Source organism: Theropithecus gelada, chromosome 11, assembly GCF_003255815.1.
Source record: "Theropithecus gelada isolate Dixy chromosome 11, Tgel_1.0, whole genome shotgun sequence".
Classification (NCBI taxonomy): Eukaryota; Metazoa; Chordata; class Mammalia; order Primates; family Cercopithecidae; genus Theropithecus; species Theropithecus gelada.
Window position 1 is genome coordinate 72,438,431 of NC_037679.1, and position 69,967 is coordinate 72,508,397.

The 69,967-nt window shown below is 50.1% G+C and overlaps 3 protein-coding genes across 5 annotated transcripts in view; 2 read left to right on the plus strand and 1 right to left on the minus strand.

Moving 5' to 3' along the window:
• Positions 1 to 7,202: 7,202 nt before the first annotated feature.
• Positions 7,203 to 34,923, plus strand: PLBD2 (phospholipase B domain containing 2). Of its 2 annotated transcripts, XM_025402079.1 has the most exons (12): positions 7,203 to 7,533; positions 15,845 to 15,938; positions 19,705 to 19,863; positions 21,605 to 21,705; positions 21,915 to 22,129; positions 27,565 to 27,662; positions 29,977 to 30,137; positions 30,722 to 30,817; positions 31,083 to 31,154; positions 32,452 to 32,604; positions 33,257 to 33,419; positions 33,986 to 34,922. In XM_025402079.1, the coding sequence occupies exons 1-12, from the start codon at positions 7,244 to 7,246 to the stop codon at positions 34,151 to 34,153; spliced, it is 1,770 nt and encodes a 589-aa protein (XP_025257864.1). In that variant the 5' UTR covers positions 7,203 to 7,243; the 3' UTR covers positions 34,154 to 34,922. The 2 variants fall into 2 exon arrangements, with proteins under 2 accessions (XP_025257864.1, XP_025257865.1); XM_025402080.1 differs by lacking the exon at positions 30,722 to 30,817 and having other exon boundaries at positions 33,986 to 34,923.
• A 4,161-nt stretch (positions 34,924 to 39,084) lies between these two features.
• On the minus strand, positions 39,085 to 50,237 carry SDS (serine dehydratase). Its single transcript, XM_025402280.1, has 8 exons — positions 50,119 to 50,237; positions 46,132 to 46,286; positions 45,689 to 45,728; positions 45,284 to 45,423; positions 45,092 to 45,183; positions 43,743 to 43,970; positions 40,526 to 40,650; positions 39,085 to 39,788 (listed from the first exon to the last, which is right to left on the minus strand). Exons 2-8 carry the CDS (start codon positions 46,282 to 46,284, stop codon positions 39,580 to 39,582), a joined length of 987 nt encoding a protein of 328 aa, XP_025258065.1. The 5' UTR covers positions 46,285 to 46,286; positions 50,119 to 50,237; the 3' UTR covers positions 39,085 to 39,579.
• A 19,408-nt stretch (positions 50,238 to 69,645) lies between these two features.
• SDSL (serine dehydratase like) overlaps positions 69,646 to 69,967 on the plus strand; it is a 20,953-nt gene continuing 20,631 nt past the window's right edge. Inside the window, exon 1 of one of the 2 annotated variants that reach the window (XM_025402503.1) lies at positions 69,646 to 69,890. The gene's annotated coding sequence lies outside the window, so the exon portion shown is untranslated. The remainder of the gene's footprint in view (positions 69,891 to 69,967) is intronic. The other variant, XM_025402504.1, reaches the window with a different exon arrangement.

Below are 69,967 nucleotides of genomic sequence, written 5' to 3' on the forward strand. Positions count from 1 at the left end.
AAGTGATAGGGAGATGATGGCAGTTGAGTCGGAGAGAAGGAAGAGGAGATCCGATCTGTAGGCTCCTGGGTTATGGTAAGGACTTTAGTTTTTAGAGCTATGGGGAGCCATGGGAGGGTTTAGGGCAGGGGAGGTACATTATCCAACTTGAGTCTAACATGATCCCTCTGGCTGTCATGATGAAAATTGATTTAGCGTCCATAACAATTCTCAGCTGTATCAGTCATTACTACAACTGGAAAATGGTTTTCTTTTCTTTTCTTTCTTTCTTTTTTTTTTTTTTTTTTGTTTTTGAGACAGGGTCTTGCTCTGTCACCCAGGCTGGAATGCAATGGTGTGATCATAGCCTGCAGCCTCGAACTCCTGTGCTCAAGCGATCCTCCCACCTTAGCCTCCCCGGTAGCTGGGACTACAGGAACACATCACCACACCAAGCTAATTTTAAATTTTTTTGTAGAGACAGAGTCTCAAACTCTTGGCCCCAAGCAATCCTCCCGCCTCAGACTCCCAAAGTGCTGGGATTACAGGTATGAGCCACTGCGCCTGGCTGCAAAATGATTTTTCTAACTCTATCATTTTCTTTCTTTCTTTCTTTGTTTTTTGAAATGGGGTCTCACTATGTTCCCCAGGCTGGTACTATCATTATTTTGATATTGATAGTTGGCATTCTCCAGAAAGGAAGAACAGAGTCATCCTGGGGTCATTCTCTCCCTCCACCCCCTGGCCAATCACTTTCCTTTTACTTATTTATCCTCTGTTAGCACTCATAAGTTTTTATTTAATTCAGTGTTTCTAAATGCATTAGTGTTGTTACTTTTATGCTCAAACTGTCCCAATTTTAGCCAGTGGGAGCTTCTTCAAGTTGGTTGCTGGCCTTTCTGACACGTTCCCATCATTCTTTGAGCACCTCCTTGCTTTGGGGCAAAACAAGATGTTCCAGGCCCACTTTGCACTTTCTCCGACCCTGGAGTCAACCATTTCTCCTAGAGCCCTGGATCCCTTGAGTGGAAATGAGGATCTGGGCATTGGATGCATTCAGTTTCTTTTTATGTTCTCTTTTCTTTCTTCCTTCCCTCCCCTCCTCACCCCTTCCCTCCCTCCCTTTCTCTCTTTTCCTTCCTTCCCTTCCTTTCCTTCTTTCCTTCTTTCTTCCTTTTTCTTTCCCTTTCTTTCTCCCTTCCTTCCTTCCTGTCCTTCCTTCCTTTCCTTCCTTCCTGTCCTTACTTCTTTCCTTTCCTTCCTTCCTTCCTTCCCTCCTTCCTTCCTTCCTTGCTTTCTGCCTTTCTTTCTGTCTTTCCTCTTTTCTTTTCTCTTTCTTTCTTTCCCTCCCTCCCTCCCTCCCTCCTTCCTTCCTCCTTCCTTCCTTCCTTCTTTCCTTCCTTCCTTCCTTCCTTCCTCTTTCTTTCTCTTTCTTCCAAAACAGTGTCTTACTCTGCTGCCCAGGGTGGAGTGCGGTGGCACAACCATGGCTCACTGCACACATGACCTTCCAGACCCAAGGATTCTCTTACTTCAGCCTTCTGAGAGGCTGAGACTACAGGTGCATGCCACGACACTGGCTGATTTTTTTTTTTTTTGGTAGAGACAAAGTCTCACTATGGTGCCCAGAGTGGTCTCAAGTTACTGACCTCAAGTCATCCTGCTGCCTCAGCCTCCCAAAGTTCTGGGATTACAGGTGCGAGCCACTGCACCCGGCCTACACTCATTGTTTCTGGGGTGTCATTGCCCTGGTGTCTCTCAGTGGACAGAGCCAGGAATGACAGATATGTTTCCAGATTTTCACATGTAAATATGAAAAGTCATGAGTTCCTACTGATACCTCCAATTCCAGCCTAATATCACGGTATTCTTCCTGGGCTTGTAGCTTTCCATGTTTGTATTTTTCTTTTCCTATGGTGATACACCTGGATCCCAAATCAGCACTATATTTATTAATTTGCTTAATCCTAAAATACAAGAGAGTGGTTTCAAACTTGTTATACTACTGTGGAAAAAACAAACCTATGACATAAAATTTAAGATTCAAGCTGGGCATGGTGGCTCACACCTGTAATCCCAGAACATTGGGAGGCTGAGGCAGGCAGATCACTTGAGGTCAGGAGTTCAAGACCAGCCTGGCTAACGTGGTGAAACCTCGTCTCTACTAAAAATACAAAATTAGTGGCGGGCACCTGTAATCCCAGCTACTTGGGAGGCTGAGGCAGGAAAATTGCTTCAACTCAGGAGGCAGAGGTTGCAGTGAGCCAAGATTGCACCATTGCACTTTAGCCCGGGTGACAGAGCAATACTCCATCTCAAAAAAAAAAAAAAAAAAAAAAAAAAAAATTTAAGATTAAGTTGTCCTTCCTTCCTCCCTCTCTCCCTCCTTCCCTTCTTCCCTCCCTCCCTCCACTCCTCCTTCCCTCCATCCATTCCTACCTTAGATTGAAAGTATGCAGATGAAGAACTGTGTTAAAAAGTCACTTGGGGCCAGGCGCGGTGGCTCACACCTGTAATCCCAGCACTTTGGGAGGCCAAGGCGGGTGGATCACCTGAGGTGGATCACTGATCTCGGTGAGCCGAGATCAGTCTTAAAAAAAAAAAAAGATAGTTGGGTTATTTCTCCCCAGACCTCCCATCCCCTTTAGTGTGTTTGTTTATGTTTATTTAAATACAGTCAGGTTTATTTGTTTCTCTTTGTGTTCATCTTTAGGGGTTTTCTCCATTCTGTTGATTTGAATGGATTTGTTTGTTTGTTTTCAGAGACAGGGTCTCACTATGTTGCCCAGGCTGGTCTTGAACTCCTGGGCTCAAGTGATCGTCTCGCCTCGGACTCCCAAAGTGCTGAGATTACAGGCATGAGTCACTGCACCCAGCCTCTTCATTCTTTTTTTTTTTTCCCAGATAGAGTCTCGCTCTGTCACCCAGGCTGGAGTGCAGTGGCGTGATCTTGGCTCACTGCAACTTCCGCCTACCGGGTTCAAGTGATCCTCCTGCCTCAGCCTCCAGAGTAGCTGGGACTACAGGCGCCCACCACCATGCCTGGCTAATTTTTGTATTTTCAGTAGAAACGGGGTTTCCTCATATTGGCCAGGCTGGTCTTGAACTCCTGACTTTGTGATCCGCCTGCCTTGGCCTCCCAAAGTGCCCTGATTACAGGCATGTAATTACAGGCGTGTAAAACTGTGTCTGGCCTCATTCTTTTTTACAGCTGCATAGTATTCCATTTCCCAGCTGTTGTGTGGTTTATTTAATGAAGCTTCTATGTATGGGCTTGAGAGTGTTTCCAATAGTTTAACATTACAAACAATACTGCAATAAATAACCTTATGGATAAGGGATTGCTGGGTCAGAGGTAGACGCCCATGGTGTTTTGTTAGACATTACTATTCCTCCCTTCTGCATTCCCACTAGCAACGTGCACGTGCCTGTTTCTCCAGGCTCACCAACAGAGTATGTTGTCAAGCTTCTAAACTTTTTTTTCTAATCTCATAGGAAGAAATGATATCTCAGTGTAGCTTATTTAAAGGTTTTGTTTCTGAAAACATGTACTCTTTATCTAGTTTCTCCCAGTGATAACAACTTATGTAACCAGAGTATAAACATCAAAAGCAGGAAATTGACTTTGATATGGAATTTTTTTTTTTTTTTAACTTTTTTAAATTTTTTGAGACAGGGTCTCACTCTGTTACCTAGGCTAGAGTGCAGTGGTGCAATCTCAGCTCACTGCAACCTCTGCCTCCCAGGTTCAAGCAATTCTCGTGCCTCAGCCTCCCGAGTAGCTGGGATTACAGGCGTTTGCCACCATGCCCAGCTAAATTTTTTTTGGATTTTTAGTAGAGACACGGTTTCACCGCCTTGCTCAGGCTGGTCTTGAACTCCTGAGCTCAAGTGATCCTCCCACCATGGCCTCCCAAAGTGTTGGGATTACAGGCATGAGCCACCGAACCCGGCCTGATATGGTACTTTAAATTGCAAATCCCAGCACTTTGGGAGGCCATGGCGGGAGGATCGCTTGAGCCCAGGAGTTTGAGACCAGCCAAGCAACAAAGTAAGACTCTATCTCTTCAAAAACTCAAAAAACATTAGCCAGGTGTGGTGGTACATGCCTGTAGCCCAGCTACCTGGGAGACTTAGGTGAGAGAATCACTTAAGCCTGAAAGATTGAGGCTGCAGTGAGCTATGATTGCACCACTGCATCCCAGCCTGGACGACAAAGTGAGAGACCCTGTCTCAAACTCAAGAAAACAAAAATAAAAAAACTAAATTGCAGACCTTATACAGATTTCAGCAGTCTTTACATGCACTCTGTTTTCTTTTTTTTTTTTTTTTTTTTTTTTTTGGAGACTGAGTCTGGCTCTGTCGCCCAGGCTGGAGTGCAGTGGCCGGATCTCAGCTCACTGCAAGCTCCGCCTCCCGGGTTTACGCCATTCTCCTGCCTCAGCCTCCGGAGTAGCTGGGACCACAGGCGCCCGCCACCTCGCCCGGCTAGTTTTTTGTATTTTTTAGTAGAGACGGGGTTTCACCGTGTTAGCCAGGATGGTCTCGATCTCCTGACCTTGTGATCCGCCCGTCTCAGCCTCCCAAAGTGCTGGGATTACAGGCTTGAGCCACCGCGCCCGGCCATGCACTCTGTTTTCACTGTATATTTCTTACTTCTCCTTCTTCGTCTTCTGGGCAGAGTCTTGCTCTGTCACCTAGGCTGGAGTGCAGTGGCATGATCTCGGCTCACTGCAACCTCCACCTCCCAGGTTCAAGTGAATTTCCTGCTTCAGCCTCCCCAGTAACTGAGACCACAGGCACATGCCACCATCCGGCAAATTATTTTTTATTTTTAGTAGAGATATGGTTTCACCATGTTGGTCAGGCTGGTCTTGAACCCCTGACCTCACATGATCTGCCTACCTCGGCTTCCCAAAATGCTGGAATTGCAGACATGAGCCACCGCACCTGGCCTCTTCTTTTTTTAATGGTTAAGTATAGAGTTTGTTTTCACCCGAAGCTTGAGGTTGGGCACTCAGGAGCATCGCTTCATGTTACCCTGAATGGTACATGCTCTCTCATCATATATTTCTCTGAATGTTTATTTTCAGTGTAGCTTTAATTTGCATTTCTCCTATAGTGAATGAAGCAAACATTTTTCATAAATATAATGGTCACTTCTACATCTTTGTTCATGAAATATTTGCTGATACTTTTTGCCCATGTTTTCTATCTGGTTTTCACATTTTCCCTCTCAAACCTTCTTCCTTCCTTCCTTCCCTTCCTTCCCTTCCTTCCCTCCTTCCCTCCCTCCCTTCCTTCCTTCGACAACATCTTGCTCTGTCGCCCAGGCTGGAGTGCAACTCACTGCAGCCTCGACTTCCTAGACTCAAGCAGTCCTCCCCACTCAGCCTCCCAGTACCTGGGACTGAGGCAGGAATTATAATAATAATAATAATAATAATAAGTACTACATGTATTCACTCCAAGAGAAGTAACAGCTAAGGCCCAGAATGTGGCAAGACAAGGGTTAAAAAAGAAGAAGAACAAGCTGTCCGAAAAGCCAAGACCACAGGAATGGGTTCCAGACACCGCCCCCGCACCCTGCCGCCTGCTTCTGGAGCAAGGTTGAAGGAAAAAAAAGAGAGAAAGACAAATTCTTTTATTGTTATTCCTTTCCTTGGTCTCTTAAGCATGACTATGTTTTACAAACGTCTCTATTTAGCCAGTTCTTGTTTTTCTTTTGACGCAGCTACAAGGCCACCAGCTATGCAAGACCACATGTTACCCACTATATGATTAACTACTTTTGTTTTACTTTTGTAAGTCTGCTTATAAAAACCCCACAATATCTTAGCTCTAGGCTCAGCTTTTTCGATGTGAATCCACTGAGCCAGTGTGTACCTTAAAATAAACATCCTCCTGTTCTCTCATATTGGTCTCTGCATGCCTCAGTTTCCCGCAACAGGACTACAGGTGTGCACCACCAAGCTCAGCTAATTTTTATATTTTATACGGGTAGAGTCTTGGCAGGTTTCCTAGGCTGGTCTCACACTGCTGGGCTCAAGCATTCCTCTCACCTTGGCCACCCAAAATGCTGTGATTACAGGCATGAGCCACTCACCTGGCCTTCCCTCTCAAATTTTAAGAGTTCCTGATATAATAGGGATATGATATATGTTGCAAATACTTTCTCCCAGTCTGTCAGATATCTTTTGACTTTGCTTATTGAGTTTTTTTTGACACGAAAAAGTTAAAAAATTATACAGTCAAATGCATTAATCTTTCATTGCATCTAGGTTATTTATTTATTTATTTATTTTGAGACAGGCAGGGTCTCATTCTGGTTGCTCAGGTTGGAGTACAGTGGTGCAATCTCGACTCTGCAGCCTCGACCTCCAGGGCTCAGGTGATTTTCCTATGTCAGTCTGTGGAGTAGCTGGGACTATAGGCACACCTCACCGCGCCCGGCTAATTTTTTGTATTTTTAGTAGAGATGGGGTTTCACCATATTGCCCAGGCTGGTCTTGAATTCCTGAACTCAAGTAATCTGCCCACCTTGGCCTCCCAGAGTGTTGGGATTACAGGCATGAGCCACTGCGCCCCACGGCATCTAGGTTTTGAGTAGTAGTTAGACAGCTTTTTCCCACACACATGTAAAAAAGGGCACTTGAAGGACAATAGGCAAAGTCGGAATAAAGACTCTGCATTAGATAACTGTATTAAATAAATGGCAAATACCATTAAATAAATCTGGCCAAATGCGGTGGCTCAAGTCTGTAATCCCAGCACTTTGGGAGGCTGAGGCGGGCGGATCACCTGAGGACAGGAGTTCAAGACCAGCCTGGCCAACATGGCGAAAGCCCGTCTCTACTGAAAACACAAAAATTAGCTGGGCATGGTGGTGCGCGCCTGTCATCCCATCTACTTAGAAGGATGAGGCAGGAGAATCGCTTGAACCAGGGAGGCGGAGGTTGCAGTGAGCCGAGATCGTGTCACTGCACTCCAGCCTGGGCGGCAGATGGAGATTTTGTCTTGTCTCAAAAAAAAAAAAAAAAAAAAGTTGGGGGAAGTGTGCTAAACTGGGTTTGCTTAGGTGGAAGGGGCGGCCGGGCCCTTTAAGGTGGCTCCCGCCCAGTAGGCCTCCCCTCACCCCAGCCCCTCCCACCCCGGAAAAACTCGGCCCAAGCCCGGCCCGCCCTCGGCCCCGCCCGCCCTCGGCCCCGCCCACGGCGGGGCGCAGTCACGTGACCCGGGCTGCGGCGCGCGGCATTGAGCAGTCATGGTGGGTCAGATGTACTGCTCCTCTGGCAGCCCCCTGGCCCGGGCCCTGACGCGGGCGCTGGCGCTGGCCCTGGTGCTGGCGCTGCTGGTAGGGCTGTTCCTGAGCGGCCTGGCGGGGGCGATCCCAGCGCCGGGGAGCCGCTGGGCGCACGATGGGCCGGTCACTCCAGCCTCCCGCAGCCGCTCGGTGCTCCTGGACGCCGCAACGGGCCAGCTGCTTCTGGTGGACGGCCGCCACCCTGACGCCGTGGCCTGGGCCAACCTCACCAACGCCATCCGCGAGACCGGGTAAGGGTTGGCCTGTCCTCACGCGGGGCCATCAGGGGAGGGGGGTGCGTGGCGCCGGACCTCTCCTATTCCCAGGACCGGCCTCTTGCCAGGTGGGAGGGCCCGTTTCTCTGGGGGTCAGCTACTCCCGAGGCTGCAGCACCGCCCTGTGGACCAGGTCCCCTATTTGGGAGGGGGCCACTGCGGCATCCCTCACCTCATGGGGCCTGTCCCTTGCCTTCAGCCAGTGGTGACAGTACTTCTGTCCTCAAGAGGCCAGTTCCCCACCACCAAGGTCGCAGTGCCTGCATCTGGACCAGGTCTATGGCTGGTGGGTAACTTCTATCCCCACGGGGGCCAGCTTCCTTCCCCAGACTTTGCCACCTCACCCCATGGAGGCTAGTCCCTGTCCCCAGGCCTCCGGGATGATGAGAACTCAGCAGGAGGCTAACTCTCACCTGCTTGGCTGTGGCTTGCTTGTGGGTGCCAGCCCCCTGCCTCCCTTCCAGTGCCAGGGCAGCAAGACTGAACCTGGGTTCCAGGCCAGTCCAAAAGCAAGGGTCCCTAAAGTCACATAGACCCATTTAGTACCTTGCTAGGGCTCTGCTCCTCCCTTGTCTTCTGTGTCCTAGTCCAAGGGGAAGTCCTTGGCTGGATGCTGTGTTTGGCAGCCATGCTCACCATCTTTATTGCTGGGATGCAGGCAATTCTGATGTGTGAGTCTCACCTAACTCCTCCGCCTGTCTGGGCTCCCGTTTCCCCATCTGTGGCCCAGATTTTGAGGATGCGCTCTAGTTGGGTGATCACGTGCTGCAAGTTCTGTACAAGGGCTTGTGCCCATTCATTATTCATTATCCTGATGGTTGGCCTTAGGGACACAACTGAGCAAGGTGGGGGTCCCTACTCAGTGGGAAAGACAGTGACAGAAGGGAAATCAGAGTCAGTGGGAGTGGGAAGGATCAGCTTCAAAGTCTTGTCAGCAGGGCCCAGATGCTGGATCCAGGCTGTGCTGGCGGATCTTAGGGAACCCAGGGTGCATCCGTCATATCCTAGTGCCCAGATGATGCTAGGGAACCCTAGCACTAGGATATGCGCAGGATGTGGTCTGTGCTCAGACCACTGTGCCCCCTGCAGCAGAAAGGGCCTCCTCCCACTGCAGCCCCTATCCATTTTGCTGGCATGCATTGACTTCTGCAGGGGTTGGGGAGACACAGGATGCCGAGGACACCCCCATTCTGGTGGCACTTGGGGGGCGCATCAAACAGATGTGAGATTTGGGGGAGATATTAGCTGCAGACACAGGGGCGCTGGGTGGGGGTCAATCTGGGAAGGCTCCCAGAGAGAGGAGGCCACAGAGTGAGCTGGCATCTGTGGAGGGAACTGAAGCTTTATGGCTGGCCTCGGGGGCCACCGGGACTCTGGGATCTGGTGACCCATTATTTGCTGATTCACTCATGTTTTTGGCCCTGCATAGCAGAATCAAGAGGGCATGACAGAACTGTGCAGGAGAGGAGGGGCAGGAGCGACGCCCAGCATGGGCAGGGGGCTTTGGCCTCTGGAGGCCCCTGCTGGGCTGTGTTGCTCTTGACTATGGTAAACATGGAAGTGGAGAGAAGGCTTCCTTGATTGTGCTGGATGGAAAGTTCTTCCAGGCTCAGCCCCTCTGCTGTGTGACCTTGGGCAAATCCCTTCACCTCTCTGAGCCTGTTCCTTCATCTCAAGGTAGGGCCAAAAGGGTCATGGAAATTCACTGGGGTCACAGAAAGCACTGTTTGTTTATTTTTATTTGTATTTTATTTTTTGAGACATAGTTTCACTGTGTTGCCCAGCTGGAGTGCAGGGACACAGTCTTGGCTCACTGCAACCTCCGCCCCCTGGGTTCAAGCGATTCTTGTGTCTCAGCCTCCCGAGTAGCTGAAATTACAGATGTGTGCCACCACGCCTGGCTAATTTTTGTATTATTAGTAGAGATGGGGTTTCACCATGTTGGCCAGGCTGATCTCGAACTCCTGACCTCAGGTGATCTGCCCACCTCGGCCTTTCTGGCTTGTTTTCGGCACCCTCTCTCGTCCCCTCCTCTTACGCTCACATGCCCCTTTCCCTTTGAGTTTGCCAGCACTTGAGGCTCTGATGTGGGGAAAACCATACAGCGAGCCCCATTTTATAGGCAGGAAACTGAAGTCCTCAGAGACAGCTGCTTGAGGACTCAGGGTCAGATGAAAGAAAGTCATAGGGGGTGTCCTGGCTCCTGATCAGCAGAATCTCTGATCTGTGGGGGACTCTGTGCCTTATTTCAGAGGGTGGGGGCAGGGATTTGATGCCTCTGTTCACTCAGAATTGGGATCCCTCCTCCTTCCTGGTGAAATCCCCAGATTTTGCCACTGGGGATCCTGGGATTATCAGGATAAATTCTCCCTACTCCATAATCCTTTGTCTTTTTATTTTTTTAAAAAGGTTTTTGTTGTTGTTGTTGTTTTTCTTTTTTTTTTTTGAGACAGGGTCTCACTCTGTTGTTCAGGCTGGAGTGCGGTGGTGTGATCACGGCTCACTGCAGCCTTGAACTCCCGGGCTTAAGAAATCCTCCCTGCCGGGCGCGGTGGCTCAAGCCTGTAATCCCAGCACTTTGGGAGGCCGAGACGGGCGGATCACTAGGTCAGGAAATCGAGACCATCCTGGCTAACACGGTGAAACCCCATCTCTACTAAAAAATACAAAAAACTAGCCGGGCGTGGTGGCGGGCGCCTGTGGTCCCAGCTACTCCGGAGGCTGAGGCAGGAGAATGGCATAAACCTGGGAGGCGGAGCTTGCAGTGAGCTGAGATCCGGCCACTGCACTCCAGCCTGGGCAACAGAGCCAGACTCAGTCTCAAAAAAAAAAAAAAAAAAGAAATCCTCCCACCTCGGCTTCCCAAGTAGCTCAGACTATAGATACGCACCCCCATGCCTGGCTAATTAAAAAAATTTTTTTTTTGTAGAAACAAGGGTCTTGTCATGTTGCCCAGACTGGTCTTGAACTCCTGGGCTCAAGTGATCCTCTCACCTTAGCATCCCCAAATGCTGGAATTACAGATGTGAGCCACTGTGCTCGGTACCTTCTTTCAGTTGTGCCATATCTGACTTTGGGCCAACACCCCTACACAGCCTGGAAACATTTAGGATTTGGTGCTTGGAGAGCAGAGGTGTCCCTAGGAGCAGAACCTGCCTCAATCTAGCTCTGGCTTTGGTCCTGGGGAAGCTGTATCCTCCAACCTTACTTTGTCTTCCTTCCCTGATCTGATCCCACTGACCAGCACCTTATCGATGAGGTTGCTTAAAGTAAATCACCATTCCATTAAGAGAGGCAGTGAATCAAAATAAGAGGGAATTAACAAATTAGTAAATGGGGAAGCATCCCAAATCCACCAACCAGCAGGCAAAACCAGCCCAGTAAAATGGATAAATAAGGCCCAGCTGTTTCTTTGAACAACCACAAGAGATGAATCTATACCATCGAGAATGAGAAAGGAGGCCGGGCGCTGTGTCTCACGCCTGTAATCCCAATGTTTTGGGAGACCAAGGCAGAAAGATGGAGAGAGACCAGGATTTTGAGACCAGCTTGGGCCACATGGTGGAATCCTGTCTCTGCAAAAAATTGAAAAAGTAGCTGGGTATAGTGGCGCATGCCTGTGGTCCCAGCTAGTCGTTTGAGCCTGGGAAGTTGAGACTGCAGCCAGCTGTGATTGTGCTACTGCACTCCAGCCTGGGCAACAGAGTGAGACCCTGTCTCAAAAAAAAAAAAAAAAAAAATAGGCTGAGATAGGAGTGATAGACACAGATACGGGGGGCATCCCACATCATGGAGAGCGTCCAAGGCCATACTACACTGCGGAAGTGGGGTGCTGATATTTGTGAGCTATTTGTGGCACCCTGCTCATATCAGTGGTCCGACTTTTTCAAATGTGGCTTCTTTCAAGAGGCACCTTGATTAGACTCTTGAGTCATTTTCGAGACATTAGCTGCCCCTGGCATGAAATTGCAGTGTGGCCCATAGATTTTCCAGGAAAAAAAAAAAAGATTGAGGAAACAGATCTACTGCTGCCAACTTTTTGTCAAGCAAGTGCGTTAAAAACAAAGAGCAATATTTATCAACCCCTGTCAGTGTTTATCTCATAAAAGACTGGCATTTTTAGAGCAAACAAGCAGAAAGGACATACTCTCTGAATAAGGAGTAGTCTTCGTTTGATTTATTTTTTTTGAGACAGTCTGCTCTGTTACCCAGGCTGGAGTGCAGTGGCATGATCTTGGCTCACTGCAACCTCCGCCTCCCGGGTTCAAGTGATCTTCCTGCCTCAGCCTCCTTGGTAGCTGGGATTACAGGTGTGTGCCACTATACCCGGCTATTTTTTTTTCTTTTGGTAATTTTAATAGAGACGGGGTTTCACCATGTTGGCCAGGCTGGTCTTGAACTCCTAACCTCAAGTGATCTGTCCACCTCAGCCTCCCAAAGTGCTAGGATTACAGGTGTGAGCTACTGTGCCTGGCCGAAGAGTAGTCTTTAATAAGTACATCTAGTTATAGATGCGCTCTAAAGTGTTCTCGCCAGGCTCAGTGGCTTGTACCTGTAATGCCAGCACTTTGGGAAGCCAAGGCAGGAGGATTGCTTGAGCCGAGTTTGAGACCAGCCTGGGCAACCTGGTGAGACCCTGTCTCTGCAAAAAATATAAAAAATTAGCTGGGCATGGTGGTGCGTGCCTGTAGTTCCAGCCTCTCAGAAGCTGAGGCGGGAGGATTGCTTGAGTCCAGGTGAGGCTATAGTGAGCTGTGATCACGCCACTGCACTCCAGCCTGGGTGGCAGAGTGAGACCCTATCTCAAACAAAACAAAACAAAAGAAAACAGAACAAATTTCTAGCAGTTTAGAAAGAGGGGATGGGATATGGGAAGTAAAAACCTCTACCTACCATTCTTCCTAGATATAAACATTTTTAGCTTTTTTTTTCTTTTTTTTTTTTTGAGGGGGAGTCTTGCTCTGTTGCCCAGGCTGGAGTGCAGTGGCGGGATCTCAGCTCACTGTAAGCTCTGCCTCCTGGGTTCACGCCATTCTCCTGCCTCAGCCTCCCAAGTAGCTGGGACTACAGATGCCAGCCACCGCACCTGACTAATTTTTTGTATTTTTAGTAGAGACAGGGTTTCACTATGTTAGCCAGGATGGTCTCGATCTCCTAACCTTGTGATCAACCCACCTCGGACTCCCAAAGTGTTGGGATTACAGGTGTGAGCCACCGCGCCTGGCCTTTTAGCTCGTTCTTCCAGAAATTTCTATGCATAAAGAGGCCTAAACCTTCTTCCATATATATAAATGTAGAGGCATATGTGGTGTGTGATGCATTACATATGTGCCTACCATTTGGACTTCTCTACTTTTTTTTGAACTTCATCTCTGACCTCTTTGCTCATCAGCACATCAGCCCGCCACGGCGTGTGTGATTATTGTATCAGGCCCCTAACAGTGGGCGTTTCGGGAAGGCCCATCTTTTTTGGCTTTGGAGAAAAGTCCTGCTATGAAGAAGGGCCCTTATGCCCATCTCTGCAGGGCTGTATGAGCATCCGGCCAGGGAATGGTTTCCTAACCGCTGCCCGTCTCCGGGGCCTCAGTGCCGAGGCCTTGGCGGAGCCCACCCTTGCTAGAAGGGGCAGCTCTCACCAGGTGTGCCCTGGAGGAGGCCACTGGCCACTCAGTTACTACTGGGGCTCGCGACTGCACAGTTTTTTTGGTTTTATGCAGTTCGTCCAAGGTCTCCTTTAATCCACTGCCAGCTTTTATCATGAGGGATCTGCATATTGGGCCCTGTTATAATCTTCCTCCCATCATCACATTCATCGGGTCTCCTCAAACTCCTACCTTCTCAGATTTTTTTTTTTTTTTTAAATGAGATAGCATCTTGCTCTACTGCTTAGACTGGAGTACAGTGGTATGATCATAGCTCACTGCAGCCTCGACCTCCTGGGCTTACACAATCCTCCCACCTTAGCCCCAGCCTCCTGTGACTATAGGCGAGCACCACCACACCTGGTTAATTTATTTTGTATTTTTTGTAGAGAGGGGGGTCTCACTTTGTTGCCCAGGCTGGTCTCATACTCCTGGCCTCAAGTGATCCTCCCACGTCGGCCTCCCAAAGCACTGGGATTACAGGCATGAGCCACTGCGCCATCCCCTCTCAGATTCTTGATGAGACAAATACTTGGTGAGTGCATAATGTGTGTTCTCTCCTGGCACATGCCACGGCAGTCTTCTGAAGGGGGAGTCACTCTGCCCGTTTTACAGATGAGAAAACCGAGGCCCCAAGAGGTAAAGCAGTTTGCCCAAAGGTACACAACCAAGAAGGGATCTACCCAGGGATTCAGACCAAGTCAGAGGGACCCCAAACCCAAACTCTTTGTCTTCCATTGTCCTTGAAATTTAAAATCTTAGTTTTTTTCTGTCCTTATCTGTGATATGTGAATCATTAGCCCGAAGTTCATGGCTGTCATCTGCATTTGATAAGAACTATACCTCCTTGCCCCCAACACTCCCCCGCAAACCTGAGTTGAGTTAAAGGCACAGAGCATGCACTCAAGAATGTTAGTCTCAGCTCTGCTGCTCACCTGCTGTGTGACCTTGGGCAAATCATTTCATCTCACTGTGTTATGTGGGAGCCTCAGTTCCCTACATCTGTAAAATGGGAAGAATAAAACCCATGTCATAGGGTTGTTGGAATAATTTTTTTTTTTTAGACAGAGTCTTACTCTGTCACCCCGGCTGGAGTATAGTGGCACAATCTTAGCTTACTGTAACCTCCCAGGTTCAAGCGATTCATGCTTCAGCCACCAGAGTAGCTGGGACTACAGGCATGCGCCACCACACCCAGCCTGGGAGGCTGGAGGCTGCAGTGAGCCAAGATCATGCCGCTGCCCTCCAGCCTGGGTGACAGAGCAAGATGCTGTCTCAAAAAACAAAAAACCGTGGCGCAGTGGCCTTAAGCTACTGTAAAGTAGCTTAACAAAGTGCCTATAATCCCAGCACTTTGGGAGGCTGAGGTGGCCAGACCTCTTGAGGCCAGGAGTTTAAGATCAGCCTGGTCAACATGGTGAAACCCTGTCTCTACTAAAAATACACAAATTAGCTGGGTGTGGTGACTCACACCTGTAATCCCAGCTACTCCAGAGACTGAGGCAGGAGAATCACTTGAATCCAGGAAGCAGAAGTTGCAGTGAACTGAGATCATGCCAGTGTCCTCCAGCCTGGGGAACAGCCAGACTCTGTCTCAGGAAAAAAAAAAAAAAATGTAGTCTCAGACCCTATCGCAGAACTGATCAGAATCTGCCTTCTAACCAGGCCTTCAGGTGACCTGCATATGCCGCAGAGGTTGAGAAGCGCTCCTTCAGAGGAGTGGGAGCCAGCCTGCTGGAAGTGAATCCTGCCCCTGCCAACTCTGTGACCTTTCAGGTGTATCCGCTAGTATTGGGCAGCAGTGCTGTGTGATAAACCAGCCCCAACCCAAGGGCTTAAACCAACAACATTAATCCTCATGGATTTGTGAGGCTGCTGGGGCAGCTGTACTTCATGTTGCAGCTCTACAGACCTGGTGTGCTTGTGTGGCTCTCATATCCCTGGTACCAGTGGGCTGGCTGGGGCTTGTTCTTCCCATGGTGATGGCAGAGGCACAAAGGGGCAAGCGAGGCTTCCTGAAGGCTAATCTTATAACCAGCACGCTGTCACTTTCATCCACATCCCATTGGCCAAAGCAGGTCACGTGACACAACCAAGCCCAAATGAAGGAGCAGGGAAGGATACTTGGCCATTGGTGGAGGACTATCGTCTCCTGGCAAAGGGCATGGACATAGGGTTGGGGGTGGTATGTGACATAAGTCTGTGTGTTAATTTCCTCCTCTTCTACAAGAGGGACAAGATGGGGACGATAACTCTGCCCACCTTATAGGATTATAGGATTATCACAGGGACTCAATGAGTTAATAGACATGAAAGTGACTAGAACATGGCTTGGCACAGAGCTAACATCTCATCCTTAATGGATGTTAGCTGGTGTTATTGTGGGTGAGGGAATGTAGATGGGTCCTACATTTTTGGGGGAGGCTGTTTGTCAATATCTACAAAAATCAAAAATATATGTGCCCTTTGAGCCAGTAGTTCCTCTTGGAGGGATTTAATCCTGCAAGCTCACAAAGATGGACAGACGGACATTCACGTGAGTGTCTACTGACCACTGTGTCATTTTCATGGTGTAAGCCTGGAGATGCCGTGTGTCTAGCTAGGGGCCTCTGCCACTCACTGATTGTCCCTTCCTTCCCCTCCAGGTGGGCCTTTCTGGAGCTGGGCACGAGTAGTGGATACAATGACAGCTTGCAGGCCTATGCAGCCGGCGTGGTGGAGGCTGCTGTGTCGGAGGAGGTAAGGGCCAAGGTGGGGACATGGGGCTCCCACCCTCCCCCACCCCCACCAGCGTGTTCCCCGACGTGCTTTTGAGATGTGTGCAGAGTAGGCCCCCCAACTCCTGCCATAGCCCTCCATCTATTTGGGGGAAAAAAGTGGACACGTATTCTTTAGAAAATTACATTAGGGGCCGGCCACTGTGCCTGGCTCTCACCCACTTCTGATATTGTCTGACTTCTTATAAAGCTCAATAACAAGTAAAGCAAAATAATACGTTGTTCAGGGACTCATCGCATGCAGTAAAAGTAGCTTAACAAAAGTAAGGGAGTGGAAACAACTGGAATGCCCCGCTGCCGATGAATGGATACATGAAATGTGATCTATCATACAATGCAACATTATTCGGCTGTAAAAGGGAATGAAGGGCTGACACATACCAGAACATGAAAGAACCTTGAAAACATGCTAAACGAAAAAAGCCAGTCACAAAAGGGCACATACTGTATGATTCTATTTATATAAAATGTTCAGAATAAGCAAATCTACAGAGACAGAAAGCCGACTAGTGGGTGCCAGGGACTTGTGGGGAGTGGGGAATGACTGCTGATGGATATGGGGTTTCTTTCTGGGATGATGAAGAGGTTCTGGAGTTAGAGAGTGGTGATGGTTGCACAACTTTATGAATACATTACAAACCATGAATTGTACTTTTTTTTTTTTTTTTTTGAGACAGTCTTCCTCTGTCACCCAGGCTGGAGTGCAGTGGTGTGATCTCAGCTCACTGCAACCTTTGCTTCCCAGGTTCAAATGGTTTTCCTGCCTCAGCCTCCCGAGTAGCTGGGATTACAGATGTGCACCACCATGCCCACCTAATTTTTGCATTTTTAGTAGAGGTAGGCTTTCGCCCTATTGGCCAGGCTGGTCTCAAACTGCTGACTTCAGGTGATCTGCCCATCTCGGCCTCCCAAAGTGCTGGGATTACAGGCATGAGACACTGTGCCCAGCGAAATTGTGCATTTTTAAATGGTGAATTTTATGGTATGCTGACTATATCTCAATATAAATGAATGAATGAAAGGGCTCAAAAGCTACCACATTTAGGGTGGTGGGTACCTCTAGGGGTAGAGGAGGCAGGGGCTTAGGGGATGCTCAATGGTATCAGTAACATTCTAGGTTTTAGTTTGGATGTTCATTTTATTATCATGCTTCATAACTTAGAATATGTTATATATTTTTTCTGTGTATCAGATAGTACCTAGTGTAATTTTCTTTTTCTTTTCTTTTTTTTTTTTTTTTTTTTGAGACATAGTCTCGCTCTGTCACCTAGGCTGGAGTACAGTGGCGCAATCTCAGCTCACTGCAATCTCTGCCTCCCTGGGTTCAAATGATTCTCGTGCCTCAGCCTCTGGAGTAGCTGGAATTACACGCATGCACCACCATGCCTGGCTAGTTTTTACATTTCCAGTAGAGATGGGGTTTTACCATGTTGGCCAGGCTGGTCTCAAACTCCTGACCTCAAGTGATTTGCCTGCCTCGGCTTCCCAGAGTGTTGGGATTACACGTACGAGCCACCTGTCCTAGGCTAGCCAGACATGCTAACAGGCACTGATGATGACTTTACAGAGACAGCCTGTCATGTGTACCTCACAGTAAACACCTGACATTTTCTAGGGAATGCATAAATTACTGACTTTTCCACTGATGGCCTAACCAGCAGCCCAAAGGCAGAGCACCTGCCTGTAATCCCAGGACGTTGGGAGACTGAGGAGGGAGGATTGCTTGAGCCCAGGAGTTGGAGGCTGCAGTGAGCTAGGATTGTACCACTGTACTCCAGCCTTGTGACAGAATGAGACCTTGTCTCAAAAAAACAAAACAAAACCACACAAAAAACCAAACAAGAAGTAGGCGAAGCTGTGGAGTGACAGCTGTCTCCCATGCTGCAGATGGAGGCATGCATTGGGTCACCTAAGTTGGAAAATAATTTGGCATCAACTTGTGGAGTTGAACCTGCATGTGCCCTAGGACCCAGCAGCCCTGCTACTTGGGTGTATACCCTAGAGGTGACCCACGGATGTGCATAAGGTGCTCAAAGCAGCCCCAAAGTGGGAGTCCTTAAAACACCACAGGCAGGTGAATGGCTAACCGGGTGGAGGTGCACAGTGCAGCATGACAAAGCAGTGGAAATGAATGAATCTGAGATGCCTGGAGGCGAAGGGGAAAGAGCACATCACAGAGGACAGCGTCCAGTGGGACACCATGTTATAAAACTCACGCTGCTCCTTCTGCCACCCAGTCACAGCTGTGGGTGGCCCTCTGGGTCCTTAGTGTCTGAGGAAGTGGTCAGATGCTGGGCCAGGGCTGTTTTGGGTGCTCAGTGGTGAATGAGACATGGTTCAGTCTCTCAAGGGGCTCACAGCCTCCTGGGGACACTGAGGCAAGGGCACAAGTGGCTCTCATGTCAGGAATCCCAGGCCCATGTGCCAGGCACTGTGCCCACAATGTCTCACTGAGCCTCCACCCTAACCCTCTGAGGGAAGCATGTGTACCTGCCTGGATGGATGGGCAGGCTTGGGCCCAGAGAGGTGAAGCTGCTTTCCCAAGGTCAGCCAGCCTGTCTGCAGAGGAGGCACCATTCAACCTCAGCTCTGTCTAACCCACGTCTCACTCCTAACTGGTGTGCCCTGCTGCCTCCCCCTCCAGCCTGTGGGCTTGTTGTGGGTGGTAATATGTCTTGTCCCCAGCTATGTCCCCTGATCCCAGCCCAGAACGTGGTATGGGACAGGCAGTGGGGAAATGCTGTGGAAGTCATGCAGGCCTGCATGGAGGAGGTGGTGTCTTAGTGGGCCTTGAAGGATGAACAGGATTTGGATGTGTTTCAGTGAGATGGTGATGGAGCAGCGGTCATGAAGCCATCAATCCTGAGATAGTGAGTGCTGCCACTCACTCATGGGGATGACCAGGCTATGTGGTCTTTTGTCCCCCAGCAGGCGAGCCTGGACTCATGCAGGTGGCATCTCAGTGGGAAGTGCAGAGGGCTGCATGAGGTCTGGGTGAAACTGGCACGGCATTCTCTTGCCCAGTGGAGTCAGCAGGGGTATTGCTGTTTTGTTCCCTGCTGTGTCCTCAGTGCTTAAAATGGAACATAATAGGTACTCAGAAAAAACATTCATGGATTGACTGGATGGGCGCGGTGGCTCAAGCCTGTAATCCCAGCACTTTGGGAGGCCAAGATGGGCGGATCACAAGGTCAGGAGATCGAGACCATCCTGGCTAACACGGTGAAACCCCGTCTCTACTAAAAAATACAAAAAACTAGCCGGGCGAGGTGGCAGGCGCCTGTAGTTTCAGCTACTCGGGAGGCTGAGGCAGGAGAATGGCGTAAACCCGCGAGGCGGAGCTTGCAGTGAGCCGAGATCGTACCACTGCACTCCAGCCTGGGTGACAGAGCGAGACTCCGTCTCAAAACAAAACAAAACAAAAAAAACACATTCATGGATTGACTAACTGAACATGCATATAGATTGGGGTCCCCAGTAACAGAGGTGGTGCCATCAGTTATAGGCTTTGCAGGCTAAAGGCTCTCAGGGCAACTTCCAGGGGCCTGGGGTCCCTAGCGGGGGCAGAGCTGGGCAGAGAGAGGCGCCTCCAGGGACAGGACAGCGTGAGCAAGGGCTCAGGTGGCCACACCAGCAGCCTCCGCTCTGGGGCAGCCTGGGTGGGGGGCTCTCAGGGAAGAGAGCACCTCAGCTGCCCACCCCCGCCTCGCCCACCCCCTACCCCGCAGCTCATCTACATGCACTGGATGAACACAGTGGTGAATTACTGCGGCCCCTTTGAGTACGAAGTCGGCTACTGTGAGAGGCTGAAGAGCTTCCTGGAGGCCAACCTGGAGTGGATGCAGGAAGAGATGGAGTCAAATCCAGACTCAGCTTACTGGCACCAGGTGAGCCCAGCTGCCACGCTCGGTCGGAGGGGGCTTCCAGCTGGCCAGCCATCCTGTCCCCTGCTGTCCTGGCCAGCCTTGTGGCATGTCCAGCTGCCCAGCCGCCCCGTGTCCATCATCATCTCCATCCCTCCTAGCCGACCTGCCACTCATCCATCTGCCCAGTCTCCATCTGTCCACTTGCTAGAACTCCATCCATCCATCCTAGCCTACCTACTGTCAAAGAATGACCAAAAACAAATAGTCAATTGTTAGCACGGTGTTTTACTTGCATACTATGGCGTTTTACTTGTATACTTGCTTGGTAGATTGATTACGTTGGATGCAAGTAAAGACGGTATGAGAAAGAGGGGAAGGGGAAAACCAGAAAATCCCCGAAAGTCTGGACACGGTGAATTTTGTTTTTCTTTCCTTGAGTGAGCTGCTGATCAGCTGGCTGCTAACAGAGAGGCCCAGGCAGGCGCTCTGCCTTTGGGCCACTGGCTAGGCCTTCATTGGAACAGTCAGTTACTTATGGATTCCCTGGAAAATGTCAGGTGTTTACTGTGAGGTACACACGACAGGCTGTCTCTGTAAAGTGGCCATCAATGCCTGTTAGCATGTCTGCCTAGCCTAGGCCAGGTGTGCACCATTTTCCTCTGTAGAACTTCTCACGGTGCGCCCACCCACCTACTCATACCCTAAGACAGGCTTTTCTACCACCAACCCATCTACTTGTCTGTTCCGCACATCCACCACCCATGCATCCATCCATCCATCCATCCATCCATGCATCCATTCATCCACCCATCCACCCACTCACCCATCTACTTATCCATCTGTTCACTCACTCATCCGTCCATTCATTTACCCACCCATTCATCCATCCATCCATCCATCCATCCATCCATCCATCCATCCATGCATCCATTCATCCACCCATCCACCCACTCACCCATCTACCTATCCATCTGTTCACTCACTCATCCGTCCATTCATTTACCCACCTATTCATCCATCCATCCATCCATCCACCCACCCACACCCACTCATCTACATATTATCCATTCACTCATTCATCCATCCATTTACCCACCCATTCATCTATCCATTCACCCATCTGTCCATCCATCATCCATCCATCCACCCATACATACATCCACCCACCCACCCACCACTCATCCACCTCCCGCCTGTCAACCCACCCATCTACCCATCCATCCATCCATCCATCCATCCACCCACCCATCCATCCAACAACCCACCCATCCATCTTGCAGATGCTTACTAAGTGCCCAGTGTGCCTGGCCAAGGCCCCATGAGGGCCACACTGATAGTACTTCATGGTTATAGGGTGTTGAGGCAAAAGAATGACAATGGGGAGAAGTCAGATGTATGAGACAGGTACCCGAGGCAGCAATACAGTCAGTACTGAACTCAGAACACGAGCAGTTGGCCGGAGGCCAGGCTAGGCTTGGAGGCGTCCTAGAATAGGTGGCTTTTAAACTAGGCTCTTAAGTGGGCCTGATTTGGGGTTAACACAGGGCAGAGACATAGAGTTAATTCCTTGAAAGCAGGAGAGTGCTCATCATGGAGGTGTGGGTGGTAGTTTGGGGGAGTCAAGGCTGGCTGGAGTCTGGAGGGTACCCCTGGGCCTCCTGCTCTGTCTGAACCCCCAGGCCAGAGCCCCTCCCATTGAAGGAGAAGGTGTGAGCCTGGAGGAGAGGCCTCACCCTCCCTCTGCCCCTGCCCCCTCCCCTAGGTGCGGCTGACCCTCCTGCAGCTGAAAGGCCTGGAGGACAGCTACGAAGGCCGTGTGAGCTTCCCAGCTGGGAAGTTCACCATCAAACCCTTGGGGTTCCTGTAAGTGCCACCCCCAGAGTGGACAGGGTGGGAAGAAGGGCTACACACTCATAGTCGGACAGACCTGGGTTCCAGCGTCAACCCTGCCACTGCCTGGCTCTGTGGCCTTGGAGCAGTCAGCTGACCTCCTAGAGCCTCAGCTTTCTCCTCTGCAAAATGGGTACAAAACAGCAGGCATGGTAACCCTCTGGTGCCCTGGCCCTCCTCAGCCTGCTACAGCTCTCTGGGGACCTGGAAGATCTGGAGCTAGCCCTGAACAAGACCAAGATCAAACCGTCTCTGGGCTCCGGCTCCTGCTCCGCGCTCATCAAGCTGCTCCCTGGCCAGAGTGACCTCCTGGTTGCCCACAATACCTGGAACAACTACCAGCACATGCTGCGTGTCATCAAGAAGTACTGGCTCCAGTTCCGGGAAGGCCCCCAGGGTAGGTGGGTGTGGGTGTGTCTGGGGGATGAACGAGTGGGTGGGCACACACGTGGGAAGTGGTCCTAGGAGTTATGGGCCTTGGAAACCCTCCCAACACACAGAGTCACTGTAGGGATATTTCAAGAGTTCATCTTGTTTTTGTTGTTTTTCTTTTTGAGTCAGGGTCTTGCTCTGTTGCCCAGGCTGGAGTGCAGTGGCAGTCGTGGCTCACTGCAGCCTTGACTTCCCAGGCTCAGGTTATCCTCCTGCCTCAGCCTCCCAAGTATCTGGAACTACAAGTGTGTAGCACCACACTCAGCTAATTTTTTTATTTTTTTATTTTTAAGAGATGGAGTCTCACTATGTTGCCCAGGCTTGTCTCAAACTCCTGGGCTCAAGTGATCCTCCTCACTTGGCCTCCCAAAGTACTGGGATTACTTATGTGAGCCACTGCACCCAACCAGTTCATCTTGTTTTACATGTTTATTGCCTTTTTTATTTTACCTATTGCTGCTTACCAAGTTACCCCAACATTTTAAACAACAGCAGCTTAAATCACCACTATGTATTTTTTTGCTCCTGCCTCTATGGGTCAGCTGGGTGGTTTTGGTTTTCTGGGCTGGGCTGGGCTGATCTTGGCTAGGCTCACTGATGCATCTGCAGTCTGCTGGCAGGTCAGCTGGGGTGGGCTGGCTGGCTTGGGATGGCCTCTTCTCCTGCCTGGGGTTGATTGTCAGCCAGGGTGATGGGGACAGCCGGGCTATGTGGTCTTTCATCATCAGCAGGTGAGCACAGGCCTGTTCGTGTGGCATGGGGGCAGGATGTGGTGAAGGCCTCTTGAGGCCTTGGTGAAACTGACACAGCATTCTTTTCATTTTGAGACAGAATCTTGCTCTGGTGCCCAGGCTGGGATGCAGTGGCGTGATCTCAGCTAACTACAACCTCTGCCTCCAGGGTTCAGGCAATTCTTCTGCCTCAGCCTCTTGAGTAGCTGGGACTACAGGCATGCATCACCATGCCCAGCTAATTTTTGTATTTTTAGTAGAAACAGAGTTTTCCCATATTGGCCAGGCTAGTCTTGAACTCCTGACCTCAAGTGATCTGCCCACTTTGGCCTCCCAAAGTGCTTGGATTACAGGTGTGAGCCACCACACGTGGCTTGACACAGCTTTTTTTTTTTTTTTTTTGGGACAGAGTCTTGCTCTGTCGCCTAGGCTGGAGTGCAGTGGCACAATCTCAGCTCACTGTGACCTCTGCCTCCCAGGTTCAAGTGATTCTCTGCCTCAGCCTCCCAAGTAGCTGGGATTATAGAAATGTGCCACTGTGTCTGGCTAATTTTTGTATTTTTAGTAGAGATGGGGTTTTGCCATGTTGGCCAGGCTGGTCTTGAACTCCTGACCTCAGGTGATACAGCCGCCTCGGCCTCCTAAAGTACTGGGATTAAAGATGTGAGCCACCGTGCCTGGCTGACACAGCATTCTTTACCCAAATCAAGTCAGGTGGCCAGCCCAGACTCCAGAGATGGGAGAAAAGACTCCACCATTTGCTGTGAGGAACTGCAGAGTCACATTGCACATGGCTTGGATGCAGGCATGGGAAGAATTAGAGCTGTTTTTGCAAACAACCAATTGCAAGGAGTGCATGAATACATTCTTCTGTTAAATGTGAAAACTGGCTGGGCACAGTGGCCCATCCCTGTAATCCCAGCGCCTTGGGAGTTTGAAGGAGGAGGATTGCTTAAGCCCAGGAGGTCGAGGCTGCAGTGAACAGTGATCACGCCACGACACCCCAGCCTGGGTGACAGTGCAAGACCTGGTCTCTAATAAAGAAAAAAATAGTTTACAGTCAAGGTCAAAGTCCTCTATAGTGCCATATCCTTCATCCCAGGCCCCAGCATCAACCCCAGGGATACCACTGCCAAATGTTTGCAGTTCCTCCTTCTCGGCCAAATGTAAAAACTTGATGGGACCAGGAGGTGGGGAAGTGTCCAGCCTTATTCGTTGCTAATGGGAGTATGCATTGGCACAGCTACTTTTAAGAGGAATCCAGCTGGCATCTGATAAAATTCAAAATCTGTCACTCCAGTGATCCAGCAATTCTCCGACTCCAGTCTGTCCCTAGAGAGACCCTTCAGCTTCTGCATGGGGAGTGTGTATAAGCCAGTCTGCTGTCACACTGGTTTGGTAACAAATATGTCCATTCGTTGAAATTTCAGTAAACTCTAAATTGACATTTATACAGGAAATCGTGTACACCGTAAGTGTACAACTTGAATTTCTTGCATATGGAACACCTGTATATAGCATCCATCTGGAGAAACAGAACATTCCCTGCCCCTAGAAGCTTCTCTCATATCCGTTTCCAGACACACCCCACCCCAGCATCATCTCTATCCTGATTTCTGGTTTTTTTTTTTGAAGCAGAGTCTTGCTCTGTCACCCAGACTAGAGGGCAGTAGTGCAATCTCGGCTCCCTGCAACCTCCACCTCCTGGGTTCAAGCAATTCTTCTGCCTCAGCTTCCTGAGTAGCTGGGATTACAGGCACACACCACCACACCCAGCTAAGTTTTGTATTTTTAGTAGAAATGGGGTTTCACCATGTTGGCCAGGCTGATCTTGAACAGCCGACGTCAAGGGATGCAACTGCCTATCCTGATTTCTCACAGTGTAAGTTAGGTTTGCCTGGTTTTGAATGTCATGTGAATGGAATTGTGTAGTGTGTGCTCATTTGTTCTGCATGTCTGTGAGATTCATCTGTATTACTGTGTAGCTGTAGATCTATCATTCTCATTGCTGTTTATCCATTAAAATTTTAATAGCTTTTAAAAACTGCGTAAGTCATACAGGTATGTTATAGAACATTGGAGAATCCACCAAAACACTCTCACAATGAAAATCACTCGAACACTCCACAACCCGAAAGAGAAAATTTCTGTGAACATTTGGTTATGTTTTCTCCTAGACTTTAAAAAATGTACCTTGCCTGACACAATGGCTCATGCCTGTAAACCCAGCACTTTGGGAGGCTGAGGCAGGTAGATCACTTGAGGCCAGGAGTTCAAGACCAGCCTGGCCAACGTGGCAAAACCCCGTCTCTACTAAAAATACAAAAATTAGCTCGGTGTGGTGGTGCACACCTGTAATCCCAGCTACTCGGGAGGCTGAGGCACCAGAATTGCTTGAACTGTGAAGGCAGAGGTTGCAGTGAGCCAAGATGGTGCCACTGTACTCCAACCTAGGCAACAGAGTGGGCCTCCGTCTCAAAAAAACAAAAAATTTTGCAAGGGTGGGCTTCATGCATGGAATGAATGAAGCTATACCCATCATTGTAGTATTATACAGAGTAGTTTCACTGCTCTAAAATGTTTGCTGAGTTTTTTAAAAAGCATAGTTAAGACTATACCATGTGAATTATTTGCAACTTCCTTCTTTTGACCACTAGGCTGCCTTGGAGAGTTGCTGGTACTGCCTTTTGGTCCACCACGTGTTTTGTTTTTCAAATTATTTATTGATTTTGAGATAGGGTCTTGCTGTGCTACCCAGGATAGTCACAAACTTCTAGCCTCAGGTGATACTCCTGCCTCAGTCTCCCAAAACGCTGGGATTTCAGATGTGAGCCACTGCGCTGGGTCCCACTGTGCTTTTTTCCTTTTCTTTTCTTTTCTTTTCTTTTTTTTTTTTAATTGAGACAGAGTCTCACTCTGTTGCCCAGGCTGGAGTGCAGTGATACAATCTTGGCTCACTTCAACCTCCACCTCCCAGGTTCAAGCTATTCTCCCACCTCAGCCTCCTGAGTAGCTGGGACTACAGGCACACACCCCTCTGCCTGGCTATGATATGGGATTTCACCATATTGGTGAGGCTGGTCTCAGACTCCTGGCCTCCTGACCTTGGCCTTCCAGAGTGCTGGGATTACAGGCATGAGCCACCATGCCTGGCCTAGTGGTCCCTTTCTTTTAAAGTGCAAAGACTTAATATAGAATAGATAATTCAGGCTGGACGCGGTGGCTCATACCTATAATTGCAGCACTTTGGGAGGCCGAGGCTGGTGGGTCACTTGAGGTCAGAGTTCGAGACCAGCCTGGCCAGCATTGTAAAACCCTGTCTTTACTAAAAATACAAAAATTAGCTGGACGTGACGGTGGATGCCTGTAATTGCAGCTACTCAGGAGGCTGAGGCAAGAGAATCACTTGAACCCAGGAGGCAGAGGTTGCAGTGAGCCAAGATCCCCCCACTACACTCTAGCCTGGGCAACAGAGCAAGACTCTGTCTCAAAAAACAAAAACAAAAACAAAACAAAAAAAAACACGAAAAACAAAAAACAAACCAAAAAAATTACACAAAGGATAATTCAGAGAGCTACACACAGAAGTCTGGAGCACTGGAGGGAAGAGGCCTGGGTAAATCCCTGTTCAGCCATTTAACTGTTTGGCCTCTGCTAAGTTACTTAGCCTTTCTGAGTCTCAGATTTCCTTATCTGCAAAGTGGAGATGATAATTCCCTACCCCCATATGCAGGGCGGTTGTAAGGAGTCAATTTACAAGATCACAGGGGTAATAAGCTTCCAGCATAAGCGTGAGGTCACAGTAGGCCTGCCGGAGACAGTGCGTAAAACCAGACTAGTACTTGTCAAGGGATAGGCTTCAGGTAGAAGGAATTCTAGGGCAGGAGTGAGGGTACCTGCAGGGGGTGGGCCTGTAATCCCAGCTACTCGGGAGGTTGAGGCAGGAAAAGCACTTACAACTGGAAGGTGGAGGTTGCAGTGAGCTGAGATCGCCCCACTGCACTCCAGCCTGGGCAATGAGAGCGAAACTCTGTCTCAAAAAAAAAAAAAAAGGGTCCAGTGAACAAAATACCTGTTTGTGTATCTGACTGTATATATTTAACACACAGGCACATATGCACACGCACACACACACACGCACACACACACACAGAGTTGTCCCTCAGTTTTGGGGAGGGAGTTGGCTCCAGGAGCCCTTGTGGAAGCTCAGGTCTCTTCTGTAACACGGCCAACTGTTTACATATAACCTATGCACATCCTCCATATCCTATAATCTCTACTTATAATACCTAATACAATGTAAATGCTATGTTAATAGTTGTTATACTGTATTTTAAAAATTTATATTCTCTTTTAGTGTTTTTCTTTTTAATCATGTTTTTTTCCTAGTATTTTTGGTCCTCAGTCAATTGAATCCAAGGCTGTGGAACCCAAGGACGTGGAGGGCCAGCTATAGAAGTTTGCTGCTGGCTTTTATTTTTACTTGCACACATATGCACTTTTCTATGCCCAATGACCTCAGTTGCTAAATGTCAAAAAGGACACAGTGGGGGCTTCCTCAGAGGCCTGCCTGTGCCCCACCTTGAGACCTGAGTCTTGTTAGGTAGGGTGCAGGGGCCTCCACCTGGGCCTGTCTGACCAGCATCCCTGGCTCGCTCTCCCCGCACAGGGGACTCCCCGCTGGTTCCCGGCAACAAGCTGGTCTTCTCCTCCTACCCTGGCACCATCTTCTCCTGCGACGACTTCTACATCCTGGGCAGCGGGCTGGTGAGTCCCCTTCTCTCGTCTCCTCCCTTCCTGGGGTGTTTGTGACACAGCAGCTCTGAGCTGGCAGGATTGATTCCTGCAGCAAGTGGGGACCAGGCTGCAGCCCAGTGCTGGGTGCCATGTAGGAGCCAGGGGTGCAGCGGAGGACCAGGTGGACGCTGCCCCACCTGCCATTCAGAGCCCAGACTCGCCCTTCCCCTGCTCTGGGGACTTGGACTACCACAAGGGCGTGTTTAAGTGTAGACCCCCAGGCCCTGCACAGGGCCCCCAAAACCTGCAGATGGCCTGGGACTCTGCATGTAACCCTGGTTATCAGGAAAGGCTGGACTTGGGGATGTTTGGGACTATCCCTGACCTCAGTGACCTCCCTTGTTTTTGTGTATTCAGGATGACTGTGCCCCCGCATCCCCAACGCTTCTTTCTCCTGCCTCCCTCTTGCTTTCCTCAGAGCCCCTCTGACCTGACCAGGTTTGCTGAATAGAGGCTGTTTACAGTATGTTGTTTTCATCTTTTTTCCTGGCTGGGGTCCAGACTTGTTTAGAAATCTGTCCCTGGCACTCCTCGCTGAGAAAGTGAACCCTTTGATCTCCAGGGCAACGCTACAGAGGAGAAAAAACATCACTCTAAAAAACACCCTTAGCACAGAGAACGCCAGCTCCCTGCGGGGACGGGAGGGGCAGGCACTCTTCTTCTTGTCTGATCCCTTGCTTTTCTCTGAGTGTGGAACGAGGCAAGAGAGGGCCAGGCAGTGGGTGAGGTAACCCCCATGCTGTGGCCCAGGTGGGGAGGGGACTGAGGCAGCTGGGGAGGGACACATGAAATGGTTCCACCTGATTACCAGGAAAAGGTCCAGGCAGGAAACTTCCCTTCCATCAGGGTCCCTAACTGTTTTTGTGCCATAAACCCCTTGGGCAGTCCAGGAAGCTGGTGACCCTCTTCTCAGAATAGTGTTTTAATTTTTATTATTTATTAATTTTTTTTAATAGAGATAGGGTCTCGCTCTGTCACTCAGGCTGGAATGCAGTGGTGTGATCACAGCTCACTGCAACCTCCTACCTCCTGGGTTCAGGTGATCCTCCCACCTCAGCCTCCTGAGTAGCTGAGACTACCGGCACATGCCACCATGTTCAGCTAATTGTTAAATTTCTTGTAGAGATGAGGTCTCACTATATTTCCCAGACCAGTCTTGAACTCCTGGGTTCAAGGGATCCTCCTGCCTCAGCTTCCCAAAGTGCTGGGATGATAGGTGTGAGCCACTGTGCCTGGCAGAGTAGTGTTTTTAGATACATAAACCAAAATGTATAGGATTATGGAGGAAACCAAGTATAGTGAAATATAGTTATCAAAACATAAGTAAACTTTTAGTATATATGTGCTGCTTTATTAACACACTGAATAATAAGATCCATAGCAGGTGTGATAAATACCATTAAGTTAGAAGAAGCAAGGTGCATGAATGATACTTTAAGGTATGTACAGCCTTGTAATCTGATGGAAAAACATCTGTGATTTCTGATAGCGACAGTCCCAGTGACTGCTAATACCATTGTGTGTCACGTTAACAGTGGAAGGAAATACCAAATTTCAGGATTTTTTTTTTTTTCAGAGATAGGATCTCACACTGTCATGCAGGCCTGAGTGCAGTGGCATGATCACAGCTCACTGCAGCCTCTATCTCCCCAGCCTCAAGCGATCCTCCCATCTCAGCCTCCCAAGTAGCTGGGACTATAGGTGCCTGCCACCATACCTGGCTAATTTTTTTATTTTTTGTAGAGACGGGTTTTGCCGTGTTGCCCAGGCTGGTCTCGACCTCCTGGGCTCAAGCATTCTGCCCCTCTTGGCCTCCCAAAGTGCTGGGATTACAGGCCTGAGCCACTGTGCCCAGCCCTTTTTTTCCTCTTTAAAGAGAAAAAAAAAATCACATTTATGGATATGGCTATCTTTTAGCTGTTTTCAGCTTTTTGTTGCTGGTGGTGGTGATGGTGGGTTTTTTTGTTGTTGTTTTTTGTGGGTTTTTTTTTGTTGCTTTTTGTTTTTTGTTTTAGATAGGCTCTCTGTTGCCCAGGCTGGAGTGCAGTGGCGCAATCTCAGCCCACTACAACCTCCGTCTCCCAGGTTCAAGCAATTTTCATGCCTCAGCTTCCCTAGTAACTAGGATGGCACTCCATGCCATCGCCATGGCACTCCAGCCTAGGCAAGAGTGAGACTCCATCTCAAAAAAAAAAAAAAAAAAAAAGAGCCATGACTGATGAAGTACTGCCACTTGGTGGCAGCATGCCTAGGCTGTGTAACGGTCCCCTTGACCTTCCCACAGGTAACACTGGAGACCACCATTGGCAACAAGAACCCAGCCCTGTGGAAGTATGTGCGGCCCAGGGGCTGTGTGCTGGAGTGGGTACGCAACATTGTGGCCAACCGCCTGGCCTTGGATGGGGCCACCTGGGCAGACATCTTCAAGAGGTTCAACAGCGGCACGTGAGTGGGCTTCTGGCCCTGTGGCTTCCCCTGCACCAAGAAATAGACCAACCTCCCCTTTAACACTCAGACCCCCAGGGACCAGATGTGGCACCCAGGCCACACACCCCACGCCCTCCTTGTTTCATACATGGGGAGACTGAGGCTAGGGAAGGAAAGGATTTGCCCCTCCCCTGCAGGCTCCTCAGCCTAGGAAGGAGTGCCTTGGTGGCAGTACAGGAAGAGCACTTGGAACCTGAAGACTCTCAAGGGGACAGCGGGGAGGGCTGTTTGAGGAGGTGGACGTGGGTGGATGGCAGGGCCTGTGAGCCAGAGACACTGGAACTGGGCAGTGCAGATCTTACAGCATCCGGCAGAGCAGCTGACCTAGGGAGCCATAGAATATTCTGGAACAGTCAAGCAGCATGACGAGAGAGGAGTTTGTGGATACTTGGTCATGCTGCAGTGTCAGGGTGTCAGTTGAATGGCCAGACACGCGCAGGCCCACTTCCTGTGATTCCTAGCTGAGTGGGACACTGTGGGGCGGGGAGAGCTGGGGAGGTGGCCCCAGGCTCTGTTCAGTCCTCCTTCCCCCTGCCCGGCAGGTATAACAACCAGTGGATGATTGTGGACTACAAGGCGTTCATCCCGGGTGGGCCCAGCCCCGGGAGCCGGGTGCTCACCATCCTGGAGCAGATCCCGTGCGTATCCTGGGAGGGAGGGGGTGGGGGCTTGGGGCAGAGGGGACTGCCAGGGTGAAGGCCCAGAGCCATGCTGGCACTGTGCAGTGAGGGAACGATCTCAGGAGGTTGTGGCTGGAAGAGAAGGTGTCCCTGGTGGGGGCTGAAGTTCAGGACTTATCCTTCCCCCAGCCAATGGGGAGCCATCGGGGCTCCCCGAGCAGGGCAGTGCCCACAGGAGCCCCTTTTCTGATCACCTCCACCCCATCTCTCTTCTCGGTCTCAGCGGCATGGTGGTGGTGGCCGACAAGACCTCGGAACTCTACCAGAAGACCTACTGGGCCAGCTACAACATACCGTGCGTGCCTTCTCACCCCGCTCCCCGTCACCCTCGAGGGCATCCACCTTACTACTTGCCCAGCTCCTTCCTAGGCAATATTTTTAAACCCACAGAACGAAGAATCCCAGCCTACCCCCTCTTCTGGCCAGGAGAGCCCAGACAGTTTGGCAGTGTAGTTGCGTGGCTTAGGTCAGCATCCATGTGACCTCTGGTTCTAATGCCCAGAGCGGGGTGGTGTGGGATGGCCAGGCTCAGGGACTGACCCCTGCCAGGGTCTGTGACTGGATCTGCCTTACTGGGCTGTACAGCCGTCACCTCCTGAGGCTTACTTTACCTGCATTTTCTCATTTGACTCTTAAAACTGCCACATGTGGTCACTAGAGTTCCTGTTCCCATCTCACAGATGATAAAACTGAGGCCCTGAGAAAGTACCTCACTTTCCCAAGTTTCCCCTGTTGGCGAATGGTGAAGGCAGGATTTGTTTTTTGTTTTGAGACAGAGTCTCACCCTGTCACCCAGGCTGGAGTGCAATGGCACAATCTCAGCTCACTGCAACCTCCGCCTCCTGGGCTCAAGCGATTCTCCTGCCTCAGCCTCCTGAGTAGCTGGGCTTATAGTCGCCAGCCACCATGCTTGGCTAATTTTTCTATTTTCAGTAGAGACAGGGTTTCACCATGTTGGCCAGGCTGGTCTCAAACTCCTGACTCAAGTTATCCACCTGCCTTGGCCTCCCCAAGTGCTGGGATTACAGGTGTAAGCCACTGCACCCAGACTGAAGGCACAATTTGAAGCCATGTCTTTTGGGCCCCAGAACCCAAGCTCAGCCACTCCACCAAGCCACCCCCCAGCACAAATGGAAAGACATTATTGTTATCCCAAATGGCGTAGTTTTTTTTGTTTTGTTTTTTGTTTTTTGAGACAGAGTCTCGCTCTGTTGCCCAGGCTGGAGTGCAATGGCGCAATCTCGGCTCACTGCAACCTCTGCCTCCCGGGTTCAAGTGAGTCACCTACTTCAGCCTCCCGAGTAGCTGGGATTACAGGCACATACCACCGTGCCTGGTTGATTTTTGTATTTTTAGTGGAGATGGGGTTTCACCATGTTGACCAGGCTAGTCTCGAACTCCTGACCTCAGGTTATCTGCCCCCCTTGGACTCCCAAAGTGTTGGGATTACAGGCGTGAGCCACTACGTCCTGTCTGAATGTCATAGTTGTAAGTGATAATGTCCTGGTGTGACTGCCCCTCCCCTCCCTGGCCACAACCTTGGCTGAGTGAGGCCAGTGGGGGTCATGGGTGACCATCCTTGTCCCCGGCAGGTCCTTCGAGACTGTGTTCAATGCCAGTGGGCTGCAGGCCCTCGTGGCCCAGTATGGGGACTGGTTTTCTTATGACGGGAGCCCCCGGGCCCAGATCTTCCGGCGGAACCAGTCCCTGGTACAAGACATGGATTCCATGGTCAGGCTGATGAGGTAGGTGCTGGTTGGGTGGTGGGTTGGGGAGAGGGAGGCCGCAGGAACACAGAACTTCCTATGTGCTCTTTGTACCAACTCATTCAAACTTTGCCGCCAGCCCCAGAGGGCCAGCAGGGGGTGGTCAGACGTTGGACACCAGTGCAGCAGCTCGGTGGCCGCGCTCCACTTGGGTCCTGTCACAGTCCCCATAGCTAAGGGAGGATGCTAGACATCTCCTGAGTGACCTGTACTGCTGGGCACTATGCTTGCTACCAGAAACAACAGGTAGAAAACCTGTGCCCCACTGTCCTGTCTCTTGGATGGTGCAGAAATCCATCAAGTTCTTGCACGGGTGTCAATGTGTAAAGATGGCTGTGTTCCAAGAGAGGCTATCCGGGGACAAGCGGCTGCCTCACCTGGCTGGGGCGGTGGCATGGAGCTCTTCCCTGAGGATGGGTGCCTGAGCAGAGAGCTGAATAATGGAGGCAGAGTGACTTAGGTGAAGGGTCCGGGCCCCTGGCAGAGGAATTGTCAGGGGCAACGTGTGGTGGGAGGGGCTCATCAGGCTGAAGGCTGGCGGCTGTTAACCGGGCTGCCCGTGAGGATTTGGGCCCCTGTCTTAACCTCTCCTTCCTGGGATGACTGATGTTCCCTCCTTTTCCCCATCCAGGTACAATGACTTCCTCCATGACCCCCTGTCACTGTGCAAAGCCTGTGACCCACAGCCCAATGGGGAGAATGCGATCTCTGCCCGCTCTGACCTCAACCCGGCCAATGGCTCCTACCCTTTCCAGGCCCTGCGTCAGCGCTCCCACGGGGGCATCGATGTGAAGGTGCTGCCTCCTCCCTAGGGCCTGGAGGCTGGGGGCCTGAGGGCTGTGGGTGGGGGGAGTCACCATCACCAGTTTGGGGGAGGAGACAGGTTGGGGCAAAGCTGATGGCGGGACAGGAATGACAGTCAGAATTGGGCTGTGGTTGGGGTCACAGTAAAGGTGACAGTATGGGCTGGGCATGGTGGCTCACGCCTGTAATCCCAGCACTTTGGGAGGCCCAGGTGGGCAGATCACTTGAGGTCAGGAGTTTGAGACCAGCCTGGCCCATATGGTGAAAACCTGTCTCTACTAATAATACAAAAATTAGCCGGGCATGGTGGCGGGCATCTGTAATGCCAGCTACTCAGGAGACTGAGGCATGAGAATTGCTTGAACCCGGGAGGCAGAGGTTGCAGTGAGCCGAGATCATGTCACTGCACTCCAGGCTGGGTGACAGAGTAGAGACTCAAAAAAAAAAGTGACAGTGCAGAATTGGGCTGTGGGGTCAAGGTCAGGGTAGGAGGCCGGGCGCCTGGATTGGGGCAGGCCAGGGCCCCTGCTCAGCTGCGGCTCTGCCCTGTCCCCAGGTGACCAGCATGTCGCTGGCCAGGATCCTGGGCCTGCTGGCGGCCAGCGGTCCCACGTGGGACCAGGTGCCCCCGTTCCAGTGGAGTACTTCGCCCTTCAGCGGCCTGCTGCACATGGGCCAGCCAGACCTGTGGAAGTTCGCGCCTGTCAAGGTTTCGTGGGACTGAGGCTCTGTCCCTGCTCTGCTGCTTTCGCCCCTGCTGACCCTCGGCAGGGCCACCCCGTCCCAAGGCCACCGGACCTCCAACCCCAGCCCCTTCTGGGGGCTTTGTTCTCTGATCTGGGGTCTGAATTATCTCCTCCTAGGGTGGGGCACGAACCTGATGGGGCTCAGAACTGACTCCCTCTCTCCCCCCGAGGTGGGTGGGCACCGCGGCGTCTCCTCTGCCCCCGCCCTGCATCTCCCACTCTCTGTTTCTCTCTGTTTCCTGCTGCTGCTCTCTCGATCTCATTCCCACCCCTGGGGCCCCTTCCTCGTGCTTCTCCTTCCTGAGGGCTTGGGAAGGTCCTGGGGTCAGACTCTGGGGCTCCCATGGGGTGGGAGGAGCCTGTTACAGCACCCTCCTCCCAGCTGCATTCCCACGGGTGGCCCTGGAGCTGGTGAGTTTTGTCTGGGCATTGTCTCCGGCTGGCGTTGCTCCTCCCAGCTCTGGCCCCTCTGCTCCCTCAGGAAGCAGTCCCTTCGTCTCCCTTTCTGGACAGCTTCCTTGAGGACAGAAACTTGAAAACAAACAAAAACCAAAGTTTCTGGCCATCTGTGGCTGGAGGGTTCTGAATGTCCTCTCTCCATGTCAGGCAGAGGGTCAGCCCCCATGCTTCTGCCTCAGGCCCCCACCCCACCCCAGGCCTGTCCCTCACCTCAGGGCCATGCCCACAGTGCCCTGATGGAGGAACCAGACTGCAGGCTGTGCCACCATTAAACAAGAGTGGCTCTGGCCCCGTGCTGTGCTTCTTGGGGTGGCAGGGAAGCTGGGGTCAGCGCCTTTTTTCCTCTCAGGTTTGCGTTCTGTGCCATCATCCCCCATGCAGCCTCCTGTACAGCCCTCTGTCTGTCCTTCTGTCCATTCACTCATCTGCCAACATACTCACCCGTCATCCATCTGCACAGCCTCCCACCCACCCATCCATCTTCCATCCATCCACCCACCTACCTATCCATTTATCATCCATCCACCCCGCCATCCACCCACCCATCCAACCATCCAATCATCCAGCCAACCATTCAGCCATCTCCATCTGTCCATTTTCTTTCTTTTCTTCCTTTCCTTTCCTTTTTCCTTTTTCCTCTTTTCTTTCCTTTCATTTCCTTTCCCTTCCTTTTCTTTTCTTTTTTCTTTTCTTTCTTAGGGAGTTTCACTCTGTTGCCCAGGCTGGAGTGCAATGGTGCAATCTCTGCTCACTGCAACTTCTGCTTCCCGGGTTCAAGTGATTCTCCTGCCTTAGCTTCCCGAGTAGCTGGGGTTACAGGCATAAGCCACCATGCCTGGCTAATTTTGTATTTTTAGTAGAGACGGGGTTTCACCATGTTGGTCAGGCTGGTCTTGAATTCCTGACCTCAGGTGATCCGCCCATCTTGGCCTCCCAAAGTGCTGGGATTACAGGTGTGAGCCCCCGTGCCCTGCCTCATCTGTCCATTTTCCATCCACTTACCCACCCACCCATTTATTCATCCAGCCATTCACTCATCCATCCACCAATAAGATCAGACAGGGAGGGAGGTTTTTATGTATTGATCTGTACACCACAGCATGGCTTACGAAGTTCTTACCTATCCATTATCCATCCACCCACCCATTCATCCACCCACCCATTCATCCACCCACCCATCTAACTACCTATCCATCCATCCATCTATCCATCCACCCACCCACCAACCCATCCATCCATCCACCCACCCAGTCATCTACCCACTCACCTATCCACCCATCCACCTACCTATTTGTCACCCATCCACCCATCCATCCATCCAATCCCCCATCCAACCATCCATCCAACCATTTTCATCTGTTCATTTTCCATCCATCTATCCGTTCACCCATTCACTCCTCCTTCCACCTACCTATCCATTTATCACCCATCTACCTATCCATCCACCCACTCACCCATCTATCCATCCTTCTAACCATTTATCCACCTATCCAACCATTTCCATCTGTTCATTTTCCATCCATCTACCCACACATTCACTCATCCATCTACCTACCTATCCATTTATCATCCGTCTACACACTCACCCATCCATCCATCCTTCCGACCATTTATCCACCCATCCAGCCATTTCCATCTGTTCATTTTCCATCCATCTACCCATCCACCCATTCACTCATCTATCCACCTATCCATTTATCACCTATATACCCATCCATCCACTCACTCATCCATCCATCCATCCATCCATCCATTCATCTACCCACCCACTCATCCATCCACCTACCTATTCATTTATCACCCATTCATCCACACACACATCTGTGCAGATTCATTCATAACCATCCATTCATTCATAACCATCCATTCATTCATATCCATCCATCCATTCATTCATCCAGATGTTTATGGAGCACCTATGTTCTGGGTCCTATTTGGGAGCCTTGTTAACCACCAAGACCTTCCTAAGCCATATTGTGGTGTACAGACTGATACAAAAAAAGGCTCTCTCCCTGTCTGATCTCATGCAGCCTGCCTTGGAGACAAGACTCTCCCAGTGTTGTGTGCTTGGAGAGAGGAAAGCACACAGCCCTGGAGTCAGAGACCTGGGTTTGAATTCTGTCTCCACCTCTTACTAGCTAGCTATGGACTCAACCTCTCTGAGCCTCGATTACCTCATCTGTGAAATGGGGTAATGGTGTGAGCAGCGTTTCCCTGGGGGATGTGATGCAGCCCATACGGGGCCTCATGCAGTCAGCATCTCTTCATTAGCAAACACTTATTGAACCCCTAGTACATGCCAGGCACTGTTATGAGGTCCAGGGAATACTTTATAACAAAAGGGACCAAAGCGTCCCTGCTCTTGTGAAGTTTACATTGGGGAGATAGTAAAAAAAAAAAAAAAATGAAATATGCAGTGTGTCAGTGCTGGTAAACGCATGGAGAAAATAAAGCAAGGTTGGGGTATGGGGTTGGGAATTGACTTGTGGTTTTATCTTATTTTATTTTCCTTTTTATTATTTTTTTTGAGACGGAGTCTCGCTCTGTCGCCAGACTGGAGTGTAGTGGCGTAATCCTGGCTCACTGCAACCTCTGCCTCCCGGGTTCAAGTTATTTTTCCTTTTTGTAGAGACAGAGTCTCACTGTGCCAACTAGGCTGGTCTTGAACTCCTGGGCTCAAGCGATCCTCCCACCTCGGCCTCCCAAAGTGCTGGGATTACAGGCATGAGCCACCATGCCTGGCCAACTTGTGGTTTTAAAAACTAACTTTCTGCTGGTACATTTCCCAATTCTTCAGAGTGTTTTCATACCTGAGTTTCTCTTCCTTCTCAGGATAGCCCTGTTGGGAGATGCTGGGGTTATCATTTATGTTTTACAGATGAGGAAGCAGGTTTGGGGCAGGGAGGTAATGTGCCCAAAGTCTGAAGACCTGGGCCCATCAGAGCCAGGATTGGAGCCCAGTCCACCTTCCTCATCTCCTTGTGGCCCTGGTGAAACAGGCCACACCTACTGTGCTCCAGCCACTGAATCTTCACAGCCACTCCTGAGGCTGGGGCTTCATCATTTTACAGATGAGCGAGCGGAGACCCAGGTGGTGGTTCTCACCCAGCATCACTTTCTTATTCCCTAGAATGATCCTGGCTGCTTTCTGTTTTCCAGGAGGTGGGGGTAGCCATGAAGCCAGGCTGACTGCACAGAGCATACGGGGGTGGTCATACAGATGGTCCCCGACTGGGACATCAGCTAGCTCAGCAAAGGCGGGACCCACCTTTCCAGAGGCAGCTGCGAAGGTAGTGCCACTTGACTCTGAGCACTGTGAGTTTCCCACAATCCTCAGCTTCAAGATGGCCGCTGCAGGCACCTCTATTGCTGCTGCCTCCCTGAAGGGTAAGGCTCTGGCCAGCTGGTCAGCCCCTGCCCACAGTGTCCCGGTGCCACCTCTAGCAGGCTGGGGCTTTGTGCCAGGCTCAGGCTGGACAGTGGAAGCTGGAGGCGGTCCTATTCCAGGCAGGCTTTGGATCACTCAGATCTGTGTGATTTTTTTTTTTTTTTTTTAAGACAGAGTCTCACTTTTTTGCCCAGGCTGGAGTGCAGTGGCACAATCTCACTCACTGCAACCTCTGCCTTGTGGGTTCAAGCGATTCTCCTGTCTCAGCCTCTGGAGTAGCTGGGATTACAGGTGGACACCACCACGCCTGGCTAATTTTTGTATTTTTAATAGAGACGGGGTTTCACCATGTTGGCCAGGTTGATCTCGAGCCTCTGGCTTCAAGTGATCCGCCTGCTTTGGCCTCCCAAAGTGCTGCGATTACAGGCATGAGCCACTGTGCCCGGCTCTGAGTGACTCTTAAACTTCAGTTTGAACTTGGGGTCATCCAAAAAGTGCCTTGAGGGTGGGGTTCCCTCCATGCTCTGGAGCCAGCTCCAGTAATTTCTCTTTGAACTATGATACGGGCTTCAGCACATTCTTTCGTTGGAAGAGATGGTTCCATATTTGAGGAGGGTTTGCATGACGTTGACTTCAAGTCCAACCACCCCTTCCCTCTTGCAGAGATGGTTGTCCAGTGTCAGCTCACACACCCCCAGGGGAGGGGGCCTCACTTCTTTACTTCCATTGGGTCTGTGATGAAATAATTCTGACTTACCAGGAAGGACTTCCTATCAGAATGAAGTTGGCCTCCTCAGCTGCTTCTGCCTTCAGCGGAGGCAGCCTTTGTCCTACCCCAAGTCCCTCTTGTTTAGACACCTGCTTCCTGTGGTACAGGGATGCCCCTCTCCTGGCACACAAGACCAACTGGAGTCAGGCTCCTGGCCTCACTCTGGGGCCCCAGTTGAGAACTGGGGCTGAGAGCAGACTTAGGGTCTGCTTATTAGAAGACCCCAAGGTCTTCCTTCTAAGGAAGGAAAGCAGGAAGGAAGACAGCTGATGACGGGAAAACACACAGGATCCTTGTTTCATAAATATATTTTATTTTTTCAATGAAAAAGTTTGCATATTAGAAAAATTTGTAAGGGTCAGGGGTGGGCTTCCTGGGAGGATGGCTGAGATGGTTCCTCAACCCTGGATGGTGGCCCTGTTTACCTTCCCTGGGAACAAGTTCTCGGGCAGAGTCACAGCTTTGAGGAATTCCTCACTGCTGTGATTCAGGTCTCTCCCATCCACCCTCCTCTGGGGACCTGGTGTGTTACTTGTGGGCACTTGTCACGCCAGCAAGTTGGCTAAGGATGGGCACAGAGCAGTCACACAGATACCAAAAAGGTCCAGTTCATAGCCTCATTGACTGCCGACCTTTGGCATCTGTATAGTGGGCTCCTGATAACAAGAAGTTAACCTGCACCTGGGCCACAGGCGCTCAACCAAACATACATCGAGGCGCTGGATAAAACTCCAGCCCCTCCAGGGGTCTCCTGGGCTAGGAGAGGACAGATCGGAAAGGGTCCGTCATCACTTGGGCAACCCATTTGTCATGCCCAGCTGTTCCTTGAGCGCCCGCAGCTGGGCCAGGCTGATGTTGCTGCCCCCACAGACGATGACCACGAGGGATGGGAGCGGGGCTTGGAGATTCCCCTCCCGTTGGAGTTTCTGGATCACGTGGCTGTAGACGGCAGCCAGGGCTGCCCCGCAGGCAGGCTCCACCAGGATCTTCTCATCATCTGCCGGAGAAGGGGAGTGACAGGGGTGTGGCTTGAGTTTCCCAGGGTGCACAGGAGCTGACAGGCCATTGGCAGGACTTGGGAATACTGAGCCAATCAGCTCTCAGCCCTGGCTGCAGATGCAGGTCCTGGACCGCACATCCCGTTATCACCCTGAATTGGCCCTTCCAAGCCTGAGCCAGGGCCTGGGTTTCGTTATGAGTGCTAACACTGATAGAATGAGTGTGGTTGCTTGAGCACTGTGTTGAGAAGAATTCTGAGACATCATCTGAGCAAGAGTTCCATGGTTGATTAGCCAAGTGTGCAGCAGGTACAGAAGCATAAATGGTACTATTTTTTTCTCTCTTTTTTGCCATCCCTGCCCTAGACTGAACCCAGAAAGAGTCCAACCTAGTTACAGACCCACCTCTGAATGAATCCAACTCTGAGCCCCATGTTTTCCTTTTTTACTCTGGCTACCAGGAAACTCAGAAGCATTATTTTAAATACTTATTGTTTTCTGCTGCTATGGTTATCAGGCTTACTTTTCTATTTACTTTTCTATTATGTGTGGCTTTTGCTCTTCCATGCCTACACTGCATTGTATTACCTTCCGTTAATGGAAGGTTCTAGGCAGAGATGGAAGACAGAACTGTGGAGAAAATTTGGGGTGAGTGGGATCCCCAGTGGCACACCAAGTGGACAGCCACTTAGCTCCTGAGTCAGCAGGTCAGGTCACGAGAGATCCTGGCACATACCCACGAACTTCTCAATGGCGGCCACAGCCTCCTGGTCCGAGATAACTTCAGAGAAAATGGGGTGTTCCTGAAACAGCTTCAGGGCCTGAGCCCCCACAGTCTTCACACCCAGGGCCTTGGCAACACTGAGAAGTGGGAACCCAGAAGAGGATGGGAGTGGGGGGAACAGGAGAGAGATGGGGGCAGGGAGGGAGAGAAGGAGATGGATGTGAGACGGAGAAGGCAGTGAATCCATGGGCAAGGGGGACAGGTGTCACCTCTGCAGCCGTAAAGCACTGAAAAGCCTCAGGGATCCCCGAACCAAGTGGGGTATTCTAATAAGGTGAGAGTGTTTGAATTGGCATCACATAGTATATTCTTTATTATCACTATTTTTAATTTTTTTGAGACGGGGGGTGTCACTATGTTGCCCACGCTGGGTTTTTTGTTTTTGTTTTTGTTTTTGTTTTTGATGGAGTGTTGCTCTGTTGCCCAGGCTGGAGTGTGCAGTGGCACGATCTCGGCTCACTGCAATCTCTGCCTCCTGGGTTCAAGCAATTCTCCTGCCTCAGCCTCCCAAGTAGCTGGGACTACAGGTGCCCAACCATGCCTGGCTAATTTTTGTATTTTTAGTAGAGATGGGGTTTCACCATGTTGACCAGGCTGGCTTCAAACTCCTGACCTCAGGTGATCCACCCACCTTGGCCTCCCAAAGTGCTGGGATTACAGGCATGAGCCGCCATGCCCAACCCCAGGCTAGTGTTGAACTCCTGGGCTCAAGTGATCCTCCTGCCTTGGCAGAGCATCATATTCTGATCAACACTAAGTCAGGAGCAAATGCCTAAGAGGACACTTGTTGTTCCCTGATAGGACTCCCTGCCTTTGCTCTGGGTTGCAACCTCTACCTGGTTAACCCTCATAAGGCTTGGTACCACTCTGCCTGCCCACATCCTGCTCTGTCCTTCAAGGCTCAGGATTAAGGCCACCTCCTCCAAGGAGTCCTCCTGGGAGAGTACTGAGTCCCACGGCCCTATGTGGAATTCTCAAATGGTACTCCCCTATAGTAACAAGCGCCCCGATTACTTTTTGAGAAAGCATTAGGTGCCAAGCACTTCACAAGCATTATTGAATTCACACAAGAACTCTGCTGTTGTTAATTGGTTTGATTTTGGGAAGGGGAAACTGAGGCAGAGTATACAGTCATTTGCCCAAGGTCACACACCTAGGGAGTGCTGGAGCTGGGGCTGCAAGCAGGATCTGTATAACTTCAAGACCTGCGCTGGTAACCAATGTGTTGGCGCTGTCCCCAGCCCCCCGGGGTGACCACTGGCTCTGTTCCCAGCTCAACTGCCCCCTCTCCCTTCCCCAGGAGCATCTTGAGGGCCTTGGCCACCTCAGCCCTCAGCAGCACGTGGTTTACAGTAGGCACTCAGCCATGATGTCTTCAGTCCCTACAGTGTGGGACACAGAAGCTCCAGATGCCAGGCTCAGAAAGCCGGAAGAAGTTCTTATCTGGCTGGATTCAGTCTTCCCTCTCTGTAGTGGAGACTATTGTCTGCCCTGGTGTCTTTTCTAGATCACCTGGTATAAAGACATTTCCCAGCCTCTCTGGCAGCTGCATGTGGCCATGTGACTACGTTCAGGCCAACAAAAGGTAAGTGGAAGTGTTGTGTCTGTCTTTGAAGGTTGGAGCATAGCCTTCTGCCCTTGCTTCCCCCTCCCTGCCACATGGAATGTGGGTGTGATAGCTGGCACTCAGGCAACCATTTTGGACCAAAAGGCTACATGCTAAGGATAATGGGGAAACAAACTCAATGGACCCGGGGCCCTGACTTTTCATAGTAAAGTTCAATCTCATCTAAGCCACTGTTATTTGGGGCTTCTGTGTAATGGGGCCAAAACCTAATCCTAATTAAATACTATCTATCGGTCAGGCATGGTGGCTCATGCCTATAATCCCAGCACTTTGAGAGGCTGAGGTGGGCAGATCACCTGAGGTCAGGAGTTTGAGACTAGCCTGGCTAACACAGTAAAACTCCATTTCTACTAAAAATACAAAGTTAGCCAAGTGTCATGGCACTTGCACTCCAATTGGCACTTGCACATGCCGTTGCACTCCAGCTTGGGCAACGAGAGCAAAACTCCATCTCAAAACAAACAAACAAACATACAAACAAACAAAAACTATCTATCAAAGGTTTGGGGCTTGGATATGAACTCCTTAGGAGCAAGACTTGGGTTTATGCGCCACTCTCTCCCCAGATCAGCCAGTGCCTTGCACACAATAGGGGCTCAGTAAATGGTTGGCAAAGTAATGAGGTATGTAAACTTTGCCACAGAGGACTCAGTAAATGATTCCTATGAGGCCGGCCTTCCTTCCTTCCTTCCTTCTTTCTTTCCTTCCTTCCTTCCTTCCTTCCTTCCTTCCTTCCTTCCGTCCTGCCTCCCTCCCTCCCTCTCTTCTTTTATTCTTTCTTTCTTTCTTTTTCTTTCTTTCTTTCTTTTTCTCTTTCGTTTTCTTTCTTTCCTTCTTTCTTTCTTTTTCTCTTTCTTTCTTTCTCTTTCTTCTTTTTCTTTTCTTTTCTCTTCCTTTCCTCTTCCTTCCTTCCCTCCCTCCCTCCCTCCCTTCCTTCCTCCCTCCCCCCCTCCCTCCCTCCCTTCCTTCCTTCCTTCCTTCCTCCCTTTTTCTTTGTTTCTAGACAGGGTCTTGCTCTGTCACCCAGGCTGGAGTGCACTGGCATGATCATGGCTCACTGCAGCATCAGCCTCCTGGGCTTAAGCAATCTTCCCACCTTAGCCTTCTGAATACCTGGGACTATAGGTGTGTGCTACCATGCCCAGTTAGTTAAAACAAAACAAAACAAAACAAAAATGAAACCAAAAAAACAACTTTTTTAGAGGTGGGAATCTCTCTATGTTGCTCAGGCTGGTCTTGAACTCTGCCTCAAGTGATCTTCCTGCCTCAGTCACCCAAAGTGCTGGGATTACAGGCACAAGTCACTGTGCCCAGCCTCATATGAGGCCTTTCGTGTGAGGAAGTGTGACGTGGTGGAGTCACACAGACTTGGGCTTGAGTCCAAGCTGTACCACTCACTGGATGTGACCCTGGGCAAGTGATCAAAGCCTCCATTTCCTCATCTGTAGAACAGGCTAACATCAGGATCTATCTCAAAGTCAGACCTAAAGGGGACTCCCCAATGCTTGCTGGACACCTGAGGGAGGCACCCCAGCTGCTCACCTGGTGATCTTGGGCAGGGAGACGAGCTTGCCTGCGGTGGTGGCGGCGTGGAAGCTGTGGGCGCCAAAGGTCTCCATGGCGATGACAGGCACGTCCCCCCAGCCCACCTCCTGCAGCCCCTGGACCACTCCACACAGCAGGCCCCCACCGCCCACTGACAGCGCGATGGCCCCCGGCTTTTCCCACAGTGCCTCCTTCAGCTCTTTCACGATGGAAGCGTGGCCTTCCCTGGAGGGTGGGGAGAGGGGGTGGCAGGTCAGGGCTAGGCTTCCTGGAGACACCGGCTCAGGTTTGCACCGGCCTCATCCCAGCTGATGGGGCCTGGAGCTACTTCCCTCCCCACCCACCACCTCGGCTTCCAGCTGCCAGCATCTGTGTCTCTACCTGAGGACTTTCTCTGGCCACCTGAGCTGCCTGCAAACAGAGTCAGGAGATGGCAGCCCCTTAGAGGAGCCCTCAACCAACGGCTACGGGTCGGGTCGGCGAACAAACTCCCCTGCTCCTTCTCCCAGGGAGAGGGAAACTGTGGCCCACCTTCTACACTGGCTCCCAGGGTCCCCAAGGGATTAAGCTCCAGCCACCCACAGTGGCCACCTGCCCTTGAAAGCCCCCTTCCTGACATTTTGGGCTGGATGATAGAAAAAGAAAAAAGAAAAAAGCCAGCCCCCTGCCTTCCCCGGCTCACTTCCCCACTCCCCCACTGAATCGCCTCCCAAATAAACTCCTTTCCCTGAAACCTTTGTGCCCGGGTCTGCTTCCCGGAGGACTCAGCTGCTGACACTTGGACACCTGTGTGCTTGCATGTTCAGCCTTGGGTGTGTTGTGGGTGCAGCCGTGGAGAATGGGCATTTGGTGCACATGTGTGTGCACCTGCTGCTGCACCTGGGTGTAACATGTGAACACGTGTGTTTCTTCTTTCTTTCTTTTCTTTTTCTTTTTCTTTTTTTTTTTTTTTTTTTTTTTTTTTTNGATCTTGGCTCACTGCAACCTCCACCTCCTGGGTTCAAGCGATTCTCCTGCCTCAGCCTCCCTAGTAACTGGGATTACAGGCATGTGTCACCATGCCCGAGTAATTTTTGTATTTTTAGTAGAGATGGAGTTTCACCATGTTGGTCAGACTGGTCTCAAACTGCTGACCTCAAGTGATCCTCCCACCTTGGCCTCCCAAAGTCTGGGATTACGGGTGTGAGCCACTGTGCCCCGCCTCAGTGTGCTTCTACATGGTGTTGTGTGCACACATGTGCAGCTACTGTGCATGAGGATGCGATGATGTGTATCATAGCAATGCCTGCCCGGTGATATAGGGCAGTGGCTGCCACCCCCACCGAGTGACCGTGAACTCCACATACCAGATGAGGGGGTCGTCAAAGGGGGGAATGTAGACCCAGCCTGGGTTGTTCTTCGCTAGGGCCTTGGCCAGCTCGAAGGCTTCATCCAATAACTGCAAAACCACAGGGGAGATGGGAGGGTGTGAGGCACAGGGGGGACCCTGCCCAGTCACCAGGTACCCTCTCTCTGCCCTGCCCTGGGTCGGCACTCACCTCACCCACCACCTTGACTGTGGCACCTTCATTCTTGAGGCGCTCAATGGTGAGAACAGGTGTGGTGCTGGGCACGACGATGGTGGCGGGGACGCCCAGTTGCCTGGCCGCATATGCAGCTGCCATGCCTGCATTTCCCGCTGCCAGGGTCGGGGGTGGAGAGGGTGTCAGTGCGGGAGCATCTGGGAGCCCAGGCAGGACTGCTTACCCTCTCCTGGGGGCTCTGGAGTTCCCCCCTCACCTCCCCACCCTGGGTGACTGCTGGCCTCCCCCTGGAATTCCAAACTGCTGGCTGCTGCCAGTGTTTTCAATGGCACATTGCTGGGGAAACCAGGGCTCAGAGAAGCGGAGTACTTGACCCCAGGACACACAGCAGAGGACAGGATGGGGAAGCAGGTCACTTACCGGAGGAGCAGACAAAATGTGCACAGCCTTGCTTGGCCCACTGTGGAGACAACAGGAGAGGCACTCAGGCCCACCTCCCAGTCATTGCCTATGCTCTTCCTGTCCACCTGGAATACCTGCCAGGATTCCAGTGGACACAGACCTTTCCTTCACTTGGAATTTGTTCTACCTTGTCTGAGACTGCACCGCCCCTCTCCAAAGAGACTGGCTCAGGAAGGGGTGGAGGAAAACAGGCGACTGATGGCTCTGGGATCAGTCCTGAGGGACCCTCCTGGAGGGGCACCCCTCCACCAGAGGAAGCCCTAATGGTGGACGCTCAGTCATTGTGGGGAGTCAGTAGGCTTATCCCACAATGACTTTAATTTCACACAGCACTGGCCCTGCCCTGGTGAGGAAGGAGGACCTGCCACCCCTGTCCAGACGATGCTGACCCGGTCCCGTACCCTCTTGCAGAAGTGCCCAATGCCCCGGATCTTGAAGGAGCCGGAGGGCTGGGCACTGTCCATCTTGAGGTAGACGCTGGTGCCGGCCACTTTGGACAGGGCCATGCTGTCACGGATGGGGGTCCTCACGTGCAGGGGTTCTCCGGACATCATTCCTGGCAGAAACGAAGGAAACCCAGAGGGTTAGGAGAGCCAGCCAGAGTGACCCCTTCCTTCGCTTCCCAGCAAGCCAAGCAAGGGCTCAGACCAGACAGCATCCTGGAGACCTGGGCTCTAATCACAGGTGGGCCACCTACTCGCCATGTGACATCAGACAGGAAATCACGCTTTGGCCTCAGCTCTGTCATCTGTAAAATGGGGACAGGTATCACCCTCCACTCCTGACTTCTCACACATTTGCTGGGAGGCTGAAGAGATAACACTCAAACCTTGTAGCTTTCAAAATGCATGAGGTGAGGCTGGGCACAGTGGCTCATGCCTGTAATCCCAGCACTTAGGGAGGCCAAGGCAGGTGGGTCACAAGGTCAGAATTTTGAGACCAGCCTGGCCAACATGGTGAAACCCTGTCTCTACTAAAAATACAAAAAATTAGCTGGGCATGGTGGTGCGTGCCTGTAATCCCAGCTACTTAGGAGGCTGAGAAAGGAGAATCACTTACTTGAAACCAGGAGGTGGAGGTTGCAGTGAGCAAGATCGCACCATTGCACTCCCGCCTGGGCGACAGAGCAAGACTCTGTCTTGAGAAAAAAAAAAAAAAAAGAAGAAGAAGAAAAAAGAAATAGCCAGGCATAGTGGCAGGCACCTATAATCCCAGCTACTCAGGAGGCTGAGGCAGGAGCATCACTTGAACCTGGGAGGTGGAGTTTGTAATGAGCCAAGATCAAGCCACTGCACTCCAGCCTGGGCAACTGAGTGAGACTGCTTCTCCAAAAAAATAAAAAATAAAAAATAGTCTATCTATCTATGCGAAAATTCAGGGACACCCACACACATATCCACACACACATACTCCATCCACACACACACACACGATCCACCCCCACACACAATCCATCCACCACACACGATCCATCCACACACACACACAATCCATCCATACACACACATATAGTCTACATGTTTCTTTTATTTTTTAAATTTTTTAATTTGAATTTTGTTGTTCACATGTTTCCATGTGCACAGAGCATCTTGGAAAACACGTGTGACAGGCTGGCCAGGGTGGGGCTTTTGAGGAGAGCTGGCCCTCAGGATCATAGCACCCACTTTTTGCATGGTTTGAATGTTTTACCATGTGCCTCTATTACTTACTTAAATGCATACATTAGAAAAAAACCCTGGCAGCTGGCTCTTCTGACATGCAATTCCAAGTATCTTGGCTTAAATGGACGATCCCAGGACCCAGCAGAATGCCTGACTCATAGTAGATGTTCAATAAATATTTATTTTAAAAAAAAAACCCTAACTTTTGGGAAGCCCAATATTCAGTTAGGAAAAGCTCTTTCGTAATTACTAATTTTGTCATAATTATTATATCATTGACTAATCACTTAGCTTTTAAATTTTATTTATTTATTTATTTATTTATTTATTTATTTATTTATTCTGGTAGAGGTGGGGTCTTGCTATGTTGGCCAGACTGGTCTCCAACTCCTGGTCTCAAGTGATCTGCCCGCCTCAGCCTCCTAAACTGTTGGGATTACAGGCATGAGCCACAGCACCTGGCTTGCTGTTATTTTAAGTCACATTTTGGGGTAGTTTGGTACACAGCAACAGGAAGCAGACTATTAACATAATTTGCCCAAAGTCACACTGTGAGTGAGGCAGGGAGGCAGGATTTGAACTCACCCAGGAGCAGTTGGCTCCAGGGCTCAGGCTCTCTCTGAGACCCATGGGCGTGGCTCAGGCTCCCGCTTCTGGGATGGGCTCTCAGGGATGAAGCAGTTGGGGTGGCCTGGGGTCTAGCCACAGCCACATCTGCCCACCCAGCCTTTCCATCTCCCCTACCTTCCGCTGAGAGTCCCAGGGTGGATTTGATTCTCTTCAACTTGGGCCCGGCCAGAAGAGATCAGCAGGCGTTGGCTGAGGAGTGTTCTGGTTCCCCCTCCCGCCACCATCCCAGAAGGCCAGGCAACAGTGGCTAGCCAGAGACCCATCTCCAATGCCACCTCATCCAGCCCCCTGTCCCGGGCACTCTTGAACTGGACATCCATCCCCCCGTCCCAGAATGAGCCAGACATCCCTTGGTCAGAGGGAGAATGAGGGGTGGGGATCCCAACTTCCCCACCAGCCTTAGCATTCCCTAACTAGGTCACTGCTTGTCTATATGAATTAACTGACATTCGGGGCCTGGGAGGGGAACTTGAACAGACACCCTCTCTCTGCTGGATCTCTTGAATAAAAGTCAGAGACTGGGGCACACTTCAAAACAGGACGTCCCCAAATCAGAATGAACTTTCAGCTCCTGGAGCTTAATCCCCAAACAATGGGATCCTGGTTTTTATTTATTTATTTGTAGAGAATCTCCCTCTGTTGCCCAGGCTGGAGTGCAGTGGTGCGATCTCAGCTCACTGCAACCTCCACCTTCTGGGTTCAAGCAGTTTTCCTGCCTCAGCCTTCTGAGTAGCTGGGATCACAGACGTGCACCACCATGCCCGACTAATTTTTGCGTTTTTAATGGAGACAGGGTTTCACCATGTTGGCCAGGCTGGTCTCGAACTCCTGACCGCAAGTGATCCACCTGCCTCAGCCTCCCAAAGTGGTAGGATTACAGGCATGAGCCACCACGCACCCACTTCTGACTGACTTGACATTAAAGGCCAGTGTAGGTCACCAAGGCCTGGCCTCAGGGACAACCGGGGTGGGAATCGGAGGAGCCGGCCACGGAGACCCTTTTCAGGTGGATTTGGGGCTCCATTTGTCCCAGGCGGTGCCTTCAGGTAAAAGGCCAGGGCTCCCTCTGCAGGCAGCCCCTTCTCTGCCGCGGCTTTCCGTGAAGCGAGCATCCGTTAACTGAATCCAGCCTGCCAGTCCCACCCTGCCCCAAGGATCAGAAGACTTCAGAAGATGTTGTGCCTGGGGAGGAGGAGGGAGGCCCTGAAGCTGCTGTCTGCCCACTCGACTTCGGCAGTCGGAAGCCGCCTTCCCTCTCACTTGGTTCGCAGTAAGCATTCAGTCGGTATGAACTGTTATGAAATCTGGGCTAGACACCTTAAGTGCAGGTCATCCTTTCACCCTCACAACCTGAGGAGGAAGGTGCTACACTCATCCCCATTCTACAGATGTGGAAGCTGAGGCACAGAACTGGACACAAACTCAGACAGTGTTTAGGCCCAACTGGCTCTTTTTAAAAAATTTGAGACAAGGTCTTGCTGTGTCACCCAGGCTGGAGTGCAGGGGTGCAATCATTGCTTGCTGCAGCCTCGACCTCTTGGCCTCAAGCGATCCTCCCAACTCAGCCTCCCCAGTAGCTGGGACTACAGGTGTGCACCACCACACTCTACTAATTAAATTCTTTTTTTAGGTCAGGAGTTCGAGACCAGCCTGGCCAACATGGTGAAATCTCATCTCTACTAAAAATACAAAAATTAGCCAGGCGTGGTGGCACACACCTGTAGTCCCAGCTACTCGGGAGGCTGAGGCAGGAGAATTGCTTGAACCCAGGAGGCAGAGGTTGCAGTGAGCCCAGATTGTGCCATTGTGCTTCAGCCTGGGTGACAGAGTGAGACCTCCGTCCAAAAAAAAAAAAAAAAGTTTTTTGTTTTTTTTTTTGTAGAGATGGGGGTCTCACTCTGTTGTCCAGCTCAGTCTCGAACTTGTGGCCTCAAGCAACCCTCCCGCCTCAGCTTTCCAAAGTGTTGGGATTACGGGCATCCGCCACCATGCCCAGCCTTGACGGACTCTTTCTATGCCTCCCTCTTCCCCTGGGAAACCACAGGCTACCCCAGGACACTCCAGTCCTGAGGTGGGACTGAGGATGGGGCCACTTACCCGACAAAGGTGATGGGTCTGAGCAGCAAACAGAGCCAAGCCAGCGAGGGAGGGAGGGATCAACTGAGTAGATAGCCCACGAAGAGAGGGGGCTGAGGACGGGTGGGCAGTCTTCTGAATGGTCCCAGGGGCTACCCAGTCCTGGGCTTTATTCCCCTGGCACCTCTGGGCAGCCAATGGGGCCCTGGGGCTGGCTACACCCTCCCTCCCCGCCGCCAGGATCCACCCCCCTGGCTCGAGGCCACTGGGGCTCTCAGAAGGGAGGGGGAATCTGGCCAAGCTTTCTTCTTTGGCAGCTTCCTCCTGCCTTTCCCACAACCCATTCCTCCTCCCTCTTTCCACTTCCTCTTTCTGTCCTCAGTTTTGTGAAAGGAAAATAAAAAATTGGGACCCCAACTCACTATGCCAAAAGAAAAAAAATTAAGCTAAAAGCTGAGTCATGCAAGAAACTGCCTATCCTTTAGTTCCTAAGCAGATAGCTTCAGATGAAAGGTTAAATATTGGCCCGGCATTTTGGGAGGCCGAGGCGGGTGGATCACCTGAGGTCAGGAGATTGAGACCAGCCTGGCCAATATGGTGAAACCCCATCTCTACGGCGGGGTGTGGTGGCACATGCTACTCAGGAGGCTGAGGCACAAGAATTGCTTGGACCTGGGAGGTAGAGGTTGCAGTGAGACGAGATCTCGCCACTGCACTCCAGCCTTCGCAACAACAACAACAACAAAAAAAGGTTAAATATCCCCACAGGTCGCTACTCTATGTTCACGTTATCTTTTTTTTTTTTTTACTAAAATAAAATTGAGATGTTTATTACTTTTCTACTGACAGCAGTGAAAATCACTGGAAATTATACTTTTGTCCTTTTTAAATGATTTACATTTAAATCATACTTTTTCAAATAACTGGTATAGCAGATAAAATTCAGTTTTAAAATCCTCAAAACACTCAGATATCAAAGATATACTGATTTTTTTTCCATTAATGATGAGAAGAAATAAGACATCCAGTTTCATTAAGATCTGACAATTGCAAATTTTAAGTACTTAAATTACAGATAAGGAGTATCATTTGTGCATTTTCTAGGTTCTTATGGTAGTTACACATCCAGAAAAGTTTGAGAAACACTTTGAGAAGACACTACTAGGCAAATAAAATTTTGGACCATTAACTTAAAGACGAGAATACATGGCAAAAGAAAAACAGAACGCAAAGAAAGCTCAGGAAACCAAATGAAGAGGATGTTTTGGGATGTGTACACGTTTCTGCTTCTGCACATATTTTCATGGAAATCATTATGTATAAAGAACTTTGAGCAACATCCTAATTGGCTCAGTGCACGTTTGGCAGTAGTGCCAGCCTGTCTTGTCTTTAATGCATGGATTCATAAACTTCTTCCCTACCTGCATCATGTTCACGTTATCTTATGTAAGCGTCGATTTATTGAGATCAAGACAAATACGTAATTGACTATTTCCCTATCTGCCCCTCTTCTCTTGCAAACTGTGGATTTGGTAATGTGACCATACCTTCCTTCTTTCCCCTCCAGCTTGCTTTTCTCATTTAAATACTGACACCCTAAAGTCATCTCTGGAGAAAAGCACAGACCTGTCTCCCAGGTGCATTCTTAACCTTGGCAAAACAAACTTCTAAATGGATTGAGACCTGTCTCAATCTTTTTGATTCTTTTTGACTTACAGATTGGAGACTCATGAAAGGGACCCTGGGTGGAGGTGGCCCTGACCTTTGACTAATTTCCTGTTGGTGCTTGGTACCAGCTTGAGCTATCTTTTTTCTTTTTTTCCTTTGAGTCAGGGTCTTGCTCTGTTACCCAGGCTGGAGTGCAATGGCATGATCTCAGCTCACTGCAACCTCCATCTCCTGGGTTCAAGCGATTCTCCTGTTTCAACTCCCCAAGTAACTGGGAGTACAGGCATGTGCCACCACACCCGGCTAATTTTTTGTATTTTTAGTAGGGATGGGGTTTCACCATGTTAGCCAGGCTGGTCTTGAACTGCTGACCTCAAGTGATCCACCTGCCTCGGCCTCCTAGAGTGCTGGGATTACAGGCATGAGCCATCACGCCGGCCTTGAGCTATCTTGATTGCCCCCCAAAATAAGACAATTTGCTGAGGCCTGGGAGGTCCCCACCTCCGGAGAACTCCTGATCTCCCCAAATTGGTTGATATCTAAGGTTGATTTCCCTGAACAGCTCCTTTTCTGCGTTTTACTAGTTTTCAACAAGGAAGGTGAGTTTTCCGGCTTCCATGATGACGGCAAGTAGGCACCTCCTTTCTGGAGTTTCACTCGTGTCCGGCAGGGATGGCAAGTGTGAGTGTTCCCTGCTTCTAGGATGGTAGACAGCAGTCTTCAGCCTGGCTCCCATGACTAGAAGTTACGATTAACAACCAGCTGGTCTTAATTTCGCCCTACTTTTAGAGCACTCAGTAACTGCATAAATTGCTCGACTGTTTGTTTCCTTTGCTTGACTGTTCTTGTTCCTGTTGTTGTTTTTGTTGTTTCGGTCTGTTTTCCATCGGATTGGACCAACTCCACTTGACTTGGTCAAATCTGAAGGAAAGTTTCAAATTATGGCGAACAAGGTCTTATGAATCGGCTAAATTCCAGCAGCTAGGAAAAAAAAAAAAAAAGGAAAAAGAAAAAACAGCCAGAAAAAGAAAAAAAAAGAGAGAGAGAGAAGGATTTTGATTACCTGAGGGGCGTTATTTACATAACAAGGCCATCTTTTGCCAGCCAAGCCAAATTGAAAGAGGCTACTGGCTGTCACCTCACTCTAGTTCAGTAGCTAAGATTCTGTCCCTTTTTCACCACCGTGGCCTGGGCTTGGTTCCTAAATCAAGTCCTTTCTGGTTTGATATTTGTGTTACTTTTGAAATATCAGCAGTTTGTCCCTGCTAAAATATGGTAATGAGATTTAAAAGGATTTTGTAAAGAGCTCAATGGTTAAAAGCTTAATTAAAGGCCATATCCAAGATGCGTGTGTGTGTGTGTGCGTGTGTGTGTGTGTGTGTGTGTGTGTGTGTGTATTTATTTATTTATTTATGGGACCTTAATGCATTTTTTCTCTCCTAGGATCTGGTTTATTTTGAGATGGAGTCTTACTCTGTCACCCAGGCTAGAGCGTAGTGGTATGATCTCAGCTTACTGCAACCTCCACTCCCTGGGTTCAAGTGGTTCTCCTGCCTCAGCCTCCCAAGTGGCTGGAATTACAAGCGCATGCCACCACACTGGGCTATATTTTTTGTATTTTTAGTAGAGACATGATTTCACCATGTTGGCCAGGCTGGTCTTGAACTCCTGGCCTCAAGTTATTCACCGGCCTTGGGCTTCCAATGTGCTGGGATTACAGGTGAGAGCCACCCTACCTGGCCAGGATCTTGTGTTTTGAGAAAAAGTTTTATTTTTTCTTCTCAGTTGACTGAATTCTGTTTTCTCCAATTTACTTCTGCCTGTCTCCTTTCTCTTGCCACCCCCTACAGCTCGAGGAACCTAAAATAATTTCTGACAGTTTGGGATTCCTTAAGGAAAACAGAGAAGGTGCCAGACTCCTTTTTGGGGAGAAACCTCTGTTTTTCCTTATGGATCCCTAAGAGTATAAACAGGTAAGTTCCTCTCAGAACTTCAACTGCTTGCTTTTGTAATGTGTTACCTGATTTCTTTTTTGACTAAAATCGTTATTACAACGGGGGCTACTCTTGGATGTTTAAAATAAGAGAGGGTCTGGATGTGGGCCTAGTTATATAAAGAAAAATTTTTTAAAGATAAGAGAGGGTATGATTTAGACACTTAGAGAAATGTCTTTGCAACAAAGTGCACTGTAAAAGCATCACGCAGCCTACGTCCACCATGTCATTCTCTTTGGAGACCCAGGATTCACTGTGGGCTCTGCCCAGAGCTCCGAGTTCCAGTTAAAAGATAGAAACTAAATTTAAAACTACCTATCTAAATAAAATAGATTTATTTAGCAGATTTCTATAACTTTATGTTTGATTTGCTTTTTTTTTTTTTTTTGAGACTCTGTTGCTCAGGCTGGAGTGCAGTGGTGCGATCATGGCTCACTGCCGCCTTGACTTCCCAGGCTCAAACAATCCTCCCACCTCAGCCTCCCAAGCTGGTCTTGAATGCCTGAGATGGGAGGAGGTCAAGCCATCCTCCCATCTCAGCCTCCTAAAGTGTTGGGATTACAGGTGTCAGCCACCATGCCAGCTGTGGCATCCATTTTAAATCTCTCTAACACACCCAGACTCTCTTTCCTCTCTTTCTGTACTTTGAGATAAACATTTTGCTATCTGATTTTCATTTAAGAGTTGTTTATTTAGTATGTAAATTTAGGGCTATCTAGCTGGCAGTTGCCTAGGGTAATGAAACAGGTTATCCAGAAATTAGAGGTTGGGCTGAGCGTGGTGACCAGCACTAATTCCAGCACGTTGGGAGCCCGAGGTGGGAAGATGGCTTAAGCCCAGGAGTTCAACACCAGCTTGGGCAACATAGTGAGACCCCATCTCTACAAAAAATAAAAAATTAGCTGGGTGTGGTGGCCTGCACCTATAGTCCAAGCTACTTGGAAGGCTGAGGTGGGAGGATCACTTGAGCCTGAGTGGTTGAGGCTGCAGCGAGCCATGCCCACACCACTGCACTCCAACCTGGGCAACAGAGTGAAACCCTGTCTCAAAAAAAAAAAAAAAGGAAAGAAAAGAAAAAGAAATTAGAAGTCTTAAATAGGAGGAAAAAAAAGGAAGTCTTATGAATTTATAAGATCTCCCTCTGTGTCTAATACATGTATATATATGTGTTGTATATCTAATGTTACTACTAAAAATAGATAAAAAGAGCTTTAATTAAGTGATTTAAAGAAAAAAGTACTTAAATCAGATACTTTATCAGAAAAATAGACACTCTAAGCCCAAATGCTTTCTCAGGTTCACAAAACTTGGGACACCAATTCACTCTGCCAAAATTGAGCTGGAAGCTGAGTCACACAAGAAGCTGCCTTTCCATTCATTCCTAAGTAGAGAGCTACAGCAGAAGGTTAAATATCCCCCACAGCTACTCTATGTTCACCTTATCTTATGTAAACTGCCGATTCACTGACTTGAGACAAACACAGACCTGACTAGTCCCCTACCTGCTCCTTTTCTCTTGAAACATGTGGATTCAGTAGTGTGACCGTACCCCTTCCAGCTTCCAGCCTGCTTTTCCCCTTTAAATATTGAAGACCTAAAATCATCTATGGAGAAAGGCATGGACCTCTCTTCTAGTCATGCCCTTGCCCTTAACCTTGGCAAAATAAACTTTTAAATTGACTGAGAACTGCCTCAGATACTTCCCTTTTTTTTTCTTTCTTTCTTTCTTTTTTTTTTTTTTTTTGAGATGGAGTCTCACTCTGTTGCCCAGGCTGGAGTACAGTGGTGAGATCTCGGCTCACTGCAACCTCTGCCTCCTGGGTTCAAGCAATTCTCCTGCCTCAGCCTCCTGAGTAGCTGGGATTACAGGTGCCCACCACCATGTCCAGCTAATTTTTTGTATTTTTGGTGGAGACAGAGTTTCACCATGTTGACCAGGCTGTTCTTGAACTCCTGACCTCAAGTGATCTGCCCACCTTGGCCTCCCAAAGTGCTGAATTACAGGCGTGAGTCACTGGACCTGGCCTGATAGGTCTTGATTTATAGTTTCTTCACTTGCAAATGGGGACAATATCTACTTTCCAAGGACCATTAGGAAAATGGAATAAGGATTGTGTGAGATAATGCACTGAAAGTTGCTAGCATGTGCTTTTCACGTAGGAGGTGCCCAAGAAACAGTAACAGTAATAGAGCGAGAATGTTTAACAGCCACTGAGCCCTCAGCAAGTACCAAACCACAGAGGAGGCAGGTACTGTTATTATCCCCATCTTACAGAAAGGGAAACTGAGGCACATGAGATTGTCATTTGCCCAAGATGACCCAGGCAATAAGAGGGAGGAGCTGGCCTCAGAACCCAGGCAGTCTGCTCCCAAACCTGCAATCCAAAACAGGCTGGACGTGGTGGCTCACTCCCGTAATCCCAGCTCTTTGAGAGGCTGAGGCAAGCGGATCACTTGAGGTCAGGATTTCGAGACCAGCCTGGGCAACATGGTGAAACCCCGTATCTACTAAAAATACAAAAATTAGTGGAGTGTGGTAACGGGCACCTGTAATCTCAGCTACTCGGGAGGCCGAGGCAGGAGAACTGCTTGAACCCGGGAGGAGGAGGTTGCAGTGAGCTGAGATTGCGCCACTTCACTCCAGCCTGGGTAACTGGAGTGAGACTCTGTCTCAAAAAAAAAAAAAAAAAAAAAAGTTTCTAACCCCATAAATACACCCCATAAATATATACACCTACTGCATACCCACCAACATTTTTTAAAATTAAAAAAAACTAAAAGCCTCCAAGCAGAGCAGTTCTGTATTGCCTTCCCGCCTCATCCTTTTATGACCTTTGGCATGAAGGGGTGGGTGGGTAAGACCCCAGGGGACCAGGGTTCAAATCCTGGCTCTGTTGTTTCCTAGCTGTGTGGCAATGGACAAGCTATTCTGCCTCCTGGAGCCTCAATTTGCTGATCTGTGAAATGGGAATGATATTGGTACCTCCCTTCTAGGCTTAGGTGACTTGATAATGCGTGTGTGAGAGGGGCCTGGGATTGACTGTTTGGTAAGTTAGCAGCCATCGTCATCATCACTATCATCATCATCATCATCATCATCATCATCATCATCACAGAACTGGAAGGTCTTGCATCTGAAAACTTTCCATGCCCCATGCCAAGCCTCTTATTTATCTCCAGCTGTGTGGAGATCTGTCTGTCCACAGGGCAGCACACACATACACACACACACACACCATACAAACGCACAGAGGTCTGGCTGGCTCTCTCCCTGGCCCCCTCAACAAAGCTCTCTTGTCAGGCTGGCCAGGCCGAGAATATTGATGAGACAGAGGGCAACCAGGGTACAAACAGCCTGCTCAGCCATTGTCCTCTGTGGGACAAGCTGTCCCCTCTCCCTGGCCCCCTCTGACCTTCCATGGCGCTCCCAGGCTCCCTCCCCAGTGGGGCATCATCCATGGGCAAGTTTTGGGGATGAGGGGTGACAAACCTAGGGAGAGGCGGGGATGGTGAAGGTCACGTGGAAACAGAGCCTCCCTCGTGTGCATCTGAGTGTGTACAGCTGGCGCTCCCATTGCTGGAGCACCTGCCGGTGCCTGATCCCATGCCTTATGTTTCCCAGATGGGGTTTCTCATAAGCCCCAGACAACCACGGAATGGGCATTTTGATTCCCATGGTACAGGTGAGGAGTAGGCTCAGAGGTGGGTACAAGTGTCCACCGGGAGCAGCAGGTGGCGAGTGGCAGTGCAGGAAGGCCAGCTCAGGAATCCTGAGTCCTTTGAGGACACAGGGCCGGTGGAAAGGGTTGAGCAGGCAGAGGGTGGGAGAGCTTGCCTGCCTGGTCACATTCAGAGGTCCCAGATTTAGGGTTTTGATGATATCTCCACATGAGGTTACCCACAAAATCAGGGAGTTCAGACTGAAGGAAGACAGCGATTCGCTATCTTACAACGCCAAATTAATTTACACTCCAGTGTCATGATTAAATATAGGGGAGGAGATGGATTTGGAGTTGCAAGTGGTAGGGACAAGATGACGAACTCTCTAGACCTCTGCATATTGTTCCATTTGCTTCATCAAGAATGTATCAGGCTGGGCATGGTGGCTCACACCTATAATCCCAGCACTGTGGGAGGCCAAGGTGGGAGGATCACTTGTGCCTGGCAACCAGTCTGTTTTCTCTCTCTGAGGATCTGCCCTGTTCCTTTTTTTTTGAAATGGAGTCTTGCTCTGTCACCCAGGCTGCAGTGCAGTGGTGCAATCTTGGCCCTTTGCAACCTCCACTTCCCGGGTTCAATTGATTCTCCCACTTCAGCCTCCCGAATAGCTGGGATTACAGGTGTGCGCCACCATGCCAAGGTAATTTTTGTATTTTTTGTAGAGACAGGGTTTCACATGTTGCCTAAGCTGGTCTCGAACTCCTGACCTCAAGTGATCCTTCCACCTTGGCCTCCCAAGTGCTGGTATTACAGGCATGAGCCACCGCGCCCAGCTGCCCTGTTCCTTTGTCTTTTTGGTGTAAATGGAATCACACAATGTGTGGTCTTTTGTGTCCAGCCGCTTTCACTGGTGTCACGTTTTCACGATTCATCCACATCGCAGCATGTACCAGTCCTCCATTCCTTCTCTTGAATCAATATTATTCCATCCTATGGATAAGCCACATGTTGATTATCTATTTATCAATTCATGGACATTTGCTGTCTGAGTACATGTTAATTTTTTCTTTTTGAGTCAAGGTCACTCTGTTGCCCAGGCTGGAGTGCAGTGGCATGATCACGGCTCACTGCAGCCTCAGCTTCCCAGTCTGAAGTGGTCCTCCTGCCTCAGCCTCTCAAGTAGCTGGGACTAAAGGTGCGCAGCACCACGCCTGGCTAATTTTTGTTTGTTTTTGTAGAGACGGGGTTTCACTATGTTGCCCAGGCTGGCCTTGAACTCCTGGGCTCAACGAATCCACCCGCCTTGGCCTCTCAAAGTGCTGGGATTACAGGCATGAGCCACTGAGTCTGGAAACATCTTAATTTTTAAATATACAACAATAACAACAAAAAACCCTACACATGCCGTACATATGTATTTCTTTGTCCCGTCACGTGGATGGGCTGTTTGAGAACCTAAGAGGGCTAGGGACTTGCCCTAGGTCACGCTTGGGAGAATGGGTGCAGCACCAGCCAGAGTGGCCACGTGATAGGGGCATTCTGACCAGTCCATCAGCTGCTGGAGGGGTCTCAGGGAAAGGCTCGAACCTCAGAGGGATTAGTTCATACCTGTGACTGTAGCATCCCAGGCTTGTTCATTTCCAGACAGCAAGCAAGTCACTTTCCTGAGAGGCTGTGTAACCTTGTGGTGAACAGCATGGGCTGTGCAGCCTATGCCCAAGTTCAAATCCAACCTCTGCCATCAACTTGCTGTGTGACCTTGGACAAGTCACTTAACCTTTCTGTGCTTTGGTTTCTTCAACTAAGAGTAGTTTCCACCTGTTGTGAGCTTGAGTAGCTTAATTGATGTAAAGCTGCAAGGACAGTTCCCAACACATAGTCAGCACTCAAGAGGCGACGGCCAGACCAGGCGCGGTAACTCATGCCTGTAATCCCAGCAGTTTTGGAGGCCGAGGCAGGTGGATCACTTGAGCCCAGGAGTTGGAGACCAGACTTGGCAACATGGCAAGACCCTGTCTCTACAAAAAATACAAAAAAATTTAGCTGGGCTTGGTGGCAAGTGCCTGTAGCCCCGCTACTTGGGGGGCTGAGGTAGGAGGATCGCTTGAGCCCAGGAGGTCGAGGCTGCAGTGAGTCAAAATTGTACCACTGCACGCCAGCCTGGGGAACAGAGTGAGAGGCTCTGTTTTTTTTTTTGTTTTTTTTTTTTTTAAATAGAGGTGGTCATTTTGATTTTCTGGTGCTTAAGAGGGCATTAGGGCATTCATGTCTGTAGCTTTGAGTGCTGGAGCACAAGGGTGCAATTCTCTCACCGAGTTTTCATTTAAAGGGTCTTGGATGACTGGGTGAGCCTGTAATCCCAACACTTTGGGAGGCTGAGGCGGGCGGATCACCTGAGGTTGGGAGTTCAAGACGAGCCTGACCAATATGGTGAAACCCCATCTCAACTAAAAATACAAAAAATTAGCCGGGTGTGGTGGCTCATGCCTGTAGTCCCAGCTACTCAGGAGGCTGAGACAGGAGAATCCCTTGAACCTGGGAGGCGGAGGTTGCAGTGAGCCGAGATCGCACCACTGCACTCCAGCCTGGGTGACAGAGTGAGACTCCATCTCAAAAAAAAAAAAAAAAAAAAAGAAAGAAAGAAAGAAAAAGAAAAAAGTCTTGAGAAGCGAGAAGGAAAGTGCAAGTCACCTTCTTCTCATTTCGCAGATGGACAAACTGAGGCCCAGCTCCATCTAAAACAAGCCTGAAATCCTAGGAGAAGGATGGTGGATTCCCGCCAGGGAGCTTTGTCAAGTGCCTCCGTCATCTCCACTTCCTGGATCAGTTACATCACACTGTCCAGGGAAGTGTCCTGGGGGATGGCCAGATCAGCGTGTTCTTGGTGGCAGGAGGTGGAGATTCTGACGGTTGTTTTCACAGCTCAGGAGGACAGGCAGCTCTCACCTCTGTTTGCCTCCCTGGCCAGTGCAGCCAGCTCCTGAGTCTCCTGGTTAACTAAGGTCTCAGACCTCAGGCTGAAATGCTCCCCTGCCGTGTGACCTTGGGGTGGTGGTCACCTAAGTTCCCTTAGCCTCAGTTTCCTGCCTGGAGAGATGGGAACGATGATACCTGCTAGGTATTGCGAGGCTTAGAGATAATGGCAGCCTAGGGCCAGGCACCGAGGAAGGACTCAAAGAATAGCAGCTGCTATTTTTAAATTTAATTCAATTAATTATTTTTTTGAGATGGAGTCTCAGTCTGTTGCCCAGGTTGGAGTGCAGTGCCGCGATCTTGGCTCACTGCAGCCTCTACCTCCCAGGTTCAAGCGATTCTCCTGCCTCAGCCTCCCAAGTAGCTGGGAATTACAGGTGCATACCACCATACCCGGCTAATTTTTGTATTTTAAGGAGAGATTAAGAGATTAAAGTTTCACCATGTTGGCCAGGCTGGTTTCGAACTCCTGACCTCAGGTGATCCACCCACCTCGGCCTCCCAAAGTGCTGGGATTACAGGTGTGAGCCAGCGTGCCCGGCCCCAAACGTCTTGATGTCTCTTTCTCTCTCACATGCACTGCAGCTGCTGCAGCAGGAAGGCCAGGTGACCTGACCTTCAAAATACCCAGAATCCGACCACTTCTCACCAAGGTCTGCTGCTGCCACCCTGCTTCAAGCCCCTGAGTCCTGTGCCTGCACCCTTGCAGTGGTTCTGCACTGGGGTCCCTGGCCGCTGATTCCCCACACAGCAGCTGGAGGCATCCTATTCAGCCAGAGTCGGGTCACGTTGCTGCTCTGCTCAAGAGCCTCCCATGGCTCCCACCTTACTTGGAATAAAAGCTGATGTCCTGACGGTAGCCTCCAAGGCTCCGCGTGATGTGGCTCCATTCTCTCTCTGTCTTCTTCCTCCCTGACCATCCCCTCCCTTCATTCTGCTGCAGTCACACTGGCCTCTCTGCTGTTCCTGCTGCACTCGGGGTACCCTCCTGCTTCAGGGCCTTTGCAACTGCCCTTTCCTGCCTATCTCCATCTTCCCCTAGATATCAGGGTGTCTCACCCCCTTACCTCCTGTAAATATTTGCTTACATGTCACTTTCACAGAGAGGACTTCCCTGGCCCCTCTATCAAAAACCACACCGCCTGTTTTTGTTTTTTTCGATAGCACTTGCCATTATCTTACCCGCCATTTCCCTGGTTAGTGCCTGTTCCCCACCTCCAACCGCACCCCACTGGACTGTGAGCTCCAGGAGGACAGGGTTTTTGCCTGTTTTGTTTCTTGCCGAATTCCCAGTGCCTAGAACAGTGCCTGGCATAAGGTAAGTGCTTCAATAAACATCGGTTAATTCATTACCAAGTGAAATGAACAAACGAAATATCTGAGAAGCATAAGAAGAAGAGGAAAAATGCTAAATGATTCCCCCTGCTGTGCAGGTATGGGGCTGGAGAGCATTGCAGTAGCTCTGAAAGTGGGCTCTTGTAATGATTGTGACTGATGAGCCCCGGGAGACCTTGCTCAAAGTGCATACAGTGGCTGGGAGTGGTGGCTCATGCCTGTAATCCCAGCACTTTGGGAGGCGGAGGAAGGCGGATCACCTGAGGTCAGGAGTTCGAGACCTGCCTGGCCAACATGGTGAAAATCCTTTTCTACTAAAAGTACAAAAATTACCTGGGCGTGGTGCCACATGCCTGTAATCCCAGCTACTCAAGAGGCTGAGGCAGGAGAATTGCTTGAACTCGGGAGGCAGAGGCTGCAGTGAGCCGAGATCACACCACTGCACTCCAACCTGGGCGACACAGTGAGACTCAGTCTAAAAAAAAAAAAAAAAAAAACGTGTATTCGGGCCCTTCTCTTCCAGAGGAAGGGCCCCCTGATATCTTTCTGTTAGCCCTCATGCCTGCTCTAAGCCAGTCTCTGTTTCCACCACCTGCTCAGCTTTCTTACTACCCAGTTTTCACGCATTCATCATTCTAAATGCAAAAGCACCCTAAATGTTCTAAAGACCCAGTGCTTGATAAGGCCCCTGGGACGTTTTTTGCCTCCTATCCTTCCTTTTGCAGGACCTGTGCTTTCTGCACACACTCCACTTTTTCCAGCCCCTGTGCAAGTAAGGCTCCACCCCAAACTCCCTACTCAAGGACAGTGGTTCTCAAAGTGGGGCAATTTTGCAACCCGGGTATGGGCATTGGCCAATGTCTGGAGACATTTTGGGGTGTCAAACATGGGGTGGAGGGTGCTATTAGTATCTGGTGGGTGGAGGCCAGGGATGCTGCTATACACAGGACTGGAAGATGTAACATGATCTGCAGTGCACACAACTGCCCCTCACACCAAAGAATGATCTGGCCCCAAATGTCAGTAGCGCTGAGATTGGGGAATATGGGGTGAGTCCACCTCCAGGTGGGGCACTTGTCATCAGATACCGGTAGAGTCATGAGTCCTGGGTCTGGAGGGCCGGGGGGTCAGTCAATTACCAGAATGCAAAAGTCTGAAAAACGTCTCAAAAGACCAATCTAAGGTTCTATAATAGCAATGTTTTTAAGGGAGCAATTGGGGAAGTCACAAATCTTGTGACCTCTGGTCATATGACTCCCCCCCTTTTTTTTCTTTTTGAGACAGGGTCTCACTCTGTTGTCCAGGCTAGAGTGCAGTGGTGCAGTCACAGATCACCGCAGGCTTGAAGTCCTGAGCTCAAGGGATCCTCCTGCCTCAGCCTCCTGAGTATCTGGGACTACAGCTGTGCCGCCACACCCAGGTAATGTTTTGTTTTTGTTAGTAGAGATGGGGTCTCAGTATGGTGCCCAGGCTGGCTTTGAACTCCTGGGCTCAAGCAGTCCTCCCACCTCAGCCTCCCAATGTGCTAAAGTTATAGTCGTGAGCCACCACTCTCAACCTCACATGACTGTTAAACAGTAAGGGATTACAGAGATTACATTTAGATTTTAGCAGAATTCAAGCCCCTTTCATAATCTTCATTTCATGATCTTTTATTAGTTTTACAAAAGTGATTTCAGTCCCTGAGCAAGGAGGGGGTTAACTTTGCTTGTCTTTTTTTTTTTTTTTTTTTTNAGGAAGGGCCCCCTGATATCTTTCTGTTAGCCCTCATGCCTGCTCTAAGCCAGTCTCTGTTTCCACCACCTGCTCAGCTTTCTTACTACCCAGTTTTCACGCATTCATCATTCTAAATGCAAAAGCACCCTAAATGTTCTAAAGACCCAGTGCTTGATAAGGCCCCTGGGACGTTTTTTGCCTCCTATCCTTCCTTTTGCAGGACCTGTGCTTTCTGCACACACTCCACTTTTTCCAGCCCCTGTGCAAGTAAGGCTCCACCCCAAACTCCCTACTCAAGGACAGTGGTTCTCAAAGTGGGGCAATTTTGCAACCCGGGTATGGGCATTGGCCAATGTCTGGAGACATTTTGGGGTGTCAAACATGGGGTGGAGGGTGCTATTAGTATCTGGTGGGTGGAGGCCAGGGATGCTGCTATACACAGGACTGGAAGATGTAACATGATCTGCAGTGCACACAACTGCCCCTCACACCAAAGAATGATCTGGCCCCAAATGTCAGTAGCGCTGAGATTGGGGAATATGGGGTGAGTCCACCTCCAGGTGGGGCACTTGTCATCAGATACCGGTAGAGTCATGAGTCCTGGGTCTGGAGGGCCGGGGGGTCAGTCAATTACCAGAATGCAAAAGTCTGAAAAACGTCTCAAAAGACCAATCTAAGGTTCTATAATAGCAATGTTTTTAAGGGAGCAATTGGGGAAGTCACAAATCTTGTGACCTCTGGTCATATGACTCCCCCCCTTTTTTTTCTTTTTGAGACAGGGTCTCACTCTGTTGTCCAGGCTAGAGTGCAGTGGTGCAGTCACAGATCACCGCAGGCTTGAAGTCCTGAGCTCAAGGGATCCTCCTGCCTCAGCCTCCTGAGTATCTGGGACTACAGCTGTGCCGCCACACCCAGGTAATGTTTTGTTTTTGTTAGTAGAGATGGGGTCTCAGTATGGTGCCCAGGCTGGCTTTGAACTCCTGGGCTCAAGCAGTCCTCCCACCTCAGCCTCCCAATGTGCTAAAGTTATAGTCGTGAGCCACCACTCTCAACCTCACATGACTGTTAAACAGTAAGGGATTACAGAGATTACATTTAGATTTTAGCAGAATTCAAGCCCCTTTCATAATCTTCATTTCATGATCTTTTATTAGTTTTACAAAAGTGATTTCAGTCCCTGAGCAAGGAGGGGGTTAACTTTGCTTGTCTTTTTTTTTTTTTTTTTTGAGACAGAGTCTTACTCTGTTGCCCAGACTGGAGCGCAGTGGCATGATCATGGCTCACTGTAGCCTCCACCTTGTGGGCTCAAGTGAGCCTCCCACCTTAGCCTCCTTAAGAGTTGGGACTACAGGTGTGCATCATGCCTGGCTAATTTTTATTTTTTGTAGAGACAAGGTCTCACTATGTTGCCCAGGCTTGTCTTGAACTCCTGGCCCAAGCAATCCTTCCATCTCAGCCTCCCAAAGTGCTGGGATTACAGGTGTGAACCACTGTGACTGACTTTGCTTCAAAGTTAAACTATAAATTAAATTCTCATGATGGGCCAGGCATGGTGGCTCATGCCTGTAATCTCAGCATTTTGGGAGGCCAAGGTGGGAGGACTGCTTGAGACCAGGAGTTTGAGACCAGCCGGGGCAACATAGGGAGACTCTGTCTCTAAAAAATAAAAATAAAAATAAAATTAGCTGGCACGCACCTGTAGTCCCAGCTACCCTGGAGGCTGAGGTGGGAGGATTCCTTGAACCCAGGAGATTGAGGCTGCAGTGAACTGGGATCGTGCCACTGCCCTCCAGCCTGGATGAAAGAGTGAGACCCTGTCTCGAAGAAAAAGAATTCCTCCCATGGTTGGCTTGGCCTACACCTGGGAATGAGGATGGCCAGCCTGTGAGGCCAGAAGCAGGCTGGACTCCATAGCCCGTGAGGCCAGAAGCAGCCTGGAGTCCGCTGGGCTGGAATTCTCACTGTCAGACTCTTCGCAAAGGCAGTTTCAGCCTCTGTGAGTTCTTTCAGCTCAGACGCTGTGGCTATGAATTTCTGTCTCTTGGGACAAGAGCATCCAGGCTGGAGGTGGGGTCCCTGGAAGATTGGTCCCATGGCCTATTTGCTGGGCAAGCTGGAGCAAGTTACTTAACCTTTCTGTGCCTCAGCTTCTCCCTTGATCACCGATTCCTTTCCTTTTCAAGGACAAGAGGACAGAGGGAAAGTTCCTCTGTATAAAGGTTTCAAACGTAAACACTGACAAGGGGCCGACCAAGGGGCAGTTCGGTGATGGGGCTGCAGTAGGGAGAGGTCAAGACGGTGAGACGTGTAGAGCCTCTACAGAGGACGGTGTGCCCCAGCTCCAGCCAGGGGGAGTGTGACCTCCCAGTGTGAGACCATCTCTGGTCTCCAGTGATGTGTCATCTTGGCCAGGGTTGATAAGTCTGAGAGCTTAGCTGAGATGCTCTGTTGTATTGGGTGTTGGGAGACCTGCACCCAAATTCTGGCACAGTTATTACTCACTAGCTGGGGCTGCCTGAGCCTCAGCTCTTTCGCCATTTAGTGGAACTGACCCTTCAGCCTTGGGAAGCTTAGGACGAAGAGTCCAGGGTTAAATCCGCAAATCAGGAAAGGCTAATCTCAGGCGTCAGAGACTTCGTCCCTCTTCACGCAATTCCCTTGCCCCGGGAACAGGAAGGTCAGCCGGGGGTGAGGATGGTGTAATGAAGCTTAATGAATAACCCAGGGGACTGGCTGGGGTGGGTGTTTGGCGGCCCAAGGTGTCAGGGACAGGGGCTGGCTGACGAACATGGCTCTGGTGGGGACGGATCAGTGACCTGGCCCACCTCTCCAGCCTCATCTGCTCTCTGATGCAGCCACGTGGCTTCTCCAGCCCATCCTCTTCCTCACCCAAGCTAGGAGCTCTGGAGCCTGGTCCCTCTGGGTCTGAGCCCTGGCTCTGCCGCTGCTGTGTGACCTTGGGAAAACCACTTGGCCTCTCTGGTCCTATTTCCACAATGTAGGGTTTATTATAATACTTTTCCAGGGAGTTGTTAACATTCTGTAATATAATGACATCATGGTACTTCGAACATTCACGTGCCACCTTTGCAACTTTTGCCATATTGTCCCATCACCTCTTTTATAATAGTAATACAAAACAATAGCAGCTGGGCGCGGTAGCTCATGCCTATAATCCCACCACTCTGGGAGGCCGAGGCGGGCAGATCACTCGAGTTCAGGAGTTTGAAAGCAGCCTGGCCAACATGGTGAAACGCTGTTTCTACTAAAAATACAAAAATTAGCCAGGTGTGATGGTGCAAGCCTGTAATCCCAGCTACTTGGGAGGCTGAGGCAGGAGAATCCCTTGAACCCGTAAGGCAGAGGTTGCGGTGAGCCGAGATTGCGCCATTGCACTCCAGCCTGGGTGACAGAGTGAGTGAGACTCTGTCTCAAAAAACAAAACACAATAAAACAAAAGCAACAGCAGCGAACACAGAGCACTAACTACTGTTCTAATATTTTACCTGCATTAATGCATTTGATCCTCACATTGACTGTACTAGGGAAGTAGTATTTTATCCCCATCTTACATTTGAGGCAACAAGGCACAGAGAGGTTAAGTGACTTACTCAAGGTCACAAGGTCACACAGAACGTGGCAGAGCAAGTATTTGTATCAGAGCCTGGCTGTAGGTCTGTGTTTTAACTACTAGGCATGCTGCTTGTTCATGCCAGAAACTACTACTACTATTATTACTACTAATAATTTATATATATTTATGTCTCTATATAAAAATATATATATTTATATCTATATATAAAAAATATATATTTATATCTATATTTTTAAGACAGAGTTTCGCTCTTGTTGCCCAGGCTGGAGTGCAATGGCACGACCTCGGCTCACTGTAAACTCCACCTCCCTGGTTCAAGTGATTCTCCTGCCTCAGCCTCGCAAGTAGCTCAGATTACAGGCGCCCACCACCACGTCCAGCTAACTTTTTGTATTTTTAGTAGAAATGGGGTTTCACCATGTTGGCCATGCTGGTCTTGAACTCCTGACCTCAGGTGATCCACCCGCCTCGGCATCCCAAAGTGCTGGGATTACAGGCATGAGCCACCATGCCTGGTCAATTAATGTATTTTTTAAGGAGGCTCCATTTTTAAATTTTAATACCTACCTTAGCTTCTTCCTAAGCCATCATGCCCATGAAACTATGGGTCTGATATTTTACATGTACATACACACACATATGTATACACATATATATACACCTACATACGTACACATATCTTTCCTAATGCACACAGAAATAAATCACCAACTATTAAAAAATCTTTGGGGGCTGGGCACAGTGGCTGTTGCCTGTAATCCCAGCATTTTGGGAGGCCAAGGTAGGAGGATTGCTTGAGGTCAGGAGTTCAAGATCAGCCTGGGCAGTGCAGTAAGACCTCGTTTGTAAAACAAACAAACAAACAAACAAACAAACAGTGTGGGATATGCTGGACAGCACGCATCTGCTTGTATACAGTAGACATGCATTAAATGCAGCTAGTCTGCTTCTTGTCAAAGCCTGAGCTGTGTGCTGAGTCTCTACCTACTCTACCTGATCTTGCCCCAGCCCTGCTACCCTATGGGGACTTTCTGCCCTCTGTCATCTTAGGAGGTGTTAGAGTTGCCACCAAATTGGGTGTCTTCCTTTCCCCTCCATGCTGGGGGCCACTTCAAGGCACAAACTGGATTGTATCACCTCTGTGTCCCCAGTGCCCAGTCCAGGACAAGGCACCCGACAAGGATGGGTGTGTGTCCAAAGCGAGGATGGGTATTAACTTGCCAGAGTCCACATTAAGGATCACGGCTAAGCAGCTCCATCTAACCCGAAGTAGCTGAGAGTTAATCATCAAACCTGGGGGATCAGAAACAGCCCAAGAAGGGCTGCCAGGTCTTCCTGGACCCACTTTCCCCATGGGGAAACTGAGGCCCAGAGATGGGCATCACCTGCTCAGGTTCACCCAGTGAGATGGTGCAGAGACAAGACATGAATTTGACCATGTCATGCCCCCCACCTAAAGCCTTCTGTGGCTCCCTAGTGCCCCTGGGTAAGGCCCAAACTCTGGATTGGTACAGGCGTCCCTGTGGACTCTGATCTCTGCTCATGTCTCCAGCCCCAACCCCACTTGCTTCCCCACCCCTGCCTTCTCCCTCCCAGTCCCACTGGATACCTCCCCGACCCTGGAACACTCCATGTTTTTCATTTCCAGACCTTTGCACTCCCTGTGCCTGACTCCTGGCTCCACTCAGACTTCCCCTCCTGCAGGAAGCCTTCCCAGCCCCCCGGGGCCAGGCGGGGTGCCTGCTCTGGGTTCCACAGCTCTGCCCCACCCCGCCAGCTGCCAACATCTGATAGCACTAATAATTACTCTCTAACGTCCCTGAGGGCTTTGTGAAGGCAGAGGACAGGCTATTTGGTTTGAGGCCAAAGGTCCAGGGATTGGCACGTAGTAGGTGTCCAATAAATATTTATTGAATGAATGAATGATCAGTCATTCATTTGAGTAGCAAATGATTGCTTGGGTTCTCATGTCGTGTGTAAAATATTTGAGACGGGGAGGTGCTTCAGACAAAAATATACCTTTCCCATGTGACAAATAATAATTGTTTCCCTGGCCGGGTGCGTGGCTCATGCCTGTAATCCCAGCACTTTGGGAGGCAGAGGCAAGCAGATCACCTGAGGTCAGGAGTTCAAGACCAGCCTGGCCAGCATGGTGAAACCCTGTCTCTACTAAAAATACAAAAATTAGCTGGGCGTGGTGGCGGGTGCCTGTAATCCCGGCTACTCGGGAGGCTGAGGTGGGAGACTCACTTTAATCTGGCAGGCGGAGTTTGCAGTGAGCCGAGATAGCACCACTGCACTCCAGCCTGGGTGACAAGAGTGAAACTCCGTCTCCAAAAAAAAAAAAAAAAAAAAAAAAAGTTTCCTTGTCCTTGTTTTCCCATCTCAGACCTAAGCTGACCCCAACAGTGGCTCAGGGGAAGTGGATGGCCTCCGGGACAATCACTAGACCTAAAATGAGAAGATATGGAGATGCCTACATCCCGGAAGAGATGGCCCAGGGCCAGGGGTAAAGGCTGTCTCTGCCCCTTGCTGGCTGGGAAGCTTTGGCCAAATAAGTTCCCTTTGCTGAATTTCAGTTTGCTCATCTGTCAAATGAGACAGGGTGGTGCATGAGTCAGTCATAGGCAGTGCCCAGGAAAGCAGTGAGGGTTGCCCTCATCCCCTCTCCTCCTCCATCTTCACCTGGAGGCGAAGGGTCTGGAGCTTTCTCTTTAACAAAGGAGGAGGGGCCAAGGTTGCCGGAAGCTGCCTGAAGCTGGACAGAGCTGGTTCCTGGACAGAGCTGGTTCCCGGGCAGGCTGGAGGGCAGGAGCTGGGGCCACGTTGGTCTGAGATAGTTGGGCAGGGAGGTAAGAGGTCTGGGGCCAGCTGGGGCCCCTGGAGCTCAGTGTGTGTGTGAATGAGAGGCTGCAGGAGTTTGGGAGGC

Bases quoted from the DNA above. Each gene is read 5' to 3' on its own strand.
- PLBD2 (XM_025402079.1), top strand. From the start codon at position 7,244: ATGGTGGGTCAGATGTACTGCTCCTCTGGCAGCCCCCTGGCCCGGGCC. The intron at 30,818-31,082 runs GTGCGTATCCTG...TCTCGGTCTCAG, and splicing joins ACCATCCTGGAGCAGATCCC to CGGCATGGTGGTGGTGGCCG. The intron at 31,155-32,451 runs GTGCGTGCCTTC...TGTCCCCGGCAG, and splicing joins TGGGCCAGCTACAACATACC to GTCCTTCGAGACTGTGTTCA.
- SDS (XM_025402280.1), bottom strand. From the start codon at position 46,284: ATGATGTCCGGAGAACCCCTGCACGTGAGGACCCCCATCCGTGACAGC. The intron at 45,729-46,131 runs GTACGGGACCGG...TTGTCTCCACAG, and splicing joins TTGGGCACTTCTGCAAGAGG to TGGGCCAAGCAAGGCTGTGC. The intron at 43,971-45,091 runs GTATGTGGAGTT...CCCACCCTCCAG, and splicing joins TTTGACGACCCCCTCATCTG to GGAAGGCCACGCTTCCATCG.